The sequence below is a fragment of the Rutidosis leptorrhynchoides genome, chromosome 3 (genome assembly GCF_046630445.1).
Source record: "Rutidosis leptorrhynchoides isolate AG116_Rl617_1_P2 chromosome 3, CSIRO_AGI_Rlap_v1, whole genome shotgun sequence".
NCBI classification, from domain to species: Eukaryota; Viridiplantae; Streptophyta; class Magnoliopsida; order Asterales; family Asteraceae; genus Rutidosis; species Rutidosis leptorrhynchoides.
Window position 1 is genome coordinate 410001531 of NC_092335.1, and position 72089 is coordinate 410073619.

Consider the following 72089-nt stretch of genomic DNA (forward strand, 5'->3'; position numbering starts at 1 on the left):
GTAATAATATTATATATTTATTTATATATATTCATTTTAAATAATAACTTACTTATTTTACATATTTAATTCAAATGTTAAAATGTTATCATGTTAATTCAAATTAATATATATATATATATATATATATATATATATATATATATATATATATATATATATATATATATATATATATATATACATACATATTTACTTACACACAATAGTTCGTGAATCGCCGGGAATGGTAAAAGGTCAAAATGAATTCATAAAACAGTTCAAAGATTTTGAGACTCAGTTTAATAGGCTTTGCTTATCGTGTCGAAATCATATAAGATTAAGTTTAAATTTGGTCGGAAATTTTCGGGTCATCACACTGCTGGCCCAAGGAGATGGGCTGTGAAAACATAAAAAGATTAAGTAGAAGGTTGATGGGACTCGAACCCACAACCATTTGGCAAGAATATAAAGCGTCAAACCACCCGGCATTGACGTAGTTAAGTTACGGATTGAAGAGAACAAGTAAATGGGCCGCCTGCTTTGCTGGGCCTGAGGCACCTGCTGGCCCAGGGAGATGGGCTGTGAAAACATAAAAAGATTAAGTAGAAGGTTGATGGGACTCGAACCCACAACCATTTGGCAAGAATATAAAGCGCCAAACCACCCGGCCGTTCTGATATCTCTGAACAATTGTGAATACGATTTGTATTTATTATTTTTTTAAAAACGGTGGATTTTGTGAGTCTGCCCTTTCAGTTGAGGTTTATTACGGAATTATTCTAAATGAACAGTGGCTTTCATTGATTCTTGGATTGAATATATTTAGAATATTTAGTTTAGTATATAATGAAATAAGTGTGATACCTAATCATTGAGAAACTGATGTTTAGTTAGCAAAAATTCATGCATGCGGTATCTCTCAATAGGATTGACACTGAGGACCATCCAATCACAATATAATACACAAAATTTGGCGTTCCTGTAGTACATGCTCTTCTTCCTGTGCGTCCTCGGAGTCTGATACGTAGCTGCCTGTCTAGTCGTGGTGTGCGTCACTTTATGTCCTCGCGATATCGTGTTTCTTATTTTTCGAGTCTTTAATTGTTGTGAGTTTTTAGTTGGGTGTAGTCGTTGGATGTAGTCTCGTGCTTTTTTATTTCTAGCTTCTTGCTAGTTTTTTTTCGTGTAATTTTTATTTAATAAAATTAACTTGCCTTTAAAAAAAAAAATTGATCAAGCACCATGTATATGCAATGTACCTTACAAGGTTAATAAATTTATAATAAACGTCATATTCAAAGAAGTCTTATTAACAATTCGTAGTTTTCAAATTGTAAAAATTTGGTTATTTCTATTATTGAAATTTAAAATTCGTTATTCAAATAGAGTGTGATTTTTTGTCATTAACTATCAAAGTAGCTACCACACTTCGTTGCTAACCTTTAATTTGAACGACATCGAAAGATAAGAAATATAATTGTTGTCATTGATATATGTAGTAATAATTGTTTTTGTATTTAACAAATTTACGATTTTTTTGGTCTTGGTACCAAAATGTCATGGTCTGCACTGCAAATTAGATCGAGTCAAACCAGGCCGATACGGACATTTTTGGCCCAACAGTGAACCTCTGTAAACCAGCCACACTGTTAAGAATAAACCACAAGTTTTCGACTCGATTTGATTCAATATGATACGAGAATAACTTTCTCCATCAACGCTAAACTACAACAAAGGAGCTGAAATGCACAGGGTACAACAACAAATCAAGATTTCAAAAGAAAAGAAGCCTACAGTGTTAGCTAACCAAAAAAATGAGTCCGTTGATCAATCAAACACCCTATCTTTCACTGCATCTCAAGCCTTTGTCCTGATAAACCTACGACAAAACACCAGCGACAAAAATTAGCTTAAGAACCTAATGAAGGTTTCTTGAAAACATTCAAGTTACTCACACAAACATTTTAAAAAAATTATTATTAGGAATTAGGATTATACATCGGGAGGCCACCCAAATATATCATTTTATTTTTGTAGGCCATACACAAATGAAAGTGATTTTATAGGCCACTCAAATTCGTATTTTGTTGAATATGTAGTAAATCAGTCAGAAATATCATCAAAAGAATATAAAATGATGCAAATAATCATGTATAATGAAATAAATAATCTTAAAATAAAAATGCACGGTTATTTGTGTCTGTTTACAGTTTTCCGGTGAGTTTTTAGAACGATTTGGTGTAATTGGATCAACATAAGAATTAGAGTGGCCTACAAAATTATTTTTAACTACGGGTGGCCTATAGAAACAAAATGATAAACTTAGTTGGCAGATATATAATATAATTATAATTATAATCTCTTATTATTTTTTTTTGAAAGGCAATTTAATATATAAGAAAGGAACAAGTACACGAAGGAAGGCAAGGAATCTTGCCAATACAACGAAAAACAAAAAACAAACACGAGATCTACCGAAAACACGAACTAAAACAAGAAAGAACTAGGATTTGATAACCAAGTTTCCCAATTGAAAGTTTTCCCATGAACCTTATTTGAGATCCAGTCATACGACTTAATTTGAATCTCATTGAAGGCTACTGGGACATTCCATTTTTTCCCTTTGAACACCATATCGTTTCGAAACTTCCATATGTGATATGCACATATCCAAGAGATCGCTTGCCATAGAGATTTCCCAAGAGGGGAATTGAAAGACACGCCATCGGCATTAAAAATTTCAAAAAGACTAAGAGTTGGAAAATTGCCACGATTCCACCAATTGTAGACCCGGTTCCATAAGTCGTACGCCATGTTACAAAAGACAATTGAGTGGTCAACCGTTTCTAAATCATCATCACAAATTGGACACCGCACACTATGTAGATCAATACCCCTTTTGTCAAGTTCCATTCTTACTGGAAGTCTCTTTTTTAACGCACGCCAAACAAAAACCTCCACCTTTTTTGGAACCATATTGTTCCTTAAAGTTTCAATAGTCCCGCTGTACTGTCCCAAAATTTTTGAGTCGATTTCAAGAGTAAGTTTTCTAACCGTGAACACTCCATTACTCGACATATTCCAACGCCAAGAGTCTGCCACATCTGGATTCAACACGGCGTTGCCAAGCATAGAAGACAATTCCATTAGTTCGGTTCTGGTTCGACCTGACGGATCCCTCGACCACTCCCATGACTGCTCACCGTAGGAAAGACGATCACGAACTGATGCTGCCTTGTTAGCCTCGAGCCTGTATAACCTAGGAAAGAGAGCGCTGAACTTGTTTGTACCAATCCACCTCTCATCCCAAAATAGAGTATTAGCACCATTTCCAATAGTCTTGACAAAAGAAGATTTAAAAGAGACATTTAGACCTTCAATATCATCACCTGCTTTTATGATACTAATCCAAGTACCTGTGCAATTTGAGTTAGTAGAACCCGCCCCCGAATTGAAACCGCCACATGAACCATATAAGCTTCGAATAACTTTATTCCACAAAGTGTCGGTTTCGGTTTTAAACCTCCACCACCACTTGCCGAGTAAAGCTAAATTCTTGCTTTTTAAAGACCCAATGTTTAACCCACCCGACTCGTATGGAGAAATGACACTTTCCCATTTTACCCAAGACATTTTTTTACCCGTTCCCGGACCCCCCCAAAAAAAATTACGTCTTACACACTCTAGAAGATTGATCACACATGGCGGAGCACGGAAGAGCGAGAAGTAGTACATGTAACATCCCGCCTTTTTCCGTTTTCTTTTCCGTTATACTAATTTAAACTCCGTTATATGTTTATAACATCTCCCGTTAATACGCGTTTTAAAATATTCCGTTTAGGTATTTTCCGCACCCGACTACAAACTCGAGGGACTAAAATTGACACGGGGCAAACTAGTTGACTAGGTCACCTAGTCCACCCCAATCACCACCATTCAACCATCTCTCTCTCTCTCTCTCTCTTTCTCTCTAGCAAGAACACACCCAATTTCCAAATTCATTCAATCATCATCTAAATTCGATCTAGGAGGCTTACAACAAAATAAATTACATATTCGTGATCCTCTCTTCATCCTCTTCATTTTGGTACCAACTTCATCTTGTTTGGGTAACATTTCTAAAACACTAGTTTTCTTTAAATTTGTGTTCTTGACTTAAAAGTATGTTAATTAGTGTCTATGGCTCATTGTGATGTCGTGTATGTAATTTGTATGCTCGATTTGTTGTTTTTGGTGTAACTAGTTCATTATGAAAATTACTTGCTAAATCCTTGATTTTGGATGATCAAATGTTATTAGATTGTTAATGTGCATGTTTTAAAAGTGTTACTAGTATCATTAGCTTCATTTTGATGTATAGATTGATTAAAGAAACTTCATAAACGCGATTATTGATTTTGTGAACTTTTGGTTAGGGTTGACAACTCTTAAAACGAACTTTTGATGCGTTGAATGCTTGTTAATGTTATTGATAAGTATTTAGTTGTATTACATGTTTCATTACCTTCAAAACGGCATATCATATGTATAAATTGGATTCCCGAAACTTAAATTGCAATTGATAAACTTGAAACTTGAAAATAAACCTCTATTGATCACTTGGCAGGATTTCGGTTATAGTATATGATGTTTTTGCTTGATGAAAAGTACTTAGTTGCGTTCCTTGTCGAAAGAGCTTTCCTATGATATAAAATACATGTTCTAATTGTTTGCGGATCATAAAATGTGATTGTTTGTGTTTTGGTTCGTCCATTTGAGGAATACAGCAAACAGGGCCTGGAAACCGATCAGGACGCCGTCCAGATACTGGGGACGCCGTCCCACCTTTTGAACCTAGATGCCGTCTAGGATATCAGGACGCCGTCCCACCCTTCATTGTGGGACGCCGTCTAGCCATTTGGGACGCCGTCCCATTGTACTAAAACTGGCTGTTTGCTTTGGTCATTTGACATAAAAATGTTTGCTATGCTACGGACCTCCGATTAACATGAAACTTGGCCAACATGCTCATATATGATTATATAACTTAGAAAAATTGTCGGATACCCAACCCGACCCCGTTGACTTTTCTGTTGACTTTGACCCGACCAAGTTGACTTTTAATCAAACTTAACCAAATAATTGTGCAATCGTTCTAACATGTGTTTATACTTGTACCTTGCATGAAACATGACAATTTGATTCACATGCTATTATGATCGAGTCTTAACGAGCCATAGGACTAATTGAACATCTTTGACCTATCGTGCTTACCGTTATTGATACAACCTATTGTTTAGGTCAAGACTAGCATTGTTCTTTGCACACGTTTACTTGTTGAAGTACTTTACTACTCGTGCACTCAAGGTGAGATCATAGTCCCACTTTTACTCTTTTTGAACTTACATTTGGGATGAGAAAACATAAACATTTCTTTACTGAGTGAACACAAGTACAGGAAAACAAACATTCTACATACGAGTTTAGAACAAAATCCTCAATTCGATTATCATTAGTTACACTTGCCGGGTGTAAGCGAGAACTTATGTTGTATGGATCCATATGGGTTTGACAAACCCTCATTCAAACGGTTCGCTACCGTTTACGAATGAAATATATTTTCGAGAAACAGTGTATGTTCTAGCACTAAGTGATGGGGTTCAATGGGAGAAATGTTAAGCATTGATAATTGGGTGCTCGTGAAACAAACTTTTGGAATGTATTACTATTATTTCATTGATGCAAATCTTGTGGTTCACTTGTACTTACTTACTTAAACCTATGATTTCACCAACGTTTTCGTTGACAGATTTCTATGTTTTTCTCAGGTCTTTGAACGATATGTGTTACATGCTTCCGCTCATTATTTTGATACTTGCATTGGATGTCGAGTATATATGCATACATGAAGCGTCTTTTGGCTACTTTCAAATTGTGTCGCATAAGTTTCATTTGTACTTAAAACTTTGTATCGTAACTTGTGGTGGAACTATTCTTGTAAACTTTGAACAATCTTTACATTTGAAATGAATGCGACATATCTTTTGGTCAAACGTTGTTTTAAAGACTTATGACCACGTAACGGGACCTAAGTAGACGGTGCCGTCAAATATGTTTTGGTCGGGTCGCTACAGATGATATCAGAGCGTTGGTTGTAGGGATTTAGAGTTCATTAGTGTCAACCCCGAGTCATAGGGTACATTGGTGAGTCTAGACTACAACCGGCATATAGACTTGAAGTAGGAATTACTTGACTACTTGTGCATTTATACTCGAACGCTTCTACTCATATCTACTCTTAGTTCATCTTAATCTCACGTTGTTTAATTTGATTGACACGCCACCTTGACTATATGAAATGATGTCGAATGCACATATGAATCAGGGTAATATAATTTCCGGGATTATATTACGGTGACTCATATGAACGTTCCGACATTATGACATAAAGAATTTAAGGCGAGTCGAGGAAAAACTTCTCTTTATCTTTATTCTATATCACGGTTAGTATTATTGAGAATTCTAATCAATGATATTCTTGTGTCTTGAAGGAACAATGGCTCCTCGTCGTGTACGCCGCAATGAAACTCCCGAACAAGCTCTCGAACGGATGATAGCCACCGCCGTAGATGCGGCCATGGCCGGTCACTCATCCAACAACAATAATAATAACAACCACAACAACAACAACAACAACAACAATGGAGCCGGAAACTCAAACGAGGGATGCTCCTATAAAGCTTTCATGGGGTGCAAACCTCACACTTTTGATGGAACCGGGGGACCGGTCGTGCTCACCCGATGGTTTGAGCAAACGGAAGCCGTCTTTAGCATAAGCGGTTATCGGGACCAAGACAAGGTCAAATACTCCACTCACACCTTCGCCGGTGTCGCTCTTACATGGTGGAATACTTATGTACAATCGGTGGGTACCGATGAAGCTCACGCCCTCTCTTGGGCCGACTTGAGGGAAAAGATGATTGTCGAATATTTCCCTCGTGAAGAAACCCGAAGGCTCGAACAAGAGCTAAGAACTTTAAAGGCGATCGGAAATGATCTCAAGGCTTATAATCAACGATTTTCCGAACTAGCCTTGATGTGCCCAAATCTTGTGAACCCCGAAGCTTTAAGGGTTGAACTTTACATGGATGGTCTTCCAAAGAGTATCAAACACGGAGTAATGTCATCCAAACCCACTAATCATCAAGAGGCCTTGAACATGGCCCGCAAATTGATAGAAACGGTTGACGAAATCGTAGTTCCGGCACCTAAGGCCGAGGATAAATCGGGCGGCAACAAAAGAAAATGGGAAGCTCCCCAATCAAGCAACAACAACTTTGCCAAGAAATCTTTCACTTCCGACGGCAAGAAGGGTTATGCCGGGAATCTACCTTTTTGCAACAAATGCAACAAACATCACTTTGGCGAATGTAGTAAGCTAATTTGCCATCGGTGCCAAGGAATTGGTTATAAGGCCAACGATTGTAAAAGTGCCACTCCCGTCGCTCGAAAGTGGCCCAATGCACCAAAGACGGGCACTTGTTACGAATGTGGCCAAACGGGTCATTATAGAAATGCATGCCCGAAAAGGAAAGATAACACCAATACGCGCGGTCGAGCTTTCAACATCAACACCGAGGAAGCCCGGGATGACACTGAACTAGTCACGGGTACGTTTCTTCTCAACAATTCTTATGTCTCTTGCTTATTCGATTCGGGTGCCGATAAATGCTTTGTATCCAAGGCTTTGACTCATTCTTTTAGCACTCCACCTCTTCCATTAGATACCACTTATACCATTGAAGTGGCTAACGGGAAACTATTAAGTGCCAACACATATTACCGGGGGTGTACGTTAAACATTTTGGGTAAGGAATTTGAAATTGACTTGATACCCATGGAACTAGGAAGCTTTGATGTAATAATCGGTATGAATTGGTTAGTCAAAACGAAATCTCACATCCTTTGTGATCTTAACGCAATCCGAATTCCTATCGAGAATGGTGAACCTTTGATTGTTTATGGCGATAAGAGTTGCACCAGACTCAACCTCGTTTCGTGCCTTAAAGTTAGAAAACTGCTCCGTAAGGGTTGTTTTGCGATCCTTGCCCACGTTAAGAAAGTCGAGTCCGATGATAAGCATATCGATGATGTGCTAATTGTTAGTGACTATTCCGATGTATTTCCCGATGAATTGCCGGGTCTTCCACCTCATCGACCGGTTGAATTCCAAATCGATCTTATTCCGGGAGCCGCACCCGTAGCACGTGCACCATATAGACTCGCCCCATCCGAAATGCAAGAATTGCAAAGTCAAATCCAAGAACTACTTGATCGTGGTTTTATCCAACCTAGCCATTCACCTTGGGGCGCTCCGATTTTGTTTGTTAAAAAGAAAGACGGATCCCTACGAATGTGCATTGATTATCGTGAACTAAATAAATTGACGGTTAAGAACCGATATCCTCTTCCTCGTATCGATGACCTCTTTGATCAACTACAAGGGTCTTGTGTATATTCGAAAATCGATCTCCGCTCGGGTTATCATCAATTAAGGGTTAAGGGGGAAGATGTCTCCAAAACCGCTTTCCGGACTCGTTACGGTAGTTATGAATTCCTTGTCATGCCATTTGGTCTCACTAACGCACCGGCGGTGTTCATGGATCTTATGAACCGCGTGTGCAAACCGTATCTCGATAAATTCGTTATTGTGTTCATCGATGATATATTGATCTATTCTAAAAATGAAGAAGAGCACGAACAACATCTCCGACTTGTGCTTGAACTCTTGAGACAAGAACGACTTTATGCCAAATTCTCCAAGTGTGAATTTTGGTTGAAGGAAGTTCAATTTCTTGGTCATGTTGTAAGTGATCAAGGTATTAAAGTCGATCCCACGAAGATCGAAGCCATTAGTAAATGGGAGACTCCTACTACTCCTACTCACATTCGTCAATTCTTGGGTCTCGCCGGGTACTATCGTAGATTCATCGAAAATTTCTCTTTGGTTGCACGTCCTCTAACCGCATTAACTCACAAAGGAAAGAAATTCATTTGGGCGACCGAGCAAGAATCCGCGTTTCAAATCTTGAAAACGAAGCTAACCACCGCTCCTATCTTGTCACTTCCCGAAGGCAATGATGACTTTGTTGTATATTGCGATGCCTCGAAACATGGTTTTGGGTGTGTATTGATGCAACGAACGAAAGTCATTGCTTATGCTTCTCGACAACTCAAAATTCATGAACGAAACTACACGACGCATGATCTCGAACTCGGAGCCGTCGTCTTTGCACTTAAAATGTGGAGACACTATCTTTATGGAACCAAGAGTACTATCTTTACCGACCACAAAAGTCTCCAACACATTTTCGATCAAAAGCAACTAAACATGAGACAACGACGGTGGATTGAAACTTTGAACGATTACGATTGCGAGCTTCGTTACCATCCCGGGAAGGCAAACGTAGTAGCCGATGCCTTAAGTCGAAAAGAAAGAGCGGTGCCTCTTCGTGTCCGAGCTTTAAACATCACCATTCACACCAACCTTAATAGCCAAATTCGGGTAGCCCAAGATGAGGCTCTCAAGGATGAAAACCTTTCACACGAGCTCTTAAACATTCACGTCTCTCGATTCGAAATTAGGGAGACCGGACTCCGATATTACGCCGGAAGGATTTGGGTGCCTAGTTATGGGGACCTACGAAGCCTTATTTTAGATGAAGCCCATAAGTCACGATACTCGATTCACCCCGGTGCCAATAAGATGTACCACGACCTTAAACAACTATATTGGTGGCCGAACATCAAAAGGGACGTAGCTACTTATGTTTCCAAGTGTTTGACATGTTCCAAAGTCAAAGCCGAACACCAAAGACCGTCCGGATTACTTCAACAACCCGAGATCCCGCAATGGAAGTGGGAAAGGATAACGATGGATTTTATAACCAAGCTACCAAAAACGACGGGCGGTTATGATACCATTTGGGTTATTGTTGACCGTCTCACCAAATCCGCACACTTCCTTGCCATGAAAGAGACAGACAAAATGGAGAAACTTGCACAACTTTACATTAAGGAGATCGTAGCCCGACACGGTGTACCTTTATCGATTATCTCCGACCGAGATGGCCGTTTCGTTTCTAGATTTTGGCGTACATTGCAAGAAGCGTTGGGAACGCGTTTAGACATGAGCACCGCATATCATCCTCAAACCGATGGACAAAGCGAACGTACAATTCAAACCTTAGAAGACATGTTACGAGCTTGCGTGGTTGATTTCGGAAAAGCTTGGGACAAGCACTTACCTCTCGCCGAGTTCTCTTATAACAATAGTTATCACGCGAGTATTAAAGCCGCACCTTTTGAAGCGCTATATGGCCGCAAATGTCGTTCACCTCTTTGTTGGGCCGAGGTAGGTGACGTGCAAATCACCGGACCCGAACTCATTCACGAAACCACCGAGAAAATCATTCAAATCCGAGATAGGCTTCGGACGGCCCGAAGTCGTCAAAAGAGCTATACCGAAAAACGACGCAACGATCTTGAATTTCAAGTCGGTGACCGAGTAATGTTAAAAGTCGCACCTTGGAAGGGTGTAATCCGTTTTGGGAAATGCGGGAAGCTAAATCCGCGGTATATTGGTCCTTTCGAAATCTTGGAGCGTATTGGAACCGTTGCTTTTCGTTTAGATCTTCCACCTCAATTGAGCTCCGTTCATCCTACTTTCCATGTATCCAACTTGAAAAAGTGTCTTGCCGAACCCGATATCGTCATTCCTCTCGAGGAGCTTACCATTGATGACAAACTTCATTTCGTGGAGGAACCGGTTGAAATTGTGGACACCTCCGTCAAGACATTGAAACAAAGCCGAATCCCGATTGTTAAAGTCCGTTGGAACGCCAAAAGGGGACCCGAGTTTACTTGGGAAAGACAAGATCAAATGCAAAGGAAGTATCCTCATCTATTCGTGAATTCGGAAACGCAAGATCTCGAGGAAGAAACAACGACTACTACGCCTACTTAAATTTCGGGACGAAATTTCTTTTAAGGAGTAGGTAATGTAACATCCCGCCTTTTTCCGTTTTCTTTTCCGTTATACTAATTTAAACTCCGTTATATGTTTATAACATCTCCCGTTAATACGTGTTTTAAAATATTCCGTTTAGGTATTTTCCGCACCCGACTACAAACTCGAGGGACTAAAATTGACACGGGGCAAACTAGTTGACTAGGTCACCTAGTCCACCCCAATCACCACCATTCAACCATCTCTCTCTCTCTCTCTCTCTCTCTCTCTCTCTTTCTCTCTAGCAAGAACACACCCAATTTCCAAATTCATTCAATCATCATCTAAATTCGATCTAGGAGGCTTACAACAAAATAAATTACATATTCGTGATCCTCTCTTCATCCTCTTCATTTTGGTACCAACTTCATCTTGTTTGGGTAACATTTCTAAAACACTAGTTTTCTTTAAATTTGTGTTCTTGACTTAAAAGTATGTTAATTAGTGTCTATGGCTCATTGTGATGTCGTGTATGTAATTTGTATGCTCGATTTGTTGTTTTTGGTGTAACTAGTTCATTATGAAAATTACTTGCTAAATCCTTGATTTTGGATGATCAAATGTTATTAGATTGTTAATGTGCATGTTTTAAAAATGTTACTAGTATCATTAGCTTCATTTTGATGTATAGATTGATTAAAGAAACTTCATAAACGCGATTATTGATTTTGTGAACTTTTGGTTAGGGTTGACAACTCTTAAAACGAACTTTTGATGCGTTGAATGCTTGTTAATGTTATTGATAAGTGTTTAGTTGTATTACATGTTTCATTACCTTCAAAACGGCATATCATATATATAAATTGGATTCCCGAAACTTAAATTGCAATTGATAAACTTGAAACCTGAAAATAAACCTCTATTGATCACTTGGCAGGATTTCGGTTATAGTATATGATATTTTTGCTTGATGAAAAGTGATTAGTTGCGTTCCTTGTCGAAAGAGCTTTCCGATGATATAAAATACATGTTCTAATTGTTTGCGGATCATAAAATGTGATTGTTTGTGTTTTGGTTCGTCCATTTGAGGAATACAGCAAACAGGGCCTGGAAACCGATCAGGACGCCGTCCAGATACTGGGGACGCCGTCCCACCTTTTGAACCTAGACGCCGTCTAGGATATCAGGACGCCGTCCCACCCTTCATTGTGGGACGCCGTCTAGCCATTTGGGACGCCGTCCCATTGTACTAAAACTGGCTGTTTGCTTTGGTCATTTGACATAAAAATGTTTGCTATGCTACGGACCTCCGATTAACATGAAACTTGGCCAACATGCTCATATATGATTATATAACTTAGAAAAATTGTCGGATACCCAACCCGACCCCGTTGACTTTTCCGTTGACTTTGACCCGACCAAGTTGACTTTTAATCAAACTTAACCAAATAATTGTGCAATCGTTCTAACATGTTTTTATACTTGTACCTTGCATGAAACATGACAATTTGATTCACATGCTATTATGATCGAGTCTTAACGAGCCATAGGACTAATTGAACATCTTTGACCTATCGTGCTTACCGTTATTGATACAACCTATTGTTTAGGTCAAGACTAGCATTGTTCTTTGCACACGTTTACTTGTTGAAGTACTTTACTACTCGTGCACTCAAGGTGAGATCATAGTCCCACTTTTACTCTTTTTGAACTTACATTTGGGATGAGAAAACATAAACATTTCTTTACTGAGTGAACACAAGTACAGGAAAACAAACATTCTACATACGAGTTTAGAACAAAATCCTCAATTCGATTATCATTAGTTACACTTGCCGGGTGTAAGCGAGAACTTATGTTGTATGGATCCATATGGGTTTGACAAACCCTCATTCAAACGGTTCGCTACCGTTTACGAATGAAATATATTTTCGAGAAACAGTGTATGTTCTAGCACTAAGTGATGGGGTTCAATGGGAGAAATGTTAAGCATTGATAATTGGGTGCTCGTGAAACAAACTTTTGGAATGTATTACTATTATTTCATTGATGCAAATCTTGTGGTTCACTTGTACTTACTTACTTAAACCTATGATTTCACCAACTTTTTCGTTGACAGATTTCTATGTTTTTCTCAGGTCTTTGAACGATATGTGTTACATGCTTCGGCTCATTATTTTGATACTTGCATTGGATGTCGAGTATATATGCATACATGGAGCGTCTTTTGGCTACTTTCAAATTGTGTCGCATAAGTTTCATTTGTACTTAAAACTTTGTATCGTAACTTGTGGTGGAACTATTCTTGTAAACTTTGAACAATCTTTACATTTGAAATGAATGCGACATATCTTTTGGTCAAACGTTGTTTTAAAGACTTATGACCACGTAACGGGACCTAAGTAGACGGCGCCGTCAAATATGTTTTGGTCGGGTCGCTACAGTACAACGGGAGACTCGAAATCACCGATTTAATAAGAACAATCCTACCTCCAAATGACATCGATCTCATCCTCCAATTCGAAAGTGTATTTTTTATTTTCTCAATTACCGGAGACCATGACCCAATTTTGTTCATTTTAGCACCAATGGGAATTCCTAAATAAATAAATGGAAAGTTTCCCATTTTACAACCCACTTGATTCGTCATCACTTCCAATTCATCGACCGCGGTACCAATACCATACATAGAGCTTTTATGGAAGTTCACTTTTAGGCCAGACGCTAATTCAAAACACTTTAACAACTTCATGAGATTGGATATGTTTTGAAATGTCCCGTTCTTATTGAATAAAAACGTTCCATATTAATTGATTTCGTTGCGAGGTTTTGACCTCTATATGAGACGTTTTTCAAAGACTGCATTCATTTTAAAACAAAACATAACCTTTATTTCATCAATAAAGGTTTAAAAAGCTTTACGTAGATTATCAAATAATGATAATCTAAAATATCCTGTTTACACACGACCATTACATAATGGTTTACAGTACAAATATGTTACAACAAAATAAGTTTCTGGAATGCAGTTTTTACACAATATCATACAAGCATGGACTCCAAATCTCGTCCTTATTTAAGTATGCGACAGCGGAAGCTCTTAATAATCACCTGAGAATAAACATGCTTAAAACGTCAACAAAAATGTTGGTGAGTTATAGGTTTAACCTATATATATCAAATCATAATAATAGACCACAAGATTTCATATTTCAATACACATCCCATACATAGAGATAAAAATCATTCATATGGTGAACACCTGGTAACCGACATTAACAAGATGCATATATAAGAATATCCCCATCATTCCGGGACACCCTTCGGATATGATATAAATTTCAAAGTACTAAAGCATCCGGTACTTTGGATGGGGTTTGTTAGGCCCAATAGATCTATCTTTAGGATTCGCGTCAATTAGGGTGTCTGTTCCCTAATTCTTAGATTACCAGACTTAATAAAAAGGGGCATATTCGATTTCGATAATTCAACCATAGAATGTAGTTTCACGTACTTGTGTCTATTTTGTAAATCATTTATAAAACCTGCATGTATTCTCATCCCAAAAATATTAGATTTTAAAAGTGGTACTATAACTCACTTTCACAGATTTTTACTTCGTCGGGAAGTAAGACTTGGCTACTAGTTGATTCACGAACCTATAACAATATATACATATATATCAAAGTATGTTCAAAATATATTTACAACACTTTTAATATATTTTGATGTTTTAAGTTTATTAAGTCAGCTGTCCTCGTTAGTAACCTACAACTAGTTGTTCACAGTTAGATGTACAGAAATAAATCGATAAATATTATCTTGAATCAATCCACGACCCAGTGTATACGTATCTCAGTATTGATCACAACTCAAACTATATATATTTTGGAATCAACCTCAACCCTGTATAGCTAACTTCAACATTCACATATAGAGTGTCTATGGTTGTTCCGAAATATATATAGATGTGTCGACATGATAGGTCGAAACATTGTATACGTGTCTATGGTATCTCAAGATTACATAATATACAATACAAGTTGATTAAGTTATGGTTGGAATAGATTTGTTACCAATTTTCACGTAGCTAAAATGAGAAAAATTATCCAATCTTGTTTTACCCATAACTTCTTCATTTTAAATCCGTTTTGAGTGAATCAAATTGCTATGGTTTCATATTGAAATCTATTTTATGAATCTAAACAGAAAAAGTATAGGTTTATAGTCGGAAAAATAAGTTACAAGTCATTTTTGTAAAGGTAGTCATTTCAGTCGAAAGAACGACGTCTAGATGACCATTTTAGAAAACATACTTCCACTTTGAGTTTAACCATAATTTTTGGATATAGTTTCATGTTCATAATAAAAATCATTTTCTCAGAATAAAAACTTTTAAATCAAAGTTTATCATAGTTTTTAATTAACTAACCCAAAACAGCCCGCGGTGTTACTACGACGGCGTAAATCCGGTTTTACGGTATTTTTCGTGTTTTCAGGTTTTAAATCATTAAGTTAGCATATCATATAGATATAGAACATGTGTTTAGTTGATTTTAAAAGTCAATTTAGAAGGATTAACTTTTGTTTGCGAACAAGTTTAGAATTAACTAAACTATGTTCTAGTGATTACAAGTTTAAACCTTCGAATAAGATAGCTTTATATATATGAATTGAATGATGTTATGAACATCATTACTACCTTAAGTTCCTTGGATAAACCTACTGGAAAAGAGAAAAATGGATCTAGCTTCAACGGATCCTTGGATGGCTTGAAGTTCTTGAAGTAGAATCATGACACGAAAACAAGTTCAAGTAAGATCATCACTTGAAATAAGATTGTTATAGTTATAGAAATTGAACCAAAGTTTGAATATGATTATTACCTTGTATTAGAATGATAACCTACTATAATAAACAAAGATTTCTTGAGGTTGGATGATCACCTTACATGATTGGAAGTGAGCTAGCAAACTTGAAAGTATTCTTGATTTTATGTAACTAGAACTTGTAAAATATATGAAGAACACTTAGAACTTGAAGATAGAACTTGAGAGAGATCAATTAGATGAATAAAATTGAAGAATGAAAATGTTTGTAGGTGTTTTTGGTCGTTGGTGTATGGATGATAAGGCTAAAAAGGAACATATATTTCATAGCAAAATCCCCCAAGAAAGACAAGATTTTAGTTGCAATTGTTCCATTTTCGAGTAATATTCGTTTATTTTAAATAAGTGCGAAGACAAAAGGCGAAAACGAAGATTTGAAGACGCAAAGGTCCAAAAAGCTCAAAAGTACAAGATACAATCAAAAATGTTCAAATTATTGATGAAGAACGTCTAAAAATGACAAGAGTACAAGTTACAAAACGCAAAGTACACGATATAAAATTGTACGAAAAGGCGTTCGAAAATCCGGAACCAAGACATGAACCAACTTTCAACGCTCGACGCAACGGTGTAAAAATTACAAGTCAACTATGCACAAGAATAAAATATAATATTTAAATAATTCATAATAAGAATAATATTAAATAATAAAAAGTTGTTAATTGAGCATAGTTCAGGGGTCGTAAGCGAAAATTCAATTTAACATTTTGCCTATAAAAGGCAACGTATTACGATCAATTAACGCACACCTTTTTCTATCTTTTTCTTATTTATCAATATCAAATATCAATATCTATATTTATAATTCTCTATCATAATGTTAATGTAATCAGATATAACAATAATCTTAATTTTAATTTTAAATTATGATAATAATAAGATTTATGATAGAGATCGTTTGAGTGTGTAAGTCAAAATTCTGTCCGTGTAACGCTACGCTATTTTTAATCATTGTAAGTTATGTTCAACCTTTTTATATTAATGTCTCGTAGCTAAGTTATTATTATGCTTATTTAAAATGAAGTAATCATGATGTTGGGCTAATTACTAAAATTGGGTAATTGGGCTTTGTACCATAATTAAGGTTTGGGCAAAAGACCGACACTTGTGGAAATTGGACTATTGACTATTAATAGATGGGGGGTATTGTCTAATTGAGTGACAACTCATTGGAGTCTGTCGAACCTATCTTCAAATTAATTATCCTAATAATTAATAATGATTATGGTTGTCCTATTTAGTGACGTTCATATGGAATCTATTATAATCATTTAATTAATTATTCGGGTTGGGTAATTGATTATTCAAACTGATCAAGTGGGTAAATTAATATTCATATCTAATCAAAACAGGGGTAGATTACATACAGTGATAACTGGTGTAATTGTTGACAGAAGTGATAACTGCGTCACAGTTTAAATCCTTAATTAGTTGGAATATTTGACTTCGGGTATATGGGTAATTTGACAAGGACACTCGCACTTTATATTTATGACCGATGGACTATTATGGATAAAAACCAGATAGGTATCAAATAAACCATGACAAAGGACAATTAACCCGAGTAACAATTAATTAAAATCAAAACGTCAAACATCATGATTACGGAAGTTTAAATAAGCATAATCCTTTTATTTCATATTCTATCGCAATTTTATTTATTGTTATTTTATTTATCGTCATTTATTTATTTTACGCACTTTAATTATTGTCATTTATCTTTACGCTTAAAAATATAAAATCGACAAACCGGTCATTAAACGGTAAAAACCCCCCTTTTATAATAATATTACTACTTATATATATATATATTTATATAAATATAGTTTTATAAAAATATAGTACGTAATCACTAGCTCCCTGTGGAACGAACCGGACTTACTAAAATCTACACTACTCTACGATTAGGTACACTGCCTATAGTGTTGTAGCAAGGTTTAGGTATATTCCATCCGTAAATTAATAAAACTTGTGTCATATTTTGTAGTATTTCCTAGTAAAAATAATACTATTTCGTACCCTCACGCTACATCATCAAGTTTTTGGCGCCGCTGCCGGGGAGCACTAAAACGCTATATTTTTAATTTATATTTGCAAAAATATAAAAAAAAAAAAAAAAAACGTAAAAAAAAAAAAAAAAAAAACTTAAAAAAAAAAAAACAAAAACGTAAAAAAAAAAAATGTAAAAAAAAAAAAAAAAAAAAATTATAAAAAAAAAAAATATATTTTTAAGATTTTGTCTATAAAAAAAAAATGTTTTTTTTAGTTTTATTACCTTTAGATTTTTAGACTATATTCGCAACTTTTAGTATTAAGTTTAGTTTTGCCATAGTTATTTTTACTTCTAGAATTTTTAGGCTTTGCCGTAAAATCCCTTAAGTGCTTATTCCTTAGACTAAGTTTTAGGTGCTTTAGAATTTTGCGACGCCATTTTTCGCGCTATTTTCTTATTTTTATTTTTCGACGCGTTTACCTATGTATCAATTACAATTCCAATTAGTGATCTCCATTTGTAGCTTTAATTTTAAGATAGTGATCGTTATAAGGTTGGATTAACCGCGTGTTTACAAACCACTCTTCGTCTTTTTCATTTTTCGACACTTTTCGACGCGCAATCTTTTTCTCTCTTATTTCTCGCCATTCTAGTTTTTAGGACTTAGATTTTTTTCTACTTCTTCTCTAAATTTCTTAAAATTACGAAAATTTATTTTAAGTGGTTAAATTGATAGACATCAAAATTTTCTGGTTCGTAGTAATAGTTGGATTTGTACGTGGACCGGGTTATTGGAGCCAAACAGTCCTCAATTATATTGAGACCAAACGAATCCTGCCCCTCTGCTGCATCTTTTGGCTATTCGAAACGTGGGCAAAATCAGAAAAGTCTATTGATTGGACAACTTATATAAGTTTTTCTTATTTTTATAACTAATAGGATATTCTGTGAATGCACCGAGCAAAACGTTCACCACCTTTCATACGTTCACCACATGTAACTCGATCAAGACATCGTTTAACAAATATCGCCGCCGTTGATTTTTCTTTAGAATCGTCATCTAGTTGACCAAGTACTCCAATTCAAATTTCCGATAATCCATCTTTTGAACCCGATTTCACAACTAAGAACCCGGAAGATATTCAAGGACAATTCCAAGATCCTGAACCCCAAACCGTTAAATCAGAATCCTCTAGTGATTCGGATACAACAAATCCAATCATGGAAAATCTAGAACCTCTAAGTATGGAAGAACGAATGAGAGCTAAGCGCACTGGCCAAGGTCACGCCATTATTAAACCAGAAGTTAATGCTCCAGATTATGAAATCAAAGGACAAATTCTACACATGGTGACTAATCAATGCCAATTCAGTGGTGCGCCGAATGAAGACCCAAACGAACATCTTCGTACGTTTAATAGGATCTGTACACTATTCAAAATCCGAGAAGTAGAAGACGAACAAATCTATCTCATGTTGTTTCCCTGGACTTTAAAGGGAGAAGCCAAAGATTGGTTAGAATCGTTACCTGAAGGGGCGATTGATACATGGGATGTTTTAGTTGAAAAATTTCTTAAACAATTCTTTCCGGCATCCAAAGCCGTGAGACTTCAAGGAGAAATTGTTACGTTCACGCAAAAGCCAAATGAAACATTATATGAGGCGTGGACAAGATTCGAAAGGATGTTGAGAGGATGTCCTCAACACGGTTTAGACACTTATCAAATAGTACAAATATTCTACCAAGGTGTCAACGTTGCTACACGGAAAGACATCGACATAACAGCTGGTGGTTCAATTATGAAGAAAACCGCAACTGAAGCTTACAAAATTATTGATAACACAGCATCCCACTCACATGAGTGGCACCAAGAAAAAGATATCTTTCGATCATCTAAAGCGGCTAGAGCTGATTCTAGCCATGACTTTGATTTCGTTTCCGCAAAAATAGATGCTTTCGAAAGACGAATGGAAAAGATGAATAAAGATATTCACGCAATACGAATCAGTTGTGAGCTATGCGGTGGACCACACTTATTGAAAGATTGTCACATTGAACCAACCATGGAACAACGAGAGAATGTTTCCTATATGAACCAAAGGCCGGGAAATAATTATCAAAATAATTATCAACCGCCAAAGCTGAACTTCAATCGAAATCAAAACATTCTTTACAATCCAAATGGACCCAACAATAACTCGTATAACCAACCAACTCAAACCAACACTTTCAATCAACAAAGACATGGCTTGTATAAACCACCACAACAAATCGAAGAGAAAAAGCCAAATCTAGAAGAAATGATGGCAAAGCTAATGGAATCTCAAACACAATTTATTACAACTCAAACCCAAACAAATGATAGGTTTGATCAGTCATTAAGAACTCAACAAGCTTCCATTTTGAATCTAGAAAAACACGTAGGTACTCTTGCTAGCATGATGAGTGAAAGGGAACAAGGAAAGCTACCGAGTAATACTGAAGTAAACCCTCGGAATGAGAATGTTAATATGGTGTCAACGAATTCTGAAAAACCAGCACCAGAAGATGGGAAGGTTTTAGATGTGAGTAACAATGAAGAAGTTACACCACCACCACCACCCGAGTATGTAAAGCCAGTGGTGACACCATACAAACCACCCATCCCGTTTCCAAGAAAAGGAGTTGAGTATGAGCAAGTAATAAGTAATAAAGATTGTGATACTTCTGGAAAGAAGAAGAAGAAAAAGAATAAGAAAGTACAAGAAACAAAAGCCGTAGAAGTAAACCCGGTGAATACAGTTCCACCAAAACCTCCACCTAGGGTAGGTGATCCGGGTGAATTTATTGTTCCTTGTCTACTTAGTGATTGTGTCATGTATGATGCACTAGCAGATTTAGGTGCAAGTGTAAGTGTTATGCCTCTTTCCTTATATAAGAGATTAGGTGTAGGTAAGTTAAGTCCAACGGATATGAGTGTTCGACTCTTTGATCAAACCATTAAGCACCCAGTTGGAATTGCTGACAACCTACCCGTTCAAGTAGGCAATTTAACCTTTCTAGTCGAATTTATTGTCATTGACATAGAAGAGGACCCAAACATTCCTCTAATTTTAGGTCGGCCATTCTTTGCGTCCACCGGGGCGTTATTTGATGTAGGAAATGGAAGAATGACACTTAAAAGTGGTGACAAATCGATCACCTTTATGATTCGAAAGTCTAAATCTCCACCAACCAAAACCGTTGAACCAGCAAAAATGATTGGTAAGAACCATGTTGTTTTACCAACTCCAACGATAGTGCTTAACAATAATAAAACGCCTAAGTGTGGGGAAAATGAAGTAACACCTAATGATGACATGATAACAAAGAACCCCGTTGTTGATACGTAATTAAATTACCCCGTTATTAATAGTTCAATGAAGAAACTTATTAAATGGATTCGCGATGCTAGAACCAAGGGGAACTTTAAGTTATGTAACCGATTAGTATCCAATCTGTCGCCTAAAGAAAAGGCAAAGCTAGTTGAAATTGTGGATATAACACATGAATCCGACTAATGGCTTAAAGAAAAAGTCACAGATATGCAAGTTGATTATGGACCAAGAGAAATTGACGATGAAGCTAATCACAATTTCGACACCACAGCTACCTAAGTGTGGGGAGATTCAAATGTTCTAAAAGGAAAATGTTGTCGAGAGTTAGTTGTTCTGTTCTCGTGTAGTTCCGAGAATGGAATCCGATTGGTCTTTTCCGCTAGTAGACACTAAAGAACTAGTTTTCTCCCTCCATTCTGAATTTTTGTTTTGTAGGTTTTATATAAAATTAATATGTTTTTTTTTAATTTAAGTTTTGTGTGAATTTTAAAAAACAAAAATTTACTTTATTTCATTAAGTTTAAAAAAAATGATTTCTAAAATTCGTCGTAAGTTGAACACTAGGTCATTGAACCGAAATTACTTTACCCGAGGGCGGGGCGACAAATTTTGTTATCATTATTTTTAATTTTATTGATTTAAAGTATGCCAAAAATATTATACTTTATAAATTTTTGAAAAGTGGGGTTATAAACCAAACTTCAAAAATATATATATATATATATATATATATATATATATATATATATATATATATATATATATATATATATATATATATATATATATATATATATATATGTTTGTATTTTATCTTATGTACAAAACAGGGTAAAACAACGCACTTTCAAAGACTGTCATTAAAGTTCAGCAAAAGGTACTAATTTTGATGACAAGACGCAAAACAACAAATATGATATAACAAATGAAGGAATGAACGATGAGGCGCCATCTATCATTCGACGAGCTTTGTAATTACAAACTCGGTATTTTTAATCACTTTTCTACGCTAATCACCCTCATGAATTTAAATTATAGTCTGATTTCATGCAAATGAGGGCATTGCATGATCTTAAGTGTAGGGAAGGGTTATAAATTCTCTCAGGTTTATACTTGGTTTATTTGCCAAATTTTGTGAAAATTTGAAAAATTTTCAATTAAATGAAGTCAAAATCATGTTTATACATATTTATGAACGGTGAAAACTAGGTGATAATACCGAAATTATCGATACCTCGGAAAGGACATAAATTGAGAAACAACCTAAAATGCTTGAATTCATTTAAAATGGAATAAAGGAGAATAAAAAGGCAAAGAAAGAAACTAAGTGTGGGGAGAATGTACCAAGTTATTCAATTAAAAACTATCTATCACATATCTTTGTACAAGATTATTGCAGGTACTTTTGTTTTGGATGATACTAATCAGTTTTACCCGGTTTACTGTAATATATTTGAAAGAAAGATGGATCTACACGATGAATCAATTCCATCATTAAAAGGAAGTAAAGTCTTCCAAAAAAGACACTCGCTTCTTGATTTAGGTCAAGAAGTTGTCGTCCAGACCAGCTGTAGGTTGACGAAAAACCTAGAAAAGTCATCACTAAAATCAGCAGGAAATCCACGGACCTCAGCATCAAACAGGGTCGCCAAGTGGTCAGACTTATCCTAACCATGAGAGGGTCTGTCTTGTAAAATGGGGAGGGCACCGTGCAAATTAGCTTGATAAGACTAATGAATCAGATCCCCAGAAAGGATAATCTCCTTAAAGATTAAAAATCAGCTTTTAAGACTGATATTACTCAATCCTTGAGATTGACCTTAAAGATTGAGAATTCAAACTCATGGAATTCAATGATATCTAAACTCGAGCTTGAACGAGAAAATATTTTGATCAAAAATACAAACCGATTTGTTTTCTGAAAACCCATTTTCAATGCGTTCATTACCATTGAACGTAAAATCCTAGGAATTCACCTGGAATTCATTAGGTCACCTGAACCAAATCGGGTGTCAACCGTAAGAACGGTGGTTGCATATCATGGTCGGAGACAGGACCTTGTGCCAGACCGAAAAATCATAGGATGATCTTTACTATCGCTCCTACCAAGGATAGTTCTAGCATCCGACACGTTAAAATACCATAATCAAATGCATGTCACGGGACATTGCCTTAACAGTTTCTTGTTCATCGCTTTCCTTTACAACCGGACGGTAGTTTACCGAAAGGTAATATACGGAACAAGTAAACTGGATGTGTGCTTTCCGATACCGGGATAGCAGTGGATTACACGAACCTAAATGTTTTTAGCCAAAATATTGATCCACAAATATATTTTGCAACACCGATGGTGGGTCAAATCAGAAAACTTGTCTAGGGTAAAATCTAGCTTGAATTTTTAAAAGATCAAATGTTTTCATAAAGATCCAATTTCCTAAAGGATCTACATTTTTATAGTCATGTGGGACTGTAAACCGCCTTTCAAATGTGCACTTTGCTTTGGAAACCGAAAGTAAATCGGCTATTTGATTGCAAGTGTCGTTGACCTAAACCCAAGGCAACTGTGGATGACACACCCACCTTTAACCATGGTTCTATTGTTAATATCATTGTTTATACCGCTCTATCAAAATCACTGATGTACAAAGTGTGAAGAATAAAGAAGTGATTCGTGTGATGTATTATATTATTTCAAGACTGTATTGCTTGAGGACAAGCAACGCTCAAGTGTGGGGATATTGATAAGGCTAAAAAGGAACATATATTTCATAGCAAAATCCCCCAAGAAAGACAAGATTTTAGTTGCAATTGTTCCATTTTCGAGTAATATTCGTTTATTTTAAATAAGTGCGAAGACAAAAGGCGAAAATGAAGATTTGAAGACGCAAAGGTCCAAAAAGCTCAAAAGTACAAGATACAATCAAAAAGGTTCAAATTATTGATGAAGAACGTCTAAAAATGACAAGAGTACAAGTTACAAAACGCAAAGTACACGATATAAAATTGTACGAAAAGGCGTTCGAAAATCCGGAACCAAGACATGAACCAACTTTCAACGCTCGACGCAACGGTGTAAAAATTACAAGTCAACTATGCACAAGAATAAAATATAATATTTAAATAATTCATAATAAGAATAATATTAAATAATAAAAAGTTGTTAATTGAGCATAGTTCAGGGGTCGTAAGCGAAAATTCAATTTAACATTTTGCCTATAAAAGGCAACGTATTACGATCAATTAACGCACACCTTTTTCTATCTTTTTCTTATTTATCAATATCAAATATCAATATCTATATTTATAATTCTCTATCATAATGTTAATGTAATCAGATATAACAATAATCTTAATTTTAATTTTAAATTATGATAATAATAAGATTTATGATAGAGATCGTTTGAGTGTGTAAGTCGAAATTCTGTCCGTGTAACGCTACGCTATTTTTAATCATTGTAAGTTATGTTCAACCTTTTTATATTAATGTCTCGTAGCTAAGTTATTATTATGCTTATTTAAAATGAAGTAATCATGATGTTGGGCTAATTACTAAAATTGGGTAATTGGGCTTTGTACCATAATTAAGGTTTGGGCAAAAGACCGACACTTGTGGAAATTGGACTATTGACTATTAATAGATGGGGGGTATTGTCTAATTGAGTGACAACTCATTGGAGTCTGTCGAACCTATCTTCAAATTAATTATCCTAATAATTAATAATGATTATGGTTGTCCTATTTAGTGACGTTCATATGGAATCTATTATAATCATTTAATTAATTATTCGGGTTGGGTAATTGATTATTCAAACTGATCAAGTGGGTAAATTAATATTCATATCTAATCAAAACAGGGGTAGATTACATACAGTGATAACTGGTGTAATTGTTGACAGAAGTGATAACTGCGTCACAGTTTAAATCCTTAATTAGTTGGAATTTTTGACTTCGGGTATATGGGTAATTTGACAAGGACACTCGCACTTTATATTTATGACCGATGGACTATTATGGATAAAAACCAGATAGGTATCAAATAAACCATGACAAAGGACAATTAACCCGAGTAACAATTAATTAAAATCAAAACGTCAAACATCATGATTACGGAAGTTTAAATAAGCATAATCCTTTTATTTCATATTCTATCGCAATTTTATTTATTGTTATTTTATTTATCGTCATTTATTTATTTTACGCACTTTAATTATTGTCATTTATCTTTACGCTTAAAAATATAAAATCGACAAACCGGTCATTAAACGGTAAAAACCCCCCTTTTATAATAATATTACTACTTATATATATATATATTTATATAAATATAGTTTTATAAAAATATAGTACGTAATCACTAGCTCCCTGTGGAACGAACCGGACTTACTAAAAACTACACTACTCTACGATTAGGTACACTGCCTATAGTGTTGTAGCAAGGTTTAGGTATATTCCATCCGTAAATTAATAAAACTTGTGTCATATTTTGTAGTATTTCCTAGTAAAAATAATACTATTTCGTACCCTCACGCTACATCATCAATGGATTAGATATAAAGGATATGTAATTTTGTTTTCATGTAAATAAGTCATGAATGATTACTCATATTTTTGTAATTTTATGAGATATTTCATGCTAGTTGCCAAATTATGGTTCCCACATGTGTTAGGTGACTCACATGGGCTGCTAAGAGCTGATCATTGGAGTGTATATACCAATAGTACATACATCTAAAAGCTGTGTATTGTACGAGTACGAATACGGGTGCATACGAGTAGAATTGTTGATGAAACTGAACGAGGATGTAATTGTAAGCATTTTTGTTAAGTAGAAGTATTTTGATAAGTGTATTGAAGTCTTTCAAAAGTGTATAAATACATATTAAAACACTACATGTATGTACATTTTAACTGAGTCGTTAAGTCATCGTTAGTCATTACATGTAAGTGTTGTTTTGAAACCTTTAGGTTAACGATCTTGTTAAATGTTGTTAACCCAATGTTTATAATATCAAATGAGATTTTAAATTATTATATTATCATGATATTATCATGTATGAATATCTCTTAATATGATATATATACATTAAATGTCTTTACAACGATAATCGTTACATATATGTCTCGTTTAAAAATCATTAAGTTAGTAGTCTTGTTTTTACATATGTAGTTCATTGTTAATATACTTAATGATATGTTTACTTATCCTAGTATCATGTTAACTATATATATATCCATATATATGTCATCATATAGTTTTTACAAGTTTTAACGTTCGTGAATCACCAGTCAACTTGGGTGGTCAATTGTCTATATGAAACATATTTCAATTAATCAAGTCTTAACAAGTTTGATTGCTTAACATGTTGGAAACATTTAATCATGTAAATATCAATCTCAATTAATATATATAAACATGGAAAAGTTCGGGTCACTACAGTACCTACCCGTTAAATAAATTTCGTCCCGAAATTTTAAGCTGTTGAAGGTGTTAACGAATCTTCTGGAAATAGATGCGGGTATTTCTTCTTCATCTGATCTTCATGCTCTCAGGTGAACTCGGGTCCTCTACGAGCATTCCATCGAACCTTAACAATTGGTATTTTGTTTTGCTTAAGTCTTTTAACCTCACGATCCATTATTTCGACGGGTTCTTCGATGAATTGAAGTTTTTCGTTGATTTGGATTTCATCTAATGGAATAGTGAGATCTTCTTTAGCAAAACATTTCTTCAAATTCAAGACGTGGAAAGTGTTATGTACAGCCGCGAGTTGTTGAGGTAACTCAAGTCGGTAAGCTACTGGTCCGACACGATCAATAATCTTGAATGGTCCAATATACCTTGGATTTAATTTCCCTCGTTTACCAAATCGAACAACGCCTTTCCAATGTGCAACTTTAAGCATGACCATCTCTCCAATTTCAAATTCTATATCTTTTCTTTTAATGTCAGCGTAGCTCTTTTGTCGACTTTGGGCGGTTTTCAACCGTTGTTGAATTTGGATGATCTTCTCGGTAGTTTCTTGTATAATCTCCGGACCCGTAATCTGTCTATCCCCCACTTCACTCCAACAAATCGGAGACCTGCACTTTCTACCATAAAGTGCTTCAAACGGCGCCATCTCAATGCTTGAATGGTAGCTGTTGTTGTAGGAAAATTCTGCTAACGGTAGATGTCGATCCCAACTGTTTCCGAAATCAATAACACATGCTCGTAGCATGTCTTCAAGAATTTGTATCGTCCTTTCGCTCTGCCCATCAGTTTGTGGATGATAGGCAGTACTCATATCTAGAAGAGTTCCTAATGCTTGCTGTAATGTCTGCCAGAATCTTCAAATAAATCTGCCATCCCTATCAGAGATAATAGAGATAGGTATTCCATGTCTGGAGACGACTTCCTTCAAATACAGTCGTGCTAACTTCTCCATCTTGTCATCTTCTCTTATTGGCAGGAAGTGTGCTGATTTGGTGAGACGATCAACTATTACCCAAATAGTATCAAAACCACTTGCAGTCCTTGGCAATTTAGTGATGAAATCCATGGTAATATTTTCCCATTTCCATTCTGGGATTTCGGGTTGTTGAAGTAGACCTGATGGTTTCTGATGCTCAGCTTTGACCTTAGAACACGTCAAACATTCTCCTACGTATTTAGCAACATCGGCTTTTATACCCGACCACCAAAAATATTTCTTGAGATCCTTGTACATCTTCCCCATTCCAGGATGTATTGAGTATCTGGTTTTATGAGCTTCTCTAAGTACCATTTCTCTCATATCTCCAAATTTTGGTACCCAAATCCTTTCAGCCCTATACCGGGTTCCGTCTTCCCGAATATTAAGATGCTTCTCCGATCCTTTGGGTATTTCATCCTTTAAATTTCCCTCTTTTAAAACTCCTTGTTACGCCTCCTTTATTTGAGTAGTAAGGTTATTATGAATCATTATATTCATAGATTTTACTCGAATGGGTTCTCTGTCCTTCCTGCTCAAGGCATCGGCTACCACATTTGCCTTCCCCGGGTGGTAACGAATCTCAAAGTCGTAATCATTCAATAATTCAATCCACCTACGCTGCCTCATATTCAGTTGTTTCTGATTAAATATGTGTTGAAGACTTTTGTGGTCGGTATATATAATACTTTTGACCCCATATAAGTAGTGCCTCTAAGTCTTTAATGCAAAAACAACCGCGCCTAATTCCAAATCATGCGTCGTATAATTTTGTTCGTGAATCTTTAATTGTCTAGACGCATAAGCAATCACCTTCGTTCGTTGCATTAATACACAACCGAGACCTTGCTTTGATGCGTCACAATAAATCACAAAATCATCATTCCCTTCAGGCAATGACAATATAGGTGCCGTAGTTAGCTTTTTCTTCAATAACTGAAACGCTTTCTCTTGTTCATCATTCCATTCAAATTTCTTCCCTTTATGCGTTAATGCAGTCAAGGGTTTTGCTATTCTGGAAAAGTCTTGGATGAATCTTCTGTAGTAACCAGCTAGTCCTAAAAACTGGCGTATGTGTTTCGGAGTTTTCGGGGTTTCCCACTTTTCAACAGTTTCTATCTTTGCCGGATCCACCTTAATACCTTCTTTGTTCACTATGTGACCGAGAAATTGAACTTCTTCCAACCAAAATGCACACTTTGAAAACTTAGCGTACAATTCTTCCTTCCTCAATACTTCTAACACCTTTCTCAAATGTTCACCATGTTCTTGGTCATTCTTTGAGTAAATAAGTATGACATCAATGAAAACAATGACAAACTTGTCAAGGTATGGTCCACACACTCGGTTCATAAGGTCCATGAACACAGCTGGTGCATTAGTTAAACCAAATGGCATGACCATAAACTCGTAATGACCGTAACGTGTTCTGAAAGCAGTCTTTGGAATATCATCTTCTTTCACCCGCATTTGATGATACCCGAAACGTAAGTCAATCTTTGAATAAACAGACGAGCCTTGTAGTTGATCAAATAAGTCGTCGATTCTCGGTAGTGGGTAGCGGTTCTTGATGGTAAGTTTGTTCAACTCTCGGTAGTCGATACACAACCTGAATGTACCATCTTTCTTCTTGACAAACAAAACAGGAGCTCCCCACGGTGATGTGCTTGGTCGAATGAAACCACGCTCTAAAAGTTCTTGTAATTGGCTTTGCAGTTCTTTCATCTCGCTGGGTGCGAGTCTGTAAGGAGCACGAGCTATTGGTGCAGCTCCTGGTACAAGATCTATTTGAAATTCAACGGATCGATGTGGGGGTAATCCCGGTAATTCTTTCGGAAATACATCGGGAAATTCTTTTGCAATGGGAACATCATTGATGCTCTTTTCTTCAGTTTGTACTTTCTCGACGTGTGCTAGAACAGCATAGCAACCTTTTCTTATTAGTTTTTGTGCCTTCAAATTACTAATAAGATGTAGCTTCGTGTTGCCCTTTTCTCCGTACACCATTAAGGGTTTTCCTTTTTCTCGTATAATGCGAATTGCATTTTTGTAACAAACGATCTCTGCTTTCACTTCTTTCAACCAGTCCATACCGATTATCACATCAAAACTCCCTAACTCTACTGGTATCAAATCAATCTTAAATGTTTCGCTAACCAGTTTAATTTCTCGATTTCGACATATATTATCTGCTGAAATTAATTTACCATTTGCTAATTCGAGTAAAAATTTACTATCCAAAGGTGTCAATGGACAACTTAATTTAGCACAAAAATCTCTACTCATATAGCTTCTATCCGCACCCGAATCAAATAAAACGTAAGCAGATTTATTGTCAATAAGAAATGTACCCGTAACAAGCTCCGGGTCTTCCTGTGCCTCTGCCGCATTAATATTGAAAACTCTTCCGCGGCCTTGTCCATTCGTGTTCTCCTGGTTCGGGCAATTTCTAATAATGTGGCCCGGTTTTCCACATTTATAACAAACTACATTGGCATAACTTGCTCCGACACTACTTGCTCCACCATTACTCGTTTCGACACCATTTGTTCCTTTCGTTCTATTAACCCCTGGTCCGTAGACCTCACACTTCGCCGCGCTATGACCATTTCTTTTACACTTGTTGCAAAATTTGGTGCAGAACCCCGAGTGATACTTTTCACACCTTTGGCATAGCTGCTTCTGATTGTTGTTGTTGTTGCGGTTATTATTGTTGTTGGGATGATTGTTGTAGTAGCTATTGTTGTTGTTGTTGTTGTTGTTGGGCCGTTTGTTGTAGTTGCGATTGATGTTGCGATTATTGTTGTAATTGCTGTTGTTGTTGTATTGGTGATTCTTATCACCGTTTTCCTCCCACTTTCTTTTGACTTGCTTCACATTGGCCTCTTCAGCAGTCTGTTCTTTAATTCTTTCTTCAATCTGGTTCACTAGTTTGTGAGCCATTCTACATGCCTGTTGTATGGAGGCGGGCTCGTGTGAACTTATATCTTCTTGGATTCTTTCCGGTAATCCTTTCACAAACGCGTCGATCTTCTCTTCCTCATCTTCAAATGCTCCCGGACACAATAGGCACAATTCTGTGAATCGTCTTTCGTACGTGGTAATATCAAATCCTTGGGTTCGTAACCCTCTAAGTTCTGTCTTGAGCTTATTGACCTCGGTTCTGGGACGGTACTTCTCGTTCATCAAGTGCTTGAATGCTGACCACGGTAGTAAGTACGCATCGTCTTGTCCCACTTGCTCTAGATAGGTATTCCACCATGTTAACGCAGAACCTGTGAAGGTATGCGTAGCGTACTTCACTTTGTCCTCTTCAGTACACTTACTTATGGCAAACACCGATTCGACCTTCTCGGTCCACCGTTTCAATCCGATCGGTCCTTCGGTTCCATCAAATTCCAAAGGTTTACAGGCAGTGAATTCTTTGTAGGTGCATCCTACACGATTTCCTGTACTGCTAGATCCAAGGTTATTATTGGTATGTAGCGCAGCCTGTACTGCGGCTATGTTTGAAGCTAGAAAAGTACGGAATTCCTCTTCATTCATATTCACGGTGTGTCGAGTAGTCGGTGTCATTTCCTTCAAAATAGTCAAATGGAACAAGTTAATCATGCAGAATATTAAGAGTAGTTAATAGTATTTCGTAGCATAATATGAACTCATTTATAAAAGCTTTTTCTTCATATTAGCGTTTTATAAGTTTAAATTCAGGTAGTACCTACCCGTTAAGTTCATACTTAGTAGCTAATATACAATTTAACTACTACAATTCTATATGAAAAACTGATTATAATAATATTTCGCGTTCAAACTTTTACACAATATTTTACAAACTTACAATACCGCTTATTTTACATATAGCATGAAATATAGCACACACTAAATTTGATACAAGATGGTTGTGAAGATAATTCTAGCTAGTACAAAAGTCGTTCAGCAAAGGCAATAAAGACACGTAATTCATACGTCCAGAAACAAGTCATGCATTCTGGTTTTACTAGGATTACTTCCCATCCTTGGTCTTGTGGAACATAACCGTTATGGCCATTGATAAGACAGCGTGTTGTAACGTCGTCAAAGGGACGAGGGTTACGTAATGTCCAACAGTCCCGTAACAATCTAAAAACCTCATTTCTTACCCCAATTACCGACTCCGTCACTTGTGGGAACGTTTTGTTTAATAGTTGTAGCCCGATGTTCTTGTTCTCACTTTGGTGAGAAGCGAACATTACTAATCCGTAAGCATAACATGCTTCTTTATGTTGCATGTTAGCCGCTTTTTCTAAATCACGAAGTCCAATATTCAGATATATTGAGTCAAAATAATTTCTTAACCCATTGCGTAAAATAGCATTTGGGTTCCCCGCAATATATGCGTCAAAGTAAACACATCGTAACTTATGGATTTCCCAATGTGATATCCCCCATCTTTCGAACGAAAGCCTTTTATAAACCAAGGCATTCTTGGAACGTTCTTCGAATGTCTTACAAACTGATCTCGCCTTAAATAGTTGTGCCGAAGAATTCTGACCGACTCTAGACAAGATTTCATCAATCATGTCTCCGGGTAGGTCTCTTAAAATATTGGGTTGTCTATCCATTTTGTGTTTTTATACTGTAAAATAGACAAGAGTTAGATTCATAAAAAAAAATACTTATTAATACAAGCAATTTTTACATATATCATAAAGCATAAGCACACTATATTACATATATTATACCACACGAATACAACTATCTTATTCCGACTCGCTTGTTTCTTCTTCTTCGGTTTTGGATCGTTTTGCCAAGTTTCTAGGGATATATGATGTTCCCCTAATTCAAGCCGTCGTTTTCCACATTGGTTTAGAAAAACCTGGTGGTTTAGAGGTTCCCGGGTCATTGTTACAACTTAAGGACTTCGGGGGTTGACGATACATATAAAGTTCATCGGGGTTGGAATTAGATTTCTCTATTTTTATGCCCTTTCCCTTATTATTTTCTTTTGCCTTTTTAAATTCAGTTGGTATAATTTCTATAACATCATCGGAATTCTCGTCGGAATCCGATTCATCGGAGAATTGGTAATCCTCCCAATATTTTGCTTCCTTGGCGGAAACACCATTGACCATAATTAACCTTGGTCAGTTGGTTGAGGATTTTCTTTTACTTAACCATTTTATTATTTCCCCCACCGGTTCTATTTCTTCATCCGGTTCCGATTCTTCTTCCGGTTCCGATTCTTCTTCCGGTTCCGACTCTTCTTCCGGTTCCTCTTCGGGAACTTGTGAATCAGTCCACGAATCATTCCAATTTACATTTGACTCTTCATTATTATTAGGTGAGTCAATGGGACTTGTTCTAGAGGTAGACATCTATCACATAATATCAAACGCGTTAAGAGATTAATATATCACATAATATTCACATGTTAAAAATATATAGTTTCCAACAAAATTTGTTAAGCAATCATTTTTCAAGTAAACACGGTCGAAGTCCAGACTCACTAATGCATCCTAACAAACTCGATAAGACACACTAATGCAAAATCCTAGTTCTCTAAGACCAACGCTCGGATACCAACTGTAATGTCCCGTTCTTATTGATTAAAAACATTCCATATTAATTGATTTCGTTGCGAGGTTTTGACCTCTATATGAGACGTTTTTCAAAGACTGCATTCATTTTTAAAACAAACCATAACCTTTATTTCATAAATAAAGGTTTAAAAAGCTTTACGTAGATTATCAAATAATGATAATCTAAAATATACTGTTTACACACGACCATTACATAATGGTTTACAATACAAATATGTTACATCGAAATCAGTTTCTTGAATGCAGTTTTTACACAATATCATACAAACATGGACTCCAAATCTTGTCCTTATTTTAGTATGCAACAGCGGAAGCTCTTAGTATTCACCTGAGAATAAACATGCTTTAAACGTCAACAAAAATGTTGGTGAGTTATAGGTTTAACCTATATATATATATATATATATATATATATATATATATATATATATATATATATATATATATATATATATATATATATATATATATATATATATATATATATATATATATATATATATATATATATATATATATATATATATATATATATCAAATCGTAACAATAGACCACAAGATTTCATATTTCAATACACATCTCATACATAGAGATAAAAATCATTCATATGGTGAACACCTGGTAACCGACATTAACAAGATGCATATATAAGAATATCCCCATCATTCCGGGACACCCTTCGGATATGATATAAATTTCGAAGTACTAATGCATCCGGTACTTTGGATGGGGTTTGTTAGGCCCAATAGATCTATCTTTAGGATTCGCGTCAATTAGGGTGTCTGTTCCCTAATTCTTAGATTACCAGACTTAATAAAAAGGGGCATATTCGATTTCGATAATTCAACCATAGAATGTAGTTTCACGTACTTGTGTCTATTTTGTAAATCATTTATAAAACCTGCATGTATTCTCATCCCAAAAATATTAGATTTTAAAAGTGGGACTATAACTCACTTTCACAGATTTTTACTTCGTCGGGAAGTAAGACTTGGCCACTGGTTGATTCACGAACCTATAACAATATATACATATATATCAAAGTATGTTCAAAATATATTTACAACACTTTTAATATATTTTGATGTTTTAAGTTTATTAAGTCAGCTGTCCTCGTTAGTAACCTATAACTAGTTGTCCACAGTTAGATGTACAGAAATAAATTGATAAATATTATCTTGAATCAATCCATGACCCAGTGTATACGTATCTCAGTATTGATCACAACTCAAACTATATATATTTTGGAATCAACCTCAACCCTGTATAGCTAACTCCAACATTCACATATAGAGTGTCTATGGTTGTTCCGAAATATATATAGATGTGTTGACATGATAGGTCGAAACATTGTATACGTGTCTATGGTATCTCAAGATTACATAATATACAATAAAAGTTGATTAAGTTATGGTTGGAATAGATTTGTTACCAATTTTCACGTAGCTAAAATGAGAAAAATTATCCAATCTTGTTTTACCCATAACTTCTTCATTTTAAATCCGTTTTGAGTGAATCAAATTGCTATGGTTTCATATTGAACTCTATTTTATGAATCTAAACAGAAAAAGTATAGGTTTATAGTTGGAAAAATAAGTTACAAGTCATTTTTGTAAAGGTAGTCATTTCAATCGAAAGAACGACGTCTAGATGACCATTTTAGAAAACATACTTCCACTTTGAGTTTAACCATAATTTTTGGATATAGTTTCATGTTCATAATAAAAATCATTTTCTCAGAATAACAACTTTTAAATCAAAGTTTATCATAGTGTTTAATTAACTAACCCAAAACAGCCAGCGGTGTTACTACGACGGCGTAAATCCGTGTTTCCAGGTTTTAAATCATTAAGTTAGCATATCATATAGATATAGAACATGTGTTTAGTTGATTTTAAAAGTCAAGTTAGAAGGATTAACTTTTGTTTGCGAACAAGTTTAGAATTAACTAAACTATGTTCTAGTGATTACAAGTTTAAACCTTCGAATAAGATAGCTTTATATATATAAATCGAATGATGTTATGAACATCATTACTACCTTAAGTTCCTTGGATAAACCTACTGGAAAAGAGAAAAATGGATCTAGCTTCAACGGATCCTTGGATGGCTCGAAGTTCTTGAAGCAGAATCATGACACGAAAACAAGTTCAAGTAAGATCATCACTTGAAATAAGATTGTTATAGTTATAGAAATTGAACCAAAGTTTGAATATGATTATTACCTTGTATTAGAATGATAACCTACTGTAAGAAACAAAGATTTCTTGAGGTTGGATGATCACCTTACAAGATTGGAAGTGAGCTAGCAAACTTGAAAGTATTCTTGATTTTATGTAACTAGAACTTGTAGAATATATGAAGAACACTTAGAACTTGAAGATAGAACTTGAGAGAGATCAATTAGATGAATAAAATTGAAGAATGAAAGTGTTTGTAGGTGTTTTTGGTCATTGGTGTATGGATTAGATATAAAGGATATGTAATTTTGTTTTCATGTAAATAAGTCATGAATGATTACTCATATTTTTGTAATTTTATGAGATATTTCATGCTAGTTGCCAAATTATGGTTCCCACATGTGTTAGGTGACTCACATGGGCTGCTAAGAGCTGATCATTGGAGTGTATATACCAATAGTACATACATCTAAAAGCTGTGTATTGTACGAGTACGAATACGGGTGCATACGAGTAGAATTGTTGATGAAACTGAACGAGGATGTAATTGTAAGCATTTTTGTTAAGTAGAAGTATTTTGATAAGTGTATTGAAGTCTTTCAAAAGTGTATAAATACATATTAAAACACTACATGTATATACATTTTAACTGAGTCGTTAAGTCATCGTTAGTCGTTACATGTAAGTGTTGTTTTGAAACCTTTAGGTTAACGATCTTGTTAAATGTTGTTAACCCAATGTTTATAATATCAAATGAGATTTCAAATTATTATATTATCATGATATTATCATGTATGAATATCTCTTAATATGATATATATACTGATGTGGTAGCGTGGGGTTACGAAATTACTATTATTTTTAATACAAAATACTACAAAATATGACACAAGTTTTATTAATTTACGGATGGGATATACCTAAACCTTGCTACAACACTATAGGCAGTGTACCTAATCGTAGAGTAGTGTAGTTTTTAGTAAGTCCGGTTCGTTCCACAGGGAGCTGGTGATACTTACTATATTTTTAACTATATTTATACAAAATATATATAATTATATAAGTAGTAATATTATTATAAAAGGGGGGTTTTACCGTTTAATGACCGGTTTGTCGATTCTATATTTTAAGCGTAAAGATAAATGACGATAATTAAAGTGCGTAAAATAATGACAATAAATAAAATGACAGTAAATAAAATTGCGAGTAATAAAATGACAGTAAATAAAGATACGATGAGAAATATAATAAAAGAATTATGCTTATTTAAACTTCCGTAATCATGATGTTTGACGTGTTGATTTTAATTTATTACCATGGGTTAATTGTCCTTTGTCCTGGTTTATTTGATACGTCTATCTGGTTTTTGTCCATAATAGTCCATCGGTCATAAATATAAAGTGCGAGTATCCTCGTCAAATTACCCTTATACCCGAAGTCAAATATTCCAACTGATTAAGGATTTAAACTGTGACGCAGCTATCACTTCTGTCAACATTTACACCAGTTATCACTGTATGTAATCCACCCCTGTTTTAATTAGTTTATGAATATTAATTCATCCACTTGATCAGAATGAATAATCAATTACCCAACCCAATTGATTAATTAAATGATTATAACAGATTCCATATGAACGTCACTAAATAGGACAACCATAATCATTATTAATTATTAGGTTAATTAATTTGAAGATAGGTTCGACAGACTCCAATGAGTTGTCACTCAATTAGACAATACCCCCCATCTATTAATAGTCAATAGTTCAATTTCCACAAGTGTCGGTCTTTTGCCCAAACCTTAATTATGGTCCAAAGTTCAATAACCCCTTCTTAATATTTTAGCCCAACATCACGATTACTTCGGCTCAAATAAGCATAATAATAACTTAGTTACGATACATTAATTTAAAAAGGAAGAACATAGCTTACAGTGGTGATTAATCGCGTAGCGTTACACGGGCAGAGTTTCGACTTTAAAACCCGTAAAATATTTCTTACAATAACCCAATTATTATTAAACTTAAATTAAACTTAATATTATAAATATAAATATATATATTCTTACAGAGGGAAAGAATGAAAAATGAAGTGAAGGTGTTCTTTTTAATTACTACGTGAATTCCATTTTATAGGCAAATGTTGATTTGAAATTTTCACTTATGACCCCTTAACTATGCTCAATTAACAACTTTTTATTATTTATTATTATTCTTATTATGAATTATTTAAATATTATATTATATTCTTGTGCATATTTGGCTTGTACTTTCAGCTCCGTTGCGTCGAGCGTTGATAGTTGGCTCGGGTACCGGTTTCGGATTTTCGAACGTCCTTTCGTATAATTTAATATCTTGTACTTTGCGTTTTGTAACTTGTACTCTTGTCATTTTTAGACGTTTCTCATCAATAAATTGAACCTTTTGAATTGTATCTTGTACATTTGAGCTTTTTGGATGTTTTGGTCTTTCAAATCTTCGTTTTTGTCTTTAAATCTTCATTTTCGAGCGATTTGTGTCTTTCGTCTTCGCACTTATTTATTTAACTATTACAACTAAAAATAAGGAAATTACATTTAAAAACTTTACATATTGGAACGATATTGCTACTAAATATATGTTCATTTAGAACACTATCAAATATCCCCACACTTGAGCGTTGCTTGTCCTCAAGCAATACAGAACTTGAAATAAAAACATAGATGAATCACTTTTTTATTCATCACATTTTGTACATCAGTGATTTTGATATAGCGGTATAAACAATGACAGTAATGATGGTTAAAGGTGGGTGTGTCATCCACAGTTGCCTTGGGTTTAGGTCAACGACACTTGGAATCAAATAGCCGATTTACTTTCGGTTTCCAAAGCAAAGTGCACATTTGAAAGGCGGTTTACAGTCCCACATGACTATAAAAATTTAGATCCTTTAGGAAATAGGATCTTTATGAAAACATTTGATCTTTTGAAAATTCAATCTAGCTTTTACCCTAGATAAGTTTTCTGATTTGATCCACCATTGGTGTTGCAAAATATATTTGTGGATCAATATTTTGGCTAAAAACATTTAGGCTCGTGTAATCCACTGCTATCCCGGTATCGGAAAGCACACATCCAGTTTACTTGTTCCGTATATTACCTTTCGGCAAACTACCGTCCGGTTGTAAAGGAAAGCGATGAACAAGAAACTGTTAAGGCAATGTCCCGTGACATGCAGATGATTATGGTCTTTTAACGTGTCGGATGCTAGAACTATCCTTGGTAGGAGCGATAGTAAAGATCATCCTATGATTTTTCGGTCTGGCACAAGGTCCTGTCTCCGACCATGCTATGCAACCACCGTTCTTACGGTTGACACCCGATTTGGTTCAGGTGACCTAATGAATTCCAGGTGAATTCCTAGGATTTTACGTTCAATGGTAATGAATGCATTAAAAATGGATTTTCAGAAAACAAATCGGTTTGCAATTTTGATCAAAATATTTTCTCGTTCAAGCTCGAGTTTAGATATCATTGAATTCCATGAGTTTGAATTCTCAATCTTTAAGGTCAATCTCTAGGATTGAGTAATATCAGTCTTAAAAGTTGATTTTTAATCTTTAAGGAGATTATCCTTTCTGGGGATTTGATTCATTAGTCTTATCAGGCTAATTTGCACGGTGCCCCCCATTATGCGAGATAAATCTTTCTCATGGTTAGGATAAATCTGACCACATGGCGACACTGTTTGATGCTGAGGTCCGTGGATTTCCTGCTGATTTTAGAGATGACTTTTCTAGATTTTTCGTCAACCTACAGCTGGTCTGGATGACAACTTCTTGACCTAAATCAAGAAGCGCGTGTCTTTTTCGGAAGACTTTACTTCCTTTTAATGATGGAATTGATTCATCGTGTAGATCCATCTTTCTTTAAAATATATTACAGTAAACCGAGTAAAACTGATTAGTATCGTCCAAAGCAAAAGTACCTGCAATAACTTTACAGAAACATGTGATAGATAGTTTTTAATTTAATAACTTGGTACATTCTCCCCACACTTAGTTTCCTTCTTTGCCTTTTTATTCTCCTTTATTCCATTTTAAATGAATTCAAGCGTTTTAGGTTGTTTCTCAATTTATGCCCTTTCCGAGGTAACGATAATTTCGGTATTAACACCTAGTTTTCACCGTTCATAAATATGTATAAACATAATTTTGACTTCATTTAATTGAAATTTTTTCAAATTTTCACAAAATTTGCCAAATAAACCAAGTGCAAACCCGAAAGAATTTATAACCCTTCCCCACACTTGAGATCTTGCAATGCCCTCATTTGCAAGAAATCAGTAAAAATTTAAATTCATGAGGGTGATTAGTGTATAAAAATGATTAAAAATACCGAGTTTGCAAACATATTGTTGTTATTTCACATTTGATATTTTGTTTCTTGTCGTCAAAATTAGTACCTTTTTCTGAACTTAATGACAGTCTTTGAAAGTGCGTTATTTTACCCTGTTTTGTATATAACATAAAATACAAACATACATAATTTTGAAGTTGGGTATATTACCCCACGTTCAAAAATTTATAAAATCTAATATTTTTTTTTTGGCATACTTTAAATCAATTAAATTAAAAATAATGATAACAAAATTTCTCGTCCCGCCCTCGGTTAAAGTAATTTCGGTTCAACTACCTAATCTTCAACTCACGACGAATTTTAGAAATCATTTTTTTACTTAATGAAATAAAGTAAATTTTGTTTTTAAATTCACACAAAACTTAAATTTAAAAAGCATATTAATTTCATATAAAACCTACAAAATAAAAAAAAATCAGAATGGGGGAAGAAAACTAGTTCTTTAGTGTCTGCTAGCGGAAAAGACCAATCGGATTCCATTCTCGAAACTACACGAGAACAGAACAACTAACTCCAAACAGCATTTTCTTTTTAGAATATTTGAATCTCCTCACACTTAGGTAGCCGTGGTGTCAAAATTGTGATTAACTTCATCGTTAATTTCTCTTGGTCCATAATCAACTTGCATATCCGTGACTTTTTCTTTAAGCCATTGGTCGGATTCCTGTGTAATATCCACAATTTCAACTAGTTTCTCCTTTTCTTTAGGTGATAGATTGGATACTAACCGGTTACATAACTTAAAGTTCCCCTTGGTTCTAGCATCGCGAATCCGTTTAATAAGTTTCTTCATTGAACTATTAATAACGGGATCATTTAATTTCGTATCAACAACGGGGTTCTTTGTTATCATGTCATCATTAGGTGTTACTTCATTTTCCCCACACTTAGGCGTTTCATTATTTCTAAGTATTACCGTTGGAGTTGGTAAAACAACATGGTTCTTACCAATCGTTTTTGCTGGTTCAACGGTTTTGGTTGGTGGAGATTTAGTCTTTCGAATCATAAAGGTGATTGATTTGTCATCACTACTAAGTGTCATTCTACCATTTCTTACATCAAATAACGCCCTGGTGGACGCAAAGAATGGTTGACCTAAAATTAGAGGAATGTTTAGGTCCTCTTCTATGTCAATGACAATAAATTCGACTAGAAAGGTTAAATTACCTACTTGAACGGGTAGGTTGTCAGCAATTCCAACTGGGTGCTTAATGGTTTGATCAAGGAGTCGAACACTCATATCCGTTGGAGTTAACTCACCTACACCTAATCTCTTATATAATGAAAGAGGCATAACACTCACACTTGAACCTAAATCTGCTAGTGCATCATACATGACACAGTCACTAAGTAGACAAGGAACAATAAATTCACCCGGATCACCTATCCTAGGTGGAGGATTAGGTGGAACTGTCTTCACCGGGTTTACTTCTACTGTTTTTGTTTCTTGCACTTTTTTATTCTTCTTCTTCTTCTTTCCAGAGGTATCACAAACTTTATTTCCTATTACTTGCTCATACTCAACTCCTTTTCTTGGAAACGGGATGGGTGGTCTGTATGGTGCCACCACTGGCTTTACATACTCGGGTGGTGGTGGTGGTGTAACTTCTTCATTGTTACTTACATCTAAAACTTTCCCATCTTCTGGTATTGGTTTTTCAGAATTTGTTGATATCATGTTAACATTTTCATTCCAAGGATTTACTTCATTATTACTCGGTAGCTTTCCTTGTTCCCTTTCACTCATCAATCTAACAAGAGTACCTACTTGTTTTTCTAGATTCAAAATGGAAGCTTGTTGAGTTCTAAATGACTGATCAAACCTCTCATTCGTTTGGGTTTGAGTTTCAATAAATTGTGTTTGAGATTCAACTAGCTTAAATACCACTTCTTCCAGATTTGACTTTTTCTCTTCGGTTTGTTGTGGTGGTTTATACAAGCCAGGTCTTTGTTGATTGAAAGTGTTGTTTTGAGTTGGTTGGTTATTCGGACCTTGTTGGTTATACGAGTTATTGTCGGGTCCTTTTGGATTGTAAAGAATGTTTTGATTTCGATTGAAGTTTGGCCTTGGCGGTTGATAATTATTCTGATAACTATTTTCCAGCCTTTGGTTCATGTAGACAACATTCTCACGTTGTTCCATCGTTTGTTCAATGTGACAGTCTTTCATTAAGTGTGGTCCACCGCATTGCTCACAACTAATTCGTATTGCGTGAATATCTTTATTCATCTTTTCCATTCGTCTCTCGAAAGCATCTATTTTTGCGGAAACGGAATCAAAGTTATGGCTAGAATCGGCTCTAGCCGCTTTAGATGAACGATATATATCTTTCTCTTGGTGCCACTCATGAGAGTGGGAGGCTGTGTTATCAATAATTTTGTAAGCTTTAGTTGCGGTTTTCTTCATAATGGAACCACCAGCTGTTATGTCGATGTCTTTTCGTGTAGCAACGTTGACACCTTGGTAGAATATTTGTACTATTTGATAAGTGTCTAAACCGTGTTGAGGACATCCTCTCAACAAATTTCCAAATCTTGTCCACGCCTCATATAGAGTTTCATTTGACTTTTGTGTGAACGTAACAATTTCTCCTTGAAGTCTCACGGCTTTAGATGCCGGAAAGAATTTTTGAAGAAATTTCTCAACTAAAACATCCCATGTGTCAATCGTTCCTTCAGGTAATGATTCTAACGAATCTTTGGCTTCTCCCTTTAAAGTCCATGGGAATAACATAAGATAAATAGTTTCATCCTCAACTTCTCGTATTTTAAAGAGATTACAAATCCGATTAAAAGTTCGAAGATGTTCGTTTGGATCTTCTTTTGTTGTACCACCAAATTGGCACTGATTGGTGATCATGTGTAGGATTTGTCCTTTAATTTCAAAATCTGATGCTCTAACATCTGGCTGAATAATGGCGTGACCTTGGCCCGTGCGTGTGGCTCTCATTCGATCTTCCATACTTAGAGGTTCCGTTACTTCCATAATTGAATTTGTTGAATACGAATCACTAGAAGATTCTGATTTAACGGTTTGTGGTTCAGGAGGAATGATTAGTGGTTCAAGATCTTGGAATTGTCCTTAAATATCCTCCGGGTTCTTGGTTGTGAGAGCCTTTATATTTAGGGTTTAAAAATTGGATTATCGGAAATTTGAGTTGGAGTACTTGGTCGTCTAGATGATGATTCTAAAGAAAAATCAACGGCGATAATATTGGCTAGATGTCTTGATCGAGTTACAGGTAGTGAATGTATGAAAGGTGGTGAACGTTTTGCTCGGTGCATTCACAGAATATCCTATTAGTTATAAAAAATAGAAAAACTTATATAAGTTGTCCAATTAATAGACTTTTCTGATTTTGCCCACGTTTCGAATAGCCAAAAGATGCAGCAGAGGGGCAGGATTCATTTGGTCTCAATATAATTGAGGACTGTTTGGCTCCAATAACCCGGTCCACGTACAAATCCAACTATTACTACGAACCAGAAAATTTTGATGTCTATCAATTTAACCACTTAAAATAAATTTTCGTAATTTTAAGAAATTTAGATAAGAAGTAGAATAAAAATCTTATCCTAAAACTAGAATAGCGAGAAATAAGAAAGAAAAAGATTGCGCGTCGAAAAAGGTCGAAAAATAAAAGGTCGAAAAATAGGCGTCGAAAAATAAAAATAAGAAAGTAGCGCGAAAAACGGCGTCGCAAAATTCTAAAGCACATAAATCTTAGTCTAAGGAATAAGCACTTAAGGAATTTTACGGCAAACCTAAAAATTCTAGAAATAAAAATAACTATGGCAAAACTAAACTTAATACTAAAAATTGTAACTAGAGTCTAAAAATCTAAAGGTAATAAAAAAAAAACTTTTTTTTTAATTTTTTTTTATATTTCGTTTTTTAAGGATTTTAAAATTTTTTTTTTAAAAATTTTTTTTTTTTTATATAAATTTGTTTTTAAAACTTTTTTTTTTTTAAAAAAAAACAATTTTTTTTTACAATTTTTTTTTTAAAACGAATTTTTTTTCTTTAAAAAAAACGAATTTTTTTTTTACACAAATTTTTTTTTTAAAAAAACGAAATTTTTTTTTCTTAAAAAAAACGATTTTTTTTTTTTTTAAAAACGAATTTTTTTTTTACAAATTAATAATTTTTTTATAATTATAATTTTTTTTTCAAAACTTTTTTTTTAATTCATTTACTATTCATGAATAGTAAATGAAAATAAATTAATTAATTTACTATTCACATGATTAAATGTTTCCAACATGTTAAGCAATCAAACTTGTTAAGACTTGATTAATTGAAATATGTTTCATATAGACAATTGACCACCCAAGTTGACCGGTGATTCACGAACGTTAATACGACATGATAGAAATTATTAATTATAAGTTACATAATATACCCCTGAAGTATTTAATAAATACGACTTTTTAAAACTTTACGTATCAAATTTTGATTCTAAAATATTATTATATTATTATATTCTATTTCAATATTATTATATTATTATATTCTATTTCAATATTATTATATTATTATATTTTATTTCAATATTATTATAATTAAAAATATAGCGTTTTAGCGCTCCCCGGCAGCGGCGCCAAAAACTTGATGTGGTAGCGTGGGGTTACGAAATTACTATTATTTTTAATACAAAATACTACAAAATATGACACAAGTTTTATTAATTTACGGATGGGATATACCTAAACCTTGCTACAACACTATAGGCAGTGTACCTAATCGTAGAGTAGTGTAGTTTTTAGTAAGTCCGGTTCGTTCCACAGGGAGCTGGTGATACTTACTATATTTTTAACTATATTTATACAAAATATATATAATTATATAAGTAGTAATATTATTATAAAAGGGGGGTTTTACCGTTTAATGACCGGTTTGTCGATTCTATATTTTAAGCGTAAAGATAAATGACGATAATTAAAGTGCATAAAATAATGACAATAAATAAAATGACAGTAAATAAAATTGCGAGTAATAAAATGACAGTAAATAAAGATACGATGAGAAATATAATAAAAGAATTATGCTTATTTAAACTTCCGTAATCATGATGTTTGACGTGTTGATTTTAATTTATTACCATGGGTTAATTGTCCTTTGTCCTGGTTTATTTGATACGTCTATCTGGTTTTTGTCCATAATAGTCTATCGGTCATAAATATAAAGTGCGAGTATCCTCGTCAAATTACCCTTATACCCGAAGTCAAATATTCCAACTGATTAAGGATTTAAACTGTGACGCAGCTATCACTTCTGTCAACAATTACACCAGTTATCACTGTATGTAATCCACCCCTGTTTTAATTAGTTTATGAATATTAATTCATCCACTTGATCAGAATGAATAATCAATTACCCAACCCAATTGATTAATTAAATGATTATAACAGATTCCATATGAACGTCACTAAATAGGACAACCATAATCATTATTAATTATTAGGTTAATTAATTTGAAGATAGGTTCGACAGACTCCAATGAGTTGTCACTCAATTAGACAATACCCCCCATCTATTAATAGTCAATAGTTCAATTTCCACAAGTGTCGGTCTTTTGCCCAAACCTTAATTATGGTCCAAAGTTCAATAACCCCTTCTTAATATTTTAGCCCAACATCACGATTACTTCGGCTCAAATAAGCATAATAATAACTTAGTTACGATACATTAATTTAAAAAGGAAGAACATAGCTTACAGTGGTGATTAATCGCGTAGCGTTACACGGGCAGAGTTTCGACTTTAAAACCCGTAAAATATTTCTTACAATAACCCAATTATTATTAAACTTAAATTAAACTTAATATTATAAATATAAATATATATATTCTTACAGAGTGAAAGAAAGAAAAATGAAGTGAAGGTGTTCTTTTTCATTACTACGTGAATTCCATTTTATAGGCAAATGTTAATTTGAAATTTTCACTTATGACCCCTTAACTATGCTCAATTAACAACTTTTTATTATTTATTATTATTCTTATTATGAATTATTTAAATATTATATTATATTCTTGTGCATATTTGGCTTGTACTTTCAGCTCCGTTGCGTCGAGCGTTGATAGTTGGCTCGGGTACCGGTTTCGGATTTTCGAACGTCCTTTCGTATAATTTAATATCTTGTACTTTGCGTTTTGTAACTTGTACTCTTGTCATTTTTAGACGTTTCTCATCAATAAATTGAACCTTTTGAATTGTATCTTGTACATTTGAGCTTTTTGGACGTTTTGGTCTTTCAAATCTTCGTTTTTGTCTTTAAATCTTCATTTTCGAGCGATTTGCGTCTTTCGTCTTCGCACTTATTTATTTAACTATTACAACTAAAAATAAGGAAATTACATTTAAAAACTTTACATATTGGAACGATATTGCTACTAAATATATGTTCATTTGGAACACTATCATATACATTAAATGTCTTTACAACGATAATCGTTACATATATGTCTCGTTTAAAAATCATTAAGTTAGTAGTCTTATTTTTACATATGTAGTTCATTGTTAATATACTTAATGATATGTTTACTTATCCTAGTATCATGTTAACTATATATATATCTATATATATGTCATCATATAGTTTTTACAAGTTTTAACGTTCGTGAATCACCGGTCAACTTGGGTGGTCAATTGTCTATATGAAACATATTTCAATTAATCAAGTCTTAACAAGTTTGATTGCTTAACATGTTGGAAACATTTAATCATGTAAATATCAATCTCAATTAATATATATAAACATGGAAAAGTTCGGGTCACTACATGTTTGCCCTAGACCACTCACCAAAAATGATGGTATCGTCCGCATATTGTAGATGCGAAATTACAATGTGGTAATTTCCAACCTCCACTCCTTTAAATAAACCTTTTTCCACCGCGATTTTAGTCATAATATTTAAACCTTCTGCGGCCAAAATAAAAAGAAACGGGGATAGAGGGTCACCTTGCCTAACACCTCTACCAAGATGGAATTCTTTTGTTGGAGACCCGTTAATCAAAATCGAAACCGAGGCTGTTTTGATACACGAACCAATCCATTTTATCCATTTTAGACCAAAACCCATGCACTTCATAACTTCCATCAAAAAATCCCAATCTAAGCTATCAAAAGCTTTCTCGAAGTCAACTTTAAAAATGGTGCTTTTAGTTTTTTTCAGCTTGAGGTAATCTATTGTTTCGTTTGCTATAAGAGCACCATCAAGAATGAATCTTCCTTTTAGGAACGCACTTTGTTCTTCACCAACTAGACTTGGAATGACTTTCCTTAACCTATTTGAGAGAATTTTCGACACGATTTTATAGTAACTTCCTATTAAACTAATCGGACGAAAATCACCTAAGCCTAAAGGGTCGCATTTCTTTGGAATCAGCGTGATGAATGATGCGTTGCAGCCCCTTGATATTTCACCAGAATCCCAAAACCATTTTAAAGCTTCACTAAGATCTCCTTTTATAATATCCCAATACTTTTTGTAAAATCTCAAATTGAACCCATCGGGGCCGGGAGCCTTGTTGCTCCCGCAATCCTTTATTGCTTTGAATATCTCTGATTCGGAGAAAGGCAATTCGAGTTGAGAAGCTGCCTCCGGTTCAATTGATGGGTATACGAGATCTTCCATGCTTGGTCTCACTTGGTTTTTTTCCTCAAAAAGTCTTTTAAAATGGTTAAACGCTTCATTTTTTAACTTATCCGGATTTTCATTCCACACACCATCTATCATAAGCCCCCGAATATTGTTATTGTTGTAGTTTCTCCTGATTGTCGAATGAAAATATCTGGTGTTCTCGTCTCCCACAAGGATCCATTTAACCCTAGCTTTTTGTTTTAACATGCTCGATTTGATTTTTTCCTTTTCTAACCATTTTTTTCTTGAATTTAACCATAAATCTCTTTCCGAATCCGATAGCATGTTAGTTTCAGCTTTGATCTCAAGTTCCATTGCCTTCTTTTTCAAAGACTCAATTTCAATATCAAGTTGCCCAAAATTCGAGTAGCTCCATGTCTTTAAAGCTGATTTAACATTCTTTATCTTATTTAAGAACACACAATCTTTTCTATTAGAGATTGAGACCGGAAGGTCCTACGCTTCCTTTATAATTTTTTCCACCCCATCCTCATCAAGCCACGCATCAAAGACTTTAAACGGTTTTGGCCCAAAGTTTTTGTCATCAACTTTCAACATAATAGGGCAGTGATCAGAATGATTTCTATCTAAAGCAACTGCCGAAAGGTTATGCCAAACATGGATTGAGGATTCCGAAACTAAAAAACGGTCAAGTTTGCTAAATTTTACCCCATCATCACTAATGCGAGTGAACGTTCTACCGCCCAAAGGGATTTCCACAAGATTGTTAGATGAGATGAAATCATTGAATTTCTTGGCTCTACTTTCAATGAACTCACAATTTAGCCTCTCTGATTGATTTCTAACTTCGTTAAAGTCGCCACACAAAAACCAACAGTCCTCTTTATCATCAAGATGATTCGATAACGAATCCCAAAGAATCTGCTTTTTCACGTCGTCATGAGGACCGTAAACATTGAGAACATTTAGGGCATGTCCGTTAGCCTTCCAAATACCTCGGATACCAATAACACGATCAAATATAATTACATCAGAGGCATCAAAATATTCCTTATCCCAAATCAATAATTGCCCACCCGATTTGCCCACCTTTTCTTTTTGAATAAAATCACATTTAGAAGAACCCCACAGAGACATAACCCACGACATATCCACAATATTCAATTTAGTTTCTTGCAGCGCCAAGAAACTAGGCTGCTCAGTTCTAATTATTTTTTCACCCAACGATATTTATCCTCACTCCCAACCCCAATACTTCTAATGTTCAAGGATATAATCTTCATAAATAAACAAAAAGAGACGAAGAAATGGGACAAAAAAAACTTACTGAGAAGGAGTTTTCTCCTTCCACTTCATTCCAATTTTTGATCCAAATTCTCGTACTGTTTCAGTGTTGATCGAGTTAAGAGAGCCACCTTGACAATTCGAGGTGTTTGAGACAGCCTTTTTCTGAGTTCTATTGGCCTGTGAAGCATCACAGGACGTGCATCTAGATTTAAGAGGCTTCCCCTTTCGTGCAGAATTTTTTGTGTTCATGAATCTAAATGAAGCATTCCAGGTTCTCATCTTTGACCAACAACAGTTCTTTTTTGTTTGAACGGAGTCTTTGGAATTGCAATCCTCCTTTGTTGATTTATTTTTTGACTTTGTGCCCTGGCCAATCTTTTTCAATTTTATGTTTGACTTTGTATTTTTGTTTGGCTTGTCCCTAGGCCCACGACTAGTTTGTAGTCCATTTTTCTCTTCATGTATTCCCATAGAATCATGTTCCAGTCGATTGCCCATATCAGATAAATTTTTTGGGCCTAAATTTGCATCCGTTGGGCCACAATTATTTTCTAGTCCATAATTGCCTTTTTCCATGTTATCACTTATATCTTTATGATTTATGTCACAATATCCCATGTCTGTAGAAGAATAAGCTTTGTTATTTGAATTTCGAACATCATCATTACCAACCTCCACTCCAACATCTTTATTATCAAGTTTACGTTTGTCCTCCACTCCATCATCTTTACCATCATTTTTACCATCATCATAAACAACATCATCATTACACCCAGATTCCTTGTCTTCTACAAAACTTTCCATATCTTTCTTCTCACCGAAAAAATCTCCGGTATCTACTTTAGGCGTACCAACTTCAAAGAAGATTTCTTGATTCTCACCATAACAATTGTTGAAAATATCCTCTTCATCGGATTCATCACTAAAAGTGTTATCCTCATCTTCAGAATTATCGAATGTATCGTTAACGAATTCATCATCTGAATTTAGATCGTTATTTTTGTTATTTTCCATAGTTGCGCAGTCATGGTATGTTTTGTCTTCAAGCATCATCTGAATCCCTCTATCACTGTCTTTTTTAACATGAGCACTTATATAAATTTGATCAATAATAACATTGACCCAACCTTCTATGAAACCCTGTCCTGAAGTGTGCAAAAGGACATGACCACATGACAAGTTTTGATTTCCCGAGACTATGCTACAGTTATCCGTCTCGATTACATTTCCCCAGAATCTAGTGACCGATCTGAACGTCTGCTCATTCCAACATGTTACTGGAATTCCTTTGACTGAAACCCACACTAATTTACCAGACGTCCAGTAAGATTTTTGAAGCATACGAACATTGTTACACCATTTTCTCAAGGCGTGACTATTGTTACCAATAATGTTGTGTGCAGTTTCTTCGTTATTCAAGACTAGAAGGATATCCATCCCACCTAGATATTTGAAAGATACATCAACTAACCCTTCAGCTTCGCAAAGAGAAGGGATTTGGTTCAATAGATCCATGTTTTTCAATTCACCAACGATTGATCTTCCAAATAGATCATGATTATAGTTAGGTTCTTTGACGTAAACTTCTCTTTTTTCATTGTTTCTAAATTCATCCAATTTTGATGCGTCTTTTTCTTTTTTTTTTTCTTGTTAAGATTTTCTCTGAGATCTTCTTTTTGTTTTGATATTTTTTCACGTAGGTCAAACGTTTTTCTTCCTGCAACATCTGAGAACCTTCTTTCATCTCTAAGCGCGTTGCTGTAAGTGCTCTGTCTTGGTACCGCACTTGGATTTGCCTGGTATCTTCTACCATCTAAGTGATTCTTTGATGTTTCTCTATCGATAGCTTTGAAAACCCTAATAGGGTTTCCATCGAACATGATGTCTGATATCGAGTGTAATAATCTCTCCGGATCTCTTACGTTCCCAAACCTTGCGAATGCAAATCTTTGTCCATTTTTTAATCGTTTCCCGGCCATATAAATATCCCTAATATCACCGAAGGGTTTGAAAGCTTTCCATAAATCTTCAACAATACTATTCTCCGGGAAGTTGAAGAACATGAACGACGTTAATTGGATTCCGAATAGTCTTGATAAATGGTCTTGAAATTTCCCGTTGTACTGATCTCTTACTCCCGTGCCTGCCTGAATTTTTTGCCTCTCCGACACTCTCTCTACTATTTGATTCTCTCTCATCTCTCTCAAATTATATTATAATCTCTTATTATAAAATAACAATAAATAAATAACTTGTCAAAAAGAGATTGAATGGTTAATAGTCGCCCAAAGTGTAATTTGAATAAAACCTCCTATTATCATTTTATTCAGAAAATTAGGCTATTATTAAAATAATAAACCCCATAATTGTTGACAAACTAATTATATACGTATGATAATTTCCTGACCATGGTACAATGGCTTTAACCTGATATAGTGCTCAGTGAAAAACACATCATACCCACTCACGTCTGGTTCAGGTGAAGGTTCCCTTAACGCAAGCTGACACATATTGTGGGTCCCGTGAGAAGGTGCCGGAGAATCATATAGCAGATGATACAGAAAGCCTGAAAGCTTTTCCAAACCCATATCCACTGTAACTATATAACCATTTTCGAATCGGTTATCGATGGTTCCAGTTACTTGTCCACCAACCTCGACTATTCGCTTCGCTGCACAACAGTTCAAACGTTTCAAAACTAAACTATCACTCTGTTAACACATAAAAGAGTTGCTATTTTCAAATGTCCTAATGATACTTTAACATTTCCTTTTATGCTAACTTTTTACTTCATCCATCTCGAATCCTTGTCCTCATGTCCATTTTGAGATGCCCCAAATTAAATATCCACTTATAAAAGTTAACCAATCAGAAAGCCATCAAATGTTAAAAGTAATTTTCAAATTTCTCGCTACTCCGAGACTACTCAGTAGGGATTTTTGGGTACACGGTGGTTGACCATGTTTGACTTTGATTTTGATGGAGTTTTGACCTTTAACCAAGTTTGACCGTTTTCATAGTAAGCCTAAGTTTTGACTGATTATGTTTTGACCGAGTTTGATTACTCGGCTCGGAGTTCATTAAAAACCGAGTACTCGGGGTGGAATAATGTAATTATTGTACTTATATTAAATTGTGTTTTTTTTTTTTGCCTCGGGACAACAAATTAGGACGAAGAAAGTATTTCAGTGTGTCACTAACGAGGGGTTGTTATGTGATTATACAAAATATTCCATATTCACATGACATAGCAAATAATTGAATCGCATGATAAACAAAACCTGAACACAGATTGTTGACTGAACCAGACACTGATCCATGACCCTTATTTGTAGTGTCAGCTGAAACAACGATAAATATAAATTTTAGAAAAACGATATAAATTATAAAAATTATGATATAAATTGTATTATTTTTGAGAAAGAAGTACCAGCTGAAACGAGAGTGGGGGCTTTCTTGCGGAAATAGTAAACCAGCTCAAAATGATAGAGCATCGATAAATAGGACTTGCGCAAGACAAAAGACGCATTCGTAATTGTAGGACCAAATTTGAAAATACCCACTATTTCCTTCCATCTTCGGTCACTCACAAGCTGTAAAACAATACGGAAGCCAAAAAAATAAAAAAGACAAGCTTTTATGAGAGAAGATTGTTTAATATTCCACTTAAGATTCATAAACAAATCACAAATATATTGTCCTTGAAATCTTTCTTCCGGGATAAGAATTTTAAAAATCGTACCTTTTCGATGCCACCTCGTGATGTAACCTCTATAAATAGCAGGTGAAGATCTAAATGTTCCCTCCAATGATAGGGATCCTATGTTTGTGAAATAACAAAGATAAATAAAAAAAATCCTTTTTTACAAGATCCACAAAAGTAAAGCAACAATCAAACACAGGATAAGACACATAAACGAATGCTTAATCATGTGCGCTTTGAGCGAACATGGATGATATCTTTTCTTAATGGTACCCAATATTTATGCTTTGACTGAATACAAACTCGAATAAATACTCAATTGGCACGTTTACATGTACGCCCTAAATCAACTTAACAATTTCACTTACTTTTAAATCTAGCGTAAAATTATAATACACAATGGAGTAGTCCATGAACTCAAGGGTTTCTCTTCACATTTTTTTACCGCAACATCCATACATACAATTGGAAGCCACATCACCAAGTAATAAGATTTTCACATTCTTAAAGCGTTAGGCAATCAATCTATTATATAAAAAATCTATCATAAAACACTCCAATAACAAGAAAAAATCAGATTCACCTTAATTATAAACCCTATTATCAAATTTGACTTGTTATGTGGACAAACTACATATTCTGCGTATTGATAAGTAAAAAGGGTAATCACTCCATAAGTGACCAAGCTACAGAATTCACCAAGTTTTTGCCAAATTTTATGACTTTGGTATATATATATATATATATATATATATATATATATATATATATATATATATATATATATATATATATATATATATATATATATATATATATATATATATATATATATATATATATATATAAGGTTTTTGAGCCCGTGCGTTGCACGGGTGTGTAAAAAACCGTGCAAAAAATGTAATTTGCAGATCATATAGGTATGTAAATAGCGCTACTAAAAAAATAGAAAAAGTTTAAGAATTACTTAAGAACTCGTGGTATTGACAAATTTTAAAAATTCTTTTGAGTTTAAGAGCCCGTGATTTTGACAAATTTCAAAAATTCCTTTTGAGTTTAAGAGCCCGTGGTGTTGACGAATTTTAAAATTCTTTTGAGTTTAGGAGTCCGCGGTGTTAACAAATTCCAAAGTGGTTTGAGTGGTGTTAGTAACTTAATGTATATATTCTTAAAGAAATTTTATATATATATATATATATATATATATATATATATATATATATATATATATATATATATATATATATATATATATATATATATATATATATATATATATATATATATATAGTGGTAGGATCAAGAGGGAAGTAACCAATCAGGGGGAAGCAAAAACTTTTTTTTTCTTCGTTTTTTGAAAAAACTTTGTTCACGAACATTATAGATGGGATGAAAATATGAACATTTAGTAGAGACACTTTGTCACAAATGTTTTTATTTTGGCGGGAAAACGTTCGAACAAGTAATATATAACAATTATCGTGTTTTTCGAGCATATGTTGAGGTTTTAGCTATTGGGGTTTAGATATTAGGGTTTATATGGTTTAAATATTAGGGTTTAGAAATTTAGGGTTTAGGGTTTAGATTTAGGATTTAGATTGAGTTTTTAACACGAACGGTTTAGAGTTTAGGGTTTAGGGTTTAGGGTTTGGTGTTTTGGGTTTATGGAATAAACCCAAAACACCAAACCCTAAACCCTAAACCCTAAACTCTAAATCGGGCTAAATTTTACTTCACAAAACATGAAAAAAAAACGTTCATATTTTTCACGAACAATATTATCTTGAATGTTATTTTTGTCGATCGTTTTCCGAAGTGTCTCTTCTAAATGTTCATATTTTCGTGTGATCTTGGTGTCGGAAAAAAAATTCCAAAAAAAAAATGAAATTTTTTTTTTTGCTTCCCCCCGCTTTCCCCCGATTGGTTACTTCCCCATTGATCCTGCCCATACATATATATATATATATATATATATATATATATATATATATATATATATATATATATATATATATATATATATATATATATATATATATATATATATTGTTGGGAATTATGATCTGATGAGTCAAAAAGTATTTTGCAGATTCTAGAGTCTGGAGATGTAGAGTCTGAAGTTGCAGACTCTGGAGTCTTGCAGATTCTAGAGTCTTGCAGATTCTAAGCTAATGAATATTCTGGAGATATGTTTAACTTTTAAGAAGATTTGTTTTCATTCGGGTTTATCTCCAGAAGATTGACTTTAAAGTTATTAGCGTATAAGTTTGGTTTTTAAGTTTATCTTTTCCTTATTTGTAGCAAAGTAGTTTTGGAAACCAAATCTCCAGATTTGATTTTGATCTGTATAAATAGGGACGTGTGCTATTCATTCGATGTATCTTTTGGCACGATCAATATTATCAAACATATATTTCATATCGTGTTCTCTCAATTCTTGCACTTATAATTCTTATTTATTATTCAATTGAGAGTCTGGTGTTTATAGATCAAATACTGTGAACTTATAACTGGTATCAGAGTGGGTAAGGTGTAAATCCTATTACGGTAATCTTTACAAATGATCCATATTTTTATAAATATGTCTACCAGTACCATTCCTACTCCAGTTATGGCTGGAAAAGGTGTGCCAATATTCGATGGCACAGACTTTGCAACTTGGAAATTGAAAGTCCTATGGTTTTTAGGATCTATTCATGAAGAAGCTGAGCATGTTCTTACAACAGGACCTATTATTTCTGGTTCTATGATAGCTGCTGTTCCTGCCACAGATACTGTTGCTGCTCAACCTGCCTACTTTCGTGAAACACCAAGAGAAAGGTGAACTGAAGTAGAAGCTATCAAGTACAAACTAGATAGCAAAATAAGGAGTATTATTGGGAATGCTGTTACTGTTTCAATTCTCAGAAAGATCAGTCATGCCAAGACTGCTAAAGCTATGTGGGATCTGTTGCTTAATGACTATGAAGGAGTCACTGTTGTTAAGACTCAGAAGAAAAAGAATCTGATTAGATGTTATGAAAATTTTGCTGCTCAGCCTAAAGAATCTTTGAGTGATCTTCATTCAAGATTTCAGGTTCTGATAAATGATCTTGAAAGTGTTGGGGTAGAGAAAACACAACAAGTGTTGTGTCAAAAGTTCATTGAACTGTTACCCTCAAACTTTGAATCTGTGATTACATCTATGGTAATCAGTGAAAAGATAGATAACTATGAGTTAAGTGAATTGTTTGGCATACTGTAAAACTTTGAGGAAACTAAATTAAAGAACAAGATCAATGCTAAGAAAACTGCTAAAGATCCAGAAGCTGCATTGGTGGCTACCACAAAGAAGAATAAGCAATTGTTCTCTAGTTACTCTAGCAAAGTTGAATCTGAAAGTGATGAAACTTCTGATGATGATAGTGAATCTGATGAAGATGAGGAGATCAAAGATTTGGAAGTTCAGATGGCTCTTTTGACTCAAAGGATTGAGCAGAAAAAGTTTGGTTATAAGAAGGGTAAAGGCAAGGGTACTTTTGATCCAAAGAAAGCTAAATGCTTTAAGTGTGGCAAGATATGACACATAGCTGCTGATTGCTGGTCTAAGGGTGAAGGAGGTTCAAATACCAACAAGTCTGTTGACAAAGCAAGAAAGTATAAGCTCAAGTACATGAAGTTAAAGAGTGAAGCAGAAAAATCAAACAACAAAGAACGGGAAAAGGCTTTGTACATAGAAGCATGGGAAGATGAAGACTCATCATCTGATGAGGAGGAAGATAAGTGTCTTATGTCTTTAATTGATGGTAGTTCTAGCAAGTTTGAGGAAGATCTGAAAGCTATTGAGAAGATGGATAAAGACTCTACTTGTAATAAAGTTTCTGCTTATAAGGTACAAAACTTTGTGAACTATCTTGATAATGAAAAAGTGAGAATGTTTCAGTATTTGCTGCTTGACTTTCAATGGTGTTTAGATGATATTGATAGGTTAAGAACACAAATTTTTGATCTTAAAAACACTATCAAAGACAAAGAAGCTGAAATTAAAATCTTGAAAAAATGTAAGGTAGAACTTGACACATATAAAATGGCATACACAGAAGAAACTAAAAGATTAAATACTGAATTAGGAAGATCGATGAAAAGGTCAAAACACTATGAATCAATTTGTAAATCTTAGTGTGTATCTTCCAAAAAGAATTCTGATGCTATTGCCAAACAAATTCCGAATGATGTCAAAGCTATACTATGTGAAAACTACATATTAGATAATAATGTGGAAGTTGATCCAAGTGTATTCAAACCTGACATTCTACCAAACACATTCGTAAAATTTGATGGTGACAAAAAGATTTTAACCAATGCTTTTGTAAGGTCATTAGATCCAGTTGAACCTTCTGAGACTATAATACTTGAAAGTAAAAATCCATTAGAGTCTGAACTTTTGAAACCTTCAGACTCTAGCTTTTTAGTCTCTCAAGATAATAGTGTATGTTCTGACCTAGAATCTGACACCCATGAGTCAAGTTGCAATAACAACTATGAATCATCCTCTGAAACTGACACTTGTCCAGATCCAAAAGTGTTAACTAAAAGAAGGTCAAAGTCAAAACAAGCTAAGACAATTCCAAAACTCAAAAAGGAAATTTCTAAGCTCAATGAAAAAATCAAGAGCCAAGAAAAACTTCAGTTAAAAGAACATCTTGTTTTCCTAAGGAAATTAAGAAGATATGGAAACCCAAAGTTTATGAAAATAAAAGTGTCTTACAATCTGTTAAGGACAAGTTGATTTGGATTGGAAACAAAGCTTTTGTTTGGAGAGTGAAGAGCACACCAACTGAACTCACTGAAAAGTGGGTTCCCCTTAAAAACTAACCGTTTTCTTTTGTTTGTGTCTTGTGTAACAGGGTAACATGTGATATTTGGATAGTGGTTGCTCAAGACACATGACTGGGTGCAGAGAGCATCTTGTAGGGTTTGTTGAAGAAAAAGGTTCTTCTGTAAGATATGGTGATAATTCAGTTGCAAAGACTATTGGTTATGGTACTGTTATAGCTGGAAGTGTTTCATTTAAAAAGGTTGCTTTAGTTGAAGGGTTGAAGCATAATCTGCTAAGTGTAAGCCAAATTGCTGATGAAGATTGTGAAATCAGAATAAGAAAGAAAGCTGGTATTATTTATGATCCTAAAGGAAGACCAACACTTGTAGCCTGGAGATTTCAAAATATGTATATGATGGATTTAGATTCTGTTGATGCTGGAATAGAAACATGTTTGTACTCTCAGACTGTCCCTGAACTTAATTGGCTGTGGCACAAAAGGCTTTCTCATCTCAATTTCAAAAACATTAATGAGCTTTCCAAAAAGAAGCTTGTAAGAGGTCTGCCTCAACAGCCTTTCAAGAAAGATAAGCCTTGGTCTGCTTGTATTATGGGTAAACAGACCAAAACAAATTTTCCCTCAAAAACCCTGGCTACTATCAGTGATCCACTTCACATGCTTCACATGGATCTATTTGGTCTAATGAACACTAGTAGTTTGGGTGGGAAAAGATATACTCTAGTGATTGTTGATGAGTATTCTAGATTTACATGGGTTATTTTCTTAACTGCAAAAAGTGATGCTCCTGAAGAAATCATCAATTTGATCAAGAGAGAGCAGGTTCAAAAAGGTGTTCTTGTCAAACAGTTGAGAAGTGATCATGGTACTGAGTTCAAAAATGTTACATTAATTGACTTTTGTGAAGAGTCTAGAATTGGTCAAAATTTCTCTGCTGTTAGAACTCCATAACAAAATGGAGTTGCTGAAAGAAGAAATAGAACCCTTATTGAAGCAGCCAGAATCATGTTATGTCAATCAAATGTTGCTCTAAGGTTCTGGGCAGAGGCAGTTAATACAACATGTTATACTCAAAATAGGTCCTTGACTGTGAAGAAACATGGCAAAACTCCCTATGAGTTATACCATAAAAAGGTGCCTATTATTCATTACTTCCATGTATTTGGGTGTAAGTGCTATATTTTAATTCAAAGAGATCAGCTTGAAAAGATGAGACCAAAATCTGATGAAGGTGTGTTCATGGGATATTCTTCTATATCTAAAGCTTATAGAGTATATAATCAGAGGAGAATGAAGATTGAAGAATCCATTAATGTTTCTTTTGATGAAAGTTCTATAGAAATGGACCAGTTATCCAGCACTGAGCAATCTGCACTTGGTGAATTGTCAAATTTAATTTCTGGAAACAGTGTTCAGACTCTGGATTCAGAGTCTGAGTCAGATGAACCTAATTTGTCTGGGTTGAAAAATGATTCTGCAGATAATTCTCATACAGAAGAAGTTCCACAAGAAGATGAGTCTGTTGTTATTCAAGAGGGTGATCAGTCATCAAATACCACCTTGGATCCTGCTGTTCCTACTAGAAAATTATCTAGAAATATAGTTCCTCCAAAGCATCTTGAGGATTATGTTGTGGATCCTACTGGTTTGCCTAAACCTAGCTCTTCTTCTCAGACACCTGTGTCTGACTTTGCTATTGCAAACTATTGTTTCTTTTCTTGTTTTCTTTCACTAATTGAGCCTAAAGAAGTATATGAAGCATTGGCTGACAATGATTGGGTTGAGGCTATGACTGAAGAGTTGACAGAATTTGAAAGGAATGATGTATGGGAGTTGGTTCCAAAACCTGATGGTAAAACTGCAATTGGCACTAAATGGGTTTACAGAAACAAGGTTGATAAAGATGGTATTGTGATTAGAAATAAAGCAAAGTTAGTGGCTCAAGGGTATAGACAAGAAGAAGGAATAGATTATGATGAGACTTTTGCTCCTGTTGCTAGAATTGAAGCTATTAGACTGTTTCTGGCATATGCTGCACACAAAGATTTCAAGGTGTTTCAAATGAATGTGAAGAGTGCTTTCCTGAATGGTAAATTGCAAGAAGAGGTGTATGTGAAACAACCTCCTGGTTTTGTAAGTAAGAAATTTTCTAAGCATGTTTACAGATTGAAGAAAGCATTGTATGGTCTGAAGCAAGCTCCCAGAGCCTGGTATGATACCTTGTCAACATTTCTTCTAGAAAAGAATTTTTCCAGATGAGCCATTGACAAGACTTTATTTATCAAAAAGGACAAAGGTGATGTGTTACTTGTTCAAATTTATGTTGATGACATTATTTTTGAGTCTACTAATCCACACTTAAGAAAATGGTTTTCTGACATTATGTCTGAAGAGTATAGAATGAGCAATTTATGTACTTTAAACTATTTTCTTGGGTTGCAAATTAAACAGAGTTCTGAAGGCATATTTATTAACCAAAGTAACTACATTTCTGACATGTTAACTAAATTTGATTTTAAAAATTGTTCTACTTTAAGAACTCCAATGAGTGTTTCTGAAAAGCTTGATAAAGATGAATCTGGGAAACTCACTTGTCAATCAACCTATAGAGGTATGATTGGATCTTTGCTATACTTAACTGCTAGTAGACCTGATATAATGTTTGCTACATGTCTTTGTGCACGTTACCAATCAGATCCTAGGGAGTCTCATTATAAAGCTGTGAAAAGAATTTTTAGGTACTTAAAAGGTACCCCTAACCCGGGTCTTTGGTACTCTAAAGACTCAGGGTTTGATCTAATTGGTTACACAGATGCAGACTATGCAGGTTGCAAATTAGACAGAAAAAGCACTTCTGGTGGATGTCAATTGCTAGTTGGAAAATTAGTCAGCTGGTCTAGTAAAAAGTAGAATTCTGTGGCCACTTCCACAGCAGAAGCTGAATATGTTGATGCAGGAAGTTGTTGTGCTCAGTTACTTTGGATGCTACATCAACTTTTGGATTTTGGGTTATCATTGACCAAAACTCCAATAATGTGTGATAATAAAAGTGCAATTGCTATTAATGAGAATCCAGTGTTTCACTCCAGAACCAAGCATATTGAAATTAGGCATTATTTTATAAGGGATTGTGTTGAGAAGGGCAAAGTGTTTTTAAAGCATATTGGTACTAAAGATCAATTGGAAGATATTTTCACTAAAGCACTTCCTGAAGAAAGGCATTTTTATCTTTTTGGGCACCTTGGAATGTTAAATCCATCAACTGAAATGTTGTCCAGTGATGATACTCTCTAAACTGTTGTTGTAAAAAAAAAAAAAAAAAAAAAAAAAAAAAATTAGAGTCTGGATTACGTCATATTCAGAGTCTGGGTGACATCATGTTATTCAGAGTCTGGAAAGATTTACTCTACTGGTGTAAGTTTGTGAAATATTTGTTTCCTTATTTGGTTTTTACTTACGTTTGTCTAAAGTGAAAAGGGTTATTTTTAAAGGGGGTAAAAGGTAACTTCTTTTGGGGGTTAAAAGTAACTTTTTGAAATTGTGTCAGGAGTATTTAATCCCTCCTCTTCTTCAAATCAATATCAAGTTATAAAACCCTAATCCCTCTTTTCGATCATCATCTTCAAAAATTCCCTCAATCTTCAAAATTCTCTCTTTCTTAAAGCTAAATGGCAAGATCAAAGTTCATTCCATTTGTTCTTGTACCTACTGCTAACATGGTTCGAGCTACAGAAATCAAAGGAAATAAGGATGTGATGGTTTCGGCTAACAACAGAGTTGCATGTGATTCTATTCCTGAAAACTTTGCTAACGAAGGTTATGAAGAGTTGGTTCAGTTCATGCGAAATCATCCTCTGAAGGATGCTTTCTTTAAAACAACGACTATATTTCCAGAGTTGTTAGGTGAATTCTGGTATACTTGTGTTGGAAACAGGGAAGCTCGAACAATCACTGGCACTTATTGCAATGGTAACAATACTTTAGTTCTTACTAAAAATCATTTAAGATTGGCTTTGAATCTTCCTATGCGAGATGATTTTGTTAGAATCGTATCAAGGTCTGCTGTGAGGTCTTGTTTTACTTTGGTTGGTCAACCTTTGACTGACTCATCTGTTAAGATAAGTATGTTTTCACCCAGGTGGATGTTTGTGTTGTCTAATATACTTAGAAGCTTGAGTTTTAAGTGTAGGAGCTTGACTGAGATTAATGATTTTGAGGCTTATTTGTTTCATGCTATAGTAACAGGAAGAAATATTGATTTTGCTCGTTTGTACTTTAATGAATTGTTGGTTCTTACTGAAAAGACTCCTAGGGATCATAATGTGCCATTTATCAGGATTTTGAGTCTTATGATTGAACAAGCCATGACTCCAGCTTTATATGATGGGCTTAAGGTGTTTCGTGTGTATGAGTATACAGCTTTTCCAGAGTGTAGTACACGAATGTTTCACAGCCATATTGTCAATGATGAAGAAGTTTCTCTCACACCAGCTATGATGCAATGGGTCAATATTGGCCATGATGACCAACCTATAGTTCCTGAGCAATCAGGATCTGCAGGGGCATCTTCTTCAGGGTCTGAGTAATCAGGGTCTGCAGAAGATTACAACAATGGTCAACCTATCATAGAGTCTGAGCAATTAGATTCTACCCCCCCAGAAACTCCACCCCATGTTGTTTCACAAATAGAGCAGGCTAAAGGTATGAGTGAGGACAATCCACTTCATTCTAACCCACCTTCTCCCACTGCTAATGAACAAAATCTCCAATCAACCAACCTTATGAACTCACCAGTTCATATTGAGAACATCACCATAACTGAAACCCTAGATGATTCAGCACTTATGGATTCACATCAACAATCCATTAGGCAAGGTGCTACTAGTGCTTCTCCATCTCCTCTGCTAGAGGTTGGTGAGGGGAGTACTTTAACCCAACCTAAACCTGATAGGATAGTCAACTTGGATACCCATGTTACAGTTGCTGAAGAATCCCACTCTGTTAACTTAAATGAAGAAGTCCCAATCCTGGACTCAAACAACCAAATCTAAAAACCAGCTACAATGGCCAAGCCTACTATTACCTCAGACTCAAGTTTGCCACTACCCACTCCAAATATTCCATCGTTACACTTACTTGCACAGGCTGCCAATGTTACATTTATGTCACAAGGTGTAATACAGGCCTCCAATCCTTCTATGTCCAAGGATCGCCCTACTTTTCAACAGGAAGGTTGTGAGGACATGCCAACCCTACCCCTAACTATTGGTAACACTTCACAGACTGAGGTACCAGTCAATATGGTTGGCCTGAAGCAGGCTTTGACCACTTTGACTAAAAAGTTTGATGACAAGCTTTCTGGTATGCAGTCTCAATTTGATAAAATTAATCTCCACTTGAATAATAATTTTGTTTCTAAAAATGAGTTGATGGAGGTAAGGAGGATGGTTGGGGATGTACAGGGTGTGGCTGGTACAAGTGGTGCAGGGGGTGTGACAAATATTGCTGACAGATTGACAGCTTTGGAAAAGAAAATGGCAGGTGTTGATGAAGTTAAAGAATGTTTTACAGGTTTTGCTTCTGATGTTAAGTCTCTTCAAGATCAACAAACTGAAATTTGGAAGTTTTTATCTACTCTCCCTTTAGATGATGTCAAAAAGGGGGAGAAAAGAAAAAGATTGAATGTTGAAGGCATTGAGGGGGAGCAATCTAAGAGAGCTCAAGTTGAGGGGAGCATCAGGCTGAGGGGGAGAATATAGTTGATAGAGGTGTTGATACTCAGGTGGTTGTTGTTGATAGAGGTACTGGTAATACTCAAATGGTTGATGTTGATACTCAGGTGGTTATTGCTGGTGATACTCAAATAGGTCGTGTTGGTTATGTTCAAGGAAGCACTAGTGCTGTTGTGGTTGCTGCTATGCAAGGTAATTTAAGAGCTCAGATGAACAAAAGATTTAGATTCAGAAGATATGAAGGTGATGTTGTCAAGGTCGAGGTTGATAAATCTGAATTTGAAGGTGTCACTTTATTGCTAACTATGACTCATTTACTTGATAGAAGATTAAGAGTTAAATTGAATCAAATTGTTCGATTGGGTTTTTTTGAGTGGAAAGGCATAGCTGTGTGTATCCAGGAGTATACAGATGATCAAGTTATTATGCAAGAAGTGTTGAAGAGAGTCTTTATGCTGATACATTTAGTATTTGAAGAAGGGTTTATAAGTTTTAAGGATTATGAGGTATTTTGTGGAATGTTTGATTTAGAGATGAAGGAGAGAAGAGCTAAGGGACATGTTGAAAGGTATGCTGTTCCTGAACATTTAGAGTTTGTTGATGATAAGTATGTTGAGTATTCGGATGGTTTGATGTTTAAGACAAATGGAAATCAAAGAATGTTGGTTAGGGTTGATCAGTTTGAAGGAGCTAGCATTGAGATGTTGATCAGTTTATTATCTAGATGTGAGACAGAGCAAACTTTTCCTTTTAGGGTACAATTATTGAATCACTTGTATAGCAAGTTGTCCATGTTGAAGAAAATTCATTTTATGAAGAGCAAGTGTAAACTGATTGAAAAGGAGTATGCAAAGTTGAAGAAGTAGGTGAACAGGTTGTTTTGACATCATCAGATAGGGGGATATTGTTGGGAATTATGATCTGATGAGTCAAAAAGTATTTTGCAGATTCTAGAATATGGAGATGTAGAGTCTGAAGTTGTAGACTCTGGTGTTTACTGAAGTCAACGGTTTTAGATTTCTTGATGGCTAAGCTAATGAATATTCTGGAGATATGTTTAACTTTTAAGAAGATTTGTTTTGATTCGGGTTTATCTCCAGAAGATTGACTTTAAAGTTATTAGCGTATAAGTTTGGTTTTTAAGTTTATCTTTTCCTTATCTGTAGCAAAGTAGTTTTGGAAACCAAATATCCAGATTTGGTTTTAATCTGTATAAATAGGAACGTGTGCTTTTCATTCAATGTATCTTTTGGCACGATCAATATTATCAAACATATATTTCATATCGTGTTCTCTCAATTCTTGTACTTATAATTCTTATTTATTGTTCAATTGAGAGTCTGGTGTTCATAGATCAGAGGATAGACGATCTCAAAGTTATGAGATCGGTTCTTGCTGCAGGCAAAGACAACTAACCTCACCCCAAGACCTCTTTATTTATAGAGTCTTGGGGATAAGAATTAGGAAACTAAATCCCCTAAGATAAATGAAAATCCCATTAATTAAGGGATTTATACCCATACCGATTTTATCCAATCAATTCTAATATATGGAAAATCTTTTCCTAAAAATAGGAAATCTTTTCCTAACAATCTCCCCCTAATTGATTAGGATAAAACAATCGGTTACAAGATGTAAATATAGACTAAAAATAAATTTAATCTTTGTCTTCAAAGCTTTAACCATCTTGTATGATCTTCATAACTCTTGATAAACTGATCTTTCTTTAATCTTGATTCTCCTCCTCTTTATTTATCATTGTTGTACACATAGCCTCGACATCTCATCAGCACTTATGTATTCTGAAGACAAATCATCAACTAACATGAACATAATCATGACAAAACTTCATTTGAAAATATGCATGAAAAACCGCGTTCACCACTGCTTAACCACTTACGTATAAATGTTGAACATATTTGTTGAATCTTCATCTTCATCTTCATAAATGTTGATTATGTTGAGCTAACATCCGGTCTTCTTATTTGGGAATAACGTCTTCAAAATCTGAGTTCAAAAGAGATGAACTCAAATGGGTCTGACCTGATTTGAGTCTGGAGTCCTAGAGTCTGAAGTATTTTGAGTCTGACCTCGTGTAACTCTGACTTCTACTAAGTATAAGTTCACGCAAAACTGAAGTCTGAATCTGATCTTTATAATCTGTGCTTGAGTCTGATCTTGAGTCTGCATTTGAGTCAAACTGATAAGTCTGAAATTCAGACTCATATCTCAATCAGAGTCTTGAGTCTGAGTTTCAAGACTCAGAATTATAGCAGAACTAAAAATACATATCTTTTAATACAATCATCAGATCAAGCTAAAAATTTTACATGAGATATATCTATATGTCGTTAACCTCATATTCAAAAATCATGACGATCCAATGACCAACGAATCTAAAACAATCGTTTTAAACTGACTGCGCAGATTAAAACACAAGCAGACTGCTGTGATTTCAAAAATTCATATCTTTTCGTAGACACGTCCAATCAAGATGAAATTTTTACACAACAACCAACTATATGTAATCAATAACATATCCAAAAATCATAAAAATATAGATGATAACGAAGATACAGTAATTAAATTACTGAAACTGCACTGAAAAACCTTCCAATCTCAGCAGCAGATTTCGACCTTTGATATCTCTCAATCCAAAGCTCCGATCGAAATTTCCACCGGTAGGAATTTAATTCCATGTGTTGTGAACCTACAGTTAAAATTTTAGGAAGATTGAACAGTTAACGAATGAGATATAATCAATTATATATCGCTGCGCATAGCATGACGAATCTGAAAACAATTTTTCTTTTGTATCTTCAATAAGACATCTTTTGCTCAAAAATGACCGGATCATCAACAAGATATGTTGATCCTGCTCTGATACTAATTGATAGACCCCATAACGTCGATCAAGCAAAAGAATTAAACATTAGTTTAGGAAACGAAGAACAAAAGAAGTTTCTCAAAGTTTAACATTTTATTGAATAAATGAAGAACATAAACAATGAAAAACAGAGGATAGACGATCTCAAAGTTATGAGATCGGTTCTTGCTGCAGGCAAAGACAACTAACCTCACTCCAAGACCTCTTTATTTATAGAGTCTTGGGGATAAGAATTAGGAAACTAAATCCCCTAAGATAAATGAAAATCCCACTAATTAAGGGATTTATACCCATACCGATTTTATCCAATCAATTCTAATATATGGAAAATCTTTTCCTAAAAATAGGAAATCTTTTCAGTTGTGATCGTGAGGTGTTTAATCACATTTCTGACGGTTTAATTTCATCAATTCTTCAAGTTTTGAAGATTTGATACACATTCGGTATCGTAACTGTCATACCGAATCTGCTTCAAGTTAATAATTCTCATTCAGTGTTGCAGATTGTAGTGTGTTTATGATTCTATCATATTCGGTTTGTTCATACGCAGCTAGTTGGTGTGATTTAGGAAAGGATTTGTTTGAAATTCTAAGTTTTCATACTTAGACTCGGTATTATCAACTGCTTCAGTTGACATTCGGTATTCAATACATTCGGTATCTTTGTTATTTTGTGTGATACTAATGTGTTTCCTTGTGCAGCAAGGTTACAAAATCTAATTCAAAGGGATTGAATTGTGTTTGAACTTCATATTCATACAGAATCTGACTACCGAGTCAGATACCGAATCTGAATCTCTGTATCACTTAAAGCATTGGTTTAAGTGTTCTCAGGCTTCAAGTCTTGTGGTTACCGAAACTATACTGAATCTGGGTGTGTTACTTGTATTCCTGATCAGTTTCTGTTACAGAATCTGGTTTACCGAATCTGCTACAGTACAAAATCTGTACCGAATCTGCTACAGTACCGAATCTGTTACCGAATCTGACATTCTTGTTAGATTGTTGTGATTTTTCATCTTAGATTTGTATAATACCGAATCTTTACCGAATCTACCTCATTTTCAAGATGTCTACTCAAGATACTTTGATCATTGGATCAGATTCCCGTCCTCCAGTGTTGTTTGATGGCAATTACACTCAGTGGCTTCACCGTATCACTCAGTACATAGACTACAAGGGTGAGAAAGCAAAGTACATATGGGCTTCTCTGAGAGATGGTCCAGTTGTAGATTATCATCCGGATACTGGTATACCAATTCCAGTCTATGAACTTTCTGGTGATAAACGTGAGAGAGCTCAGGGTGACATAGAGGCAAAGAACATTGTTATGCAAGCTATCCCGTATGAATTATTTAAAAATGTTGATAGCAACACAACAGCAAAAGATATATGGGATGAGATCAAATGACAGCAAGAAGGTTATGACATGTCAGATGTTACTAAATTGAATAAGGCTCTGGGATTTTATGAAGACTTCAAACAGGAACCTGATGAACCACTCAAGGATACCTATCATCGTTTCAATGGTGTTCTCAATGAGTTGAAAAGGTGCAAGATCATAAAAGTAAATGCTGAAGTCAACATGAAATTTCTCAAAAAGCTCAATGCTGATTGGCTTACTTATGGAACTATTGTTCGATCAACCAAAGAGATTGATAAGATGACTATTCATGAGCTTGTTGGAGTTCTTATGCATTACCAACCTGAAGTTTCTAAACTTCAAGAAGGAAGAAAAGAGTCATTCCAAGTGATCCTCTTGCTCTTATTGCCAAAAAGAAGAGCAAATCGTTTATGACTTCCAAAAGCTTGTCCAAGAAAGTGCTTGTTGAAGATTCAACTGATTCTGAAGAATTGAATATGTCTGATGTTGATGATTCTCACCTTGAATTAGTCAAGATGGCAGCCATGTTCACAAAATCCTTGAACAAATACAAATTCAAAGGCAAATCAAGCAATCAACGCAAGAATTCATCATCTTCCTCATACTACAAGAAAGCTGATCAGTCAAAACAAAAACAACGTGCTGATGATTCCAAGAAGGATGATTCAATCTGTTTCAATTGTGGTAAAGCTGGTCATTACTCTCGTGAATGCAAAATGCCTAAGAAGAAGGATGCAGCCTACTACAAGAAGAAAATGTTGTTGGCTAAGATTGTAGAAATTGGGGGAGAGCTGAAACCGGTTGATGATACTTGGTTCAACTGGACTGACGATTCAGATTCAGAGGTTGAACATGCAAATGTTTGCAAGGTGACTAAGCTCATCAAAGCTATGGAAGCAATGGAGAATTCTGACTCAGCATCTGATGATGATGAGGTACAATCGTCTGAAATTTCACCTAATTTCATCAAATTGCAAAATGACATGATGAAGAATTTGGTCTCAATGTCAAAAGAAGTCAAAGGTTTAAAATCTGAAAACAAGGTTTTAAAAGATAAAATCAAACTTTTTGAGACCAAACCATCTTCATCTAAATTACAATCGGAACTGCAAAGATTGACTGTCCAACTCAGCTCCACGGAAACTGAGTTGGAAGATCTTAAAAAATCAGTTCATCCGATTAAGGTCGAAAGGACAGATTATCGTCTAAAATCGGAACGACTTGCAGAAAAAGTTCAATTTCTAGAAAAAGATCTTTCTGATTTGAAAACTCAACATGAACCCACACTTTCAAAGCTAAACAAGAAAATTATTCAATTGGAAAACTCCATCATTGAAAAGGACTCCGAAATCTCTTCGTTGTCAAAAGAGTCTTTTCAAATGAAAGCACAACTTGCTCGATATGAGGAAAAACTCTATCGAATAGATCAATCCAAAGCTATCATGAATATGGAACTTTCAAAACAAACGATTTTCATGAATAGACCAAAAATAATTCATGGTGACAAGTGGGGGTTGGGTTATGAAGATCCTAAGATCTTAGCAAATGCTTCCAAAAAGATTCCAGGATTATATCATTCTGATTATTTTCAAGCTGGTTTACCATATCATTTTGTGCATACTTCTGATGCTGATTTTGATGATATTATTGTTAATCGCAAATCTAGAAAACACCATCAAATTAGCTTAATGTATGAGAAAATCAATGCTAAACTGGGTAAATCAAATCCTGATTTCTTGAAGGAACTTGTTGAAACTGAAAAGAATATGCAAAATGAAAATTATGTGCCTAAGCGTAGACTGGTTTATATTCCAACACTCATGCTAGTGAAATACATTTTGATGCTTGAGAATGAAGTGTTTAACAAACCTAGTTCTAGCATTATTACCATAGATGAGGTGTTTCATGAACCAACTTTTGATGTGAAACCAATTCTACCCGCTTTGCCTGCATGTTCTGATAATGTTTACCGTGAAGACCTAGCACATGAATTAACTGTCTTCTTTGAGACAGAATCCCTAGGTCAAACTGATTTAGATGTAAAGGTAGAACCTCGAGATGAACCAACTCCTGTAAATCTGATAGACTTTGACAAACCAATTGATCCTTTGAATGAATTTTATGCGAACTTACCTATTGTACAAAACCTGAAATGTATACTAGGTGAAGTTGAACAGGAAAACGTTGATTTGCAACTTAAGTGTCAATCATTAGAAAAAATGCTTGCTTTGTGTTATAAATTGCCTCCACTTCCTAAGAAAGAATGTACTTATGATTTTAAGGAAGGTGAAATGATAGTTTCTACAGAGGAATTATGTCTTGAGATTAAGAGCTTAAAACAAAAAATAATTCAACTGAAACAGGCTAACACACTTAAGCAATCGTCCATTGTTGAAACAGTTGTGTCTACAAGTGCTGGTGGGATGACTAAGAAGGGGAAGGCGACAAAAATATCTAAGGATGTAAAACCCATTACTATTCTTAAAAACCCACTACGTTCTCAATTTGGAAACCGTGTTTCAAAAGCTGCACCTTCAACACAATTTGTTGTCAAGAGAGTTCATTCTCAAAATGGTTCTGTATTAACTGAAAATATTCCTATGATTCCAATGTCAAATCAATCAAAGGAAAGTCTTTTACAAAAATCAGTCAAGTCAATACAACACAAGAGTCCAAAACCTGATTTGATTGAGTATGATGCAAATGAACGTAAAATCAAATTGAAAATTTTGCAAAATCAATAATCTCATGTGTCAACTGAAAAGTTTGGACGTCTAACTAACAGATGTGTTTTTCGTGTCACAGGTTATAATCCAAATTTGACTTACAAGTCTGTATGGGTTCCTAAGTCCATGACTAAGAAAGTAGCAACTAAACCAAAGCAATCTGCTAGTCAACCTAGGAAATCATCTCATGTTTTTCGATTTTCGTCTGTAAACACAACATCTACTTGGAATAAGTTGTGTGTTAAGACTTCTGATAACGATGTAAAATTTGATATTGCATATGATGCTTCATGTAATGTGGTTTTAAATGATGCTTTATTGTCTAAGTTCCATGATGCTTTACGTGATATTCTCATTGTTGATCCAAAGTTTATTGTTGGTACTAACCGAAAAGGACCCAAGAAACTTTGGGTACCTAAACTCTAGGAAATTAACATTTACATGGTTTCGACGTCTGTGTTTGGTATATCAATTCCGGTTGTTCTCGACACATGACGGGCGATAAATCCTTGCTTGTCAATTTCATTGAAAAATTCTTAGGAACGGTTACTTTTGGAAATGATGAGATTGCAGTAATAACGGGTTATGGAGATTTTGTGAAGAATGGCATAATGATCAAACGGGTCTCATATGTTGAGGGTTTGGGGTGCAGTTTATTTAGTGTTAGCCAGTTTTGTGATGGAGATCTCAAAGTTTTGTTTGAACGTCGTCAATGCTCGGTGCAGTCCACTGATGGAAACGATCTCCTTGTTGGTAAACGTTGTGCTTCACTTTATACTATTGACCTCAATGATGCACCATCACATGGAACCATGTGTTTGGTCACTCATTCAACGAAGGAGAATTCATGGTTATGGCATCACCGGATGTCTCACCTGAATTACAAGGGTATTAATCGACTAGTCTCTAAAGACTTAGTTGATGGTATTCCAAGCTTTCAATATGATAACATCATGTGTGTCCATCATGTGCGATGGGTAAGCTGAAACAGACTTCGTATCCCACTAAGCAACACCCCAGTACTTCATCGTCCTTGCAATTATTGCATATGGACTTATGTGGACCCATGAGGATTTCTAGTCTTGGTGGCCGGAAACATGTGCTTGTCATTGTTGATGACTATATCCGATTTACATGGATTTTCCTTCTACGAACAAAGTTAGAAACCCCCGCCATTATCATTGAGTTCATTCAAAAGACTCAACGCTCTTTTAACAAACATGTTAAGAGTATTCGAACTGGTAATGGGATGGAATTTAAGAATGACCTACTTGATAGTTATTTGAAGGCCTAAGGCATTGAACATCAGTTCTCTGCTGCACGAACCCCTCAACAGAATGGAGTCGTCGAATGACGTAATCGTACGTTGTGCGAAGCAGCTCAAACGATGCTTGCTTACTCCAAACTACCTCCGAAAATGTGGGGGGAAGCCATTTCTACTGCATGTTATACCCAAAATCGCTGCATCATTAATAAATGTTTTGATAAAACTCCTTATGAGTTACTATATCGTAGACGCCCAAATGTCAAATATTTCTGTGTCTTTGGTTGTATATTCTATGTGCTTAACAATTTTGACAGCCTCAGAAAGTTTGATCCACATGGCGATCAGGCCATATTTCTTGGTTATTCTTAGAACAAAGTTGCTTATCGTGTTTATCACAAACGGACAAAGACGATCAAGGAAAGCATTAATGTAAGGTTCGATGAATTATCGGGAATGGCTTTTGAACAACTCAGTTCAAAACCCGATCCTAACCTGGCTATTACTTCTTCCGCGCAAAACTCAATTTTCTTGAAGAAGGGTGTTCCTACGGTTACAACAGAGGAACTGGATATCTTGTTTGATAGTCTTTATGCTCCTCAACGAACTTCAAATGTTCAAACCATACTGGTTATACCATCACAGTCAACTACTGTGGAGACTCAATCAAGTCTTTTTGATGAAGATATAACACCAACTGATTCACCTATTTTTTCTTCATCATCCCTTCCACCTCCAGATACAGATAATCTTGAACCAATTCAAGATTCATCAGTTGAAACAACTCCAGTTATTTCTCCAGATACTTAATTGAATCCATTAGATGATGTTACATAAGATCAAGCGGATCAAGGCTCAACGTCAACAACGGT

The 72089-nt window shown here is 34.9% G+C and overlaps 1 protein-coding gene and 1 non-coding gene across 2 annotated transcripts; both read right to left on the reverse strand.

Moving 5' to 3' along the window:
* Positions 1-1800: 1800 nt before the first annotated feature.
* On the reverse strand, positions 1801-60581 carry LOC139901388 (high mobility group B protein 10-like). Its single transcript, XM_071884109.1, is given in 7 exon segments — positions 1801-1861; positions 51166-51371; positions 51982-52046; positions 52136-52298; positions 52448-52503; positions 52506-52525; positions 60577-60581. Coding segments are annotated over 7 exon segments (537 nt in total). The 3' UTR covers positions 1801-1839.
* LOC139903364 (small nucleolar RNA R71) lies at positions 19457-19563 on the reverse strand. Its single transcript, XR_011778189.1, has one exon. It is a non-coding gene; the product is annotated as a small nucleolar RNA R71 (small nucleolar RNA).
* Positions 60582-72089: the final 11508 nt, after the last annotated feature.